Below are 72,089 nucleotides of genomic sequence, written 5' to 3' on the forward strand. Positions count from 1 at the left end.
TGCAAGTGATGAGCCATTGGGGTATGAGGAGTTCTTCAAGAACGAGTCAGAAGTGGTCCCCGTGTTACACCGCACCTACATGCAAACTCGGCCAAAGATCTTTCGCAATGTGAGCATGGAAGACGTACTGAGCGTTGTGGAGCAAGCTCTTCCTATGGACGCCTGGTCCAAGAGTCTTCGCTCACACCTGAACGCCTCGGTAGACGAAACACGCGTGTTAGCACTGGAGAATGTCGACTTGTTCAATGCGTTTTTCGGTCTCGTTGAGAGAAAGGGCGAGGCTTTGATGGCGTACTACTACGGGTGGGTGCTTACCCAAAGCTTAACAATGCTCGGAAGGGATGACATAGCGTGGTACTTCAATACCGGCGACGACGAGAAGCGAGGCCGCGCGCGCTATTGCGTCTTGCTGGCGGATGCGTACATGGGCGTGGCTTTGTACGCTGCGTACGCGGCAAATGAATATCAGTGGAGCAGGACCACAGAACTTTCTTCCCTAGTGACGAACGTCCGAGTCGCCTTCTGGAGCAAGATCGCCGAGTCACCCTGGCGTGCTGCCGCCGACGCCGTGCGCGGCTTCACGAGCACGACAAATGGGCTGGACGATTCTCTCCACCTCATCGGCGAAATGAACCCCGAGTTTGTGGATGCCATGTACAAGCAGTTTCCCGACATGACGGACGATATATTCACGAACATCGAACTGGCTGTCAGAGCGCGCCGCCTCACTGAGGCCAACTCAAGGATGCCGCGCTACATGTTCGAACGTCAAGGCGACTTTCTCAGCGTCAACCACGATTGGCGCCTGGAAATTCTGAATGTGATGCTCGAAATGCCTTTCTTCCCACCAAGTGAATTTTTTAAAGGCATCAAGTATGGAGCTGTGGGAAGCCAAGTCGCGGAGGCGCTGTCTTCCATGGTTTTTCACCGAATCGCGGAGCTCGACGCCGACCTATCGGTGACGGCGCTTAGTGTTCCATGCACGCTGGACAACAAGGGTCCGCTTGACCCCAAGAGGCCAATACAGGCCGAGGACCTCGATTTTATGCGGAGAGTGTCCGCCATCCTCATGCTGCACAAGGCGTTCGCATTTGATAGGCCAAGTGAAGAACCTCTAGGCCTTCCCAAGCACGAGAAACTGACGGAGGGACACCTTTTTTTCTACTTTATGTGCCTCCATCATTGTGGTACGGACGATTCGCGCTCAGCCTGCAACCAACCTACCATCGAAAGTTTTCGCCCGGTTCGCTGACACATTCCAGTGCCAGAAAGCAGCGCACCTGTCCTCTGGACACCAGTGCTCGCTGTTTGATGCCATAGCACATCCTGCTTTGAAACGCCAAGCCGAAGGAGCCGGTTGGAGTGTCACAGTGTGAGGGCAAACATGGTGCGGGCAATGCAGTTTGTGTTTGCTATGGACTATTTTACATATTTACATTTTTTATCCCTCCGTAATACAGGGGTGTTGGCTATCTCCGAGAATCCACCGTAACGTTTCATTTGTGGTACGTATGTGCTATGCATGTGCCTGTGGCGATTAGGACTTCATTATATATTAACGGCCTGGAAAGGCTTCAAGGACGGATATATTCACCACGTACGTTTAGTTCGCCCGAATTTTGTGTAGTTGGTTATCCTGTTTTTAGATATATCAGTTTCACTTTTTTTTTCTTTATAAAATTTTGTTGCTTTGAAAACATGGCGTGGCCACTAAAATTTTGAAGGCTGGCTAAGCTCTGCATATTTCAGACAGCTTTCCGTAACGGAGGTAAATATCCATTTTGCCCCTAAAATATGTAAACCTCAGGATTAAACACCAATACTGGTTGCAGGCTTGTCAATTCGTGGTCAGTTTTTTTTCTGTAAGCCACCTTAATTTTGCCTTACTTCACGGAGAAAGTTACAGGAGTGAATACATTCATACGAATCAGTGTCTCCGGATAGAGACAGACATTCATGCTCAATAAACATCGGAGTTAGCTTTGTCTTACATGCGTCCATTATAGTGTATTTCTGTTAAAATTGTTTTGGGACGTCAAAAGGGCAATACCTGGCAATTGTATCACAACAACTAAAGCGATATTGTTTTGTACCGAATAAACATAACTGGTTTTTCTGTGTGTGCGTCATCGTTAACACCAACAGTGATGCGTTAATATATGTTTAAATATTATGTAATATATCTAAAACTGCCTCATAAACATAACCTTAGGTTTAAGCATAATAGTTTGGCCAGTTGTTGTGCGCTGAACACCGATGTGGTTACTCATGTAAAAACAAGGGACAAAAAAAAGCTGACATATCGAATGCTAGGCTTCAAATACTTTTTCACTGGAGAGATTATACCCACGGTAAAGCATTCACATGCCAAAAAAAAAAAATTAACGCGTTCACGGAACATGAAAGCTGTCGGAATTCCGGACCACAGGCAGACAGACAGACAGACAGACAGAGAACTGTATTGAGGTCCAGAAAATCCCTGGCAGTCTTAATTTGATGGTTGCTGTTTCAGATACTCTAAGACCCCTTATTTAAAATTAAAATACAAGGTCGGTTCTTTTCCAAGCAAGAATATGCCCGTGCAACTGTAGGCGGCCATTCAACCTCTGCGTCGTCAACGTAAGGTCCCGAAGCCAAAGATTACGCAGTTGGCTTGCAGAAAAACAAGTTTATTGCACCGAACTTGCACTCCCGTAACTACTCGAAATATACACAGTCGGCGAAGCAGCAGTTGACGAAGTGATGTGCTCAAGCGAGTGTAGGCTAATAGAATGCCGTCTGCTCTGCGGGAATTTTTCTATCGGTGCGGTTATTCCTCGATCCGTCGAATTACATCGAGAACGCTGTAGATAAGACTATTCTAGGCTAGTGGCGTTATGGCGAAATATCTTCCCTATCAACTGAGATAATCCGTGCGGCGTAAGAAAGAACTAATTGAACATGCTCTTCACTCGGGTCACAGATAACTCAACCGGCGCCGCCTGGCGGTTTAAGCAAAAATGTAAATAAAAAAATCCAATGCATGGTGCGCGGCAATAATCCCTATAGTGGGTAAGCATACGTACTTGCACGATTCTAACCAGCCCCAGATTGTAACGCGCAGAGAAGTTTACTTACGAAAATGTAAAAAAAAAAGAATTTGAAACTGGTTTTACCACGCAGATGTTAAAAGACATGACACCACGTACCTGACAAAAGGAATTTCATTTGACGCACGCAACTGTGGCAGCAGAAACCCCTTGTGCTTCATAAACTTTCGTATTTAGCTCCTGCTGGGTCCCATTGCAGTGCTAAACTCCGGAACCCCTTTTAGGTGCGGAGTGCCTTAGTACCGCACAATTTCCGTTAGCGTCTGTGCGCGTAGCATTGACAATCGCAAAAAATCACACACGGCACTGGCAGCGGCAGGATTCGAGCCTGTGTCTGGTAGACCAGAGTTAGTCTAAGTCGTCTTGCCCATTGGGCTACGACCGTGAGTCAGTACCCAAGAGTCAAACGGCTTACTTTCTCGCCTGTAACGGCGCGGAGTACTTTAGGACCTCCAAATGTCCGTCCGCGTCCACTCGTGCGCACACCACCATCAAGCAAAAATCAAGCGAAATTTGATTTGATCCGTGAGTTGCAGTTTAATTTAGGGAATAATCAAGGTGCAACTCACGGCTCAAATCTAATGACGGTCGGGGCGCAAATCGGATGTCACTCGGGGAGCAACTTGGATGTCATTTCGAGTTCCGGTACCCCGCACCCTTGTTATCACCCACAGAGTGGAGATGCTGCCATTTTTTGCTTATTTGAGACGCCCTCGCAGTGATATCGACTGATCCTCACACGCCGATCTTGCACACGGGCCCTACGTTGCTGTTAATAGAACTTATGTAGCCGGATCGCCTTTATTTAACCTAATAAAAGCTACAGTACATGCCTATCTCGGCAACACAAGCCACGGTAGTTGGGTCGGGACCGTGTTGCGTTTGCTGCGCGAGGTATCCGAAAAGCACGGACTTCACTTCTTTCTACACCATTTTCCTCAATCGATCTCAGATGTACAATCCGTTTTTTTTTTAGCTCGAGTGGGCGCTGGAAAAGCGCCCGTCTATCAAACCCTTCGAAAATGGCTGCCTGCAGCGGCCAGTGCACGCCATACGACACGGAGGGGAAATCGGAAGACCTGATTGGTTCGTTCGGTTTGCCGCTCGCCGCAGCTTCGCCGCCGACGAACTCTTCGGACCCTGCTATCATTGGAGGCCGACTACGTTTGTTCCGCCGCCGAGCGTCGGGCGCGCGCCCCCGGGCGTGCTCGTCGTCTTTTCGTCGCATATACGCTCCATGTATTCTGGCCTTTACGCGCCACACATTACGACCAGCTACCACAGCTCCGCTGTTGAAGCGAAACTAAAATTACTCTGGGGTAATCAACTACTTCCACGTTACTTTTCATACAACTGTTTTTATTACGGTACCACATATATTGAGATATAGCGTGACATAAATAGTGACCCCGCGTTAAATCGAGTCAGAAAAATCGGTACCTGCACGTACGCACCTTACAGTTTCGTCAAGGGGTATTTTATTGGCACATTAACCGGGAAGGTTTCATGCTTGATAGCACCGACCGTTTTTTCGCCGTGCTAAGAGACTCCAGCCTAGCCAACACCTCTCGCAACAAAAAAGGGAGCGAGAAATATAGTAATTCGTAATTTTGTAATGGCTTAGACGAAGAACATAATTTTTTATTTTATTTATTTACAAGATACTGCAGGCATGAAGCCCCAGCAGGAGTGGTGCAGGCAATAAACAGGAAAAAAAGAATATGAAAAGGCATCAAGGCTAACATCACATATATACGACAACCAATTAAGCGGGATTACATGACTTACATTTTGCAAAAAAAGGGGAGGGGGGAAGAGAAACATGGCACTGAAGTAAAGCAATGCAACAACACAATGAAACAGTGGATAAGACGACAGGAAATCATTTTCACGTCACCAGGAAGACATGCGCGTCAATAGAATCAGAATCTGTCGAAAGAAGGGCGGCAAGCGGTAGCTTGTTCCACTCACTGATCGTGCGTGGAAAAAACGAAAATTTGAAAAGATTAGTTTTGGCGAAATATGGAGTTAAGGTTGTTTTAATTGAATTAAAACAACCGTTACTCCTTAATGTAAGTAACTTAGGCGTTCCAAGATTCGATTACTCTGTTATAAGGTTGAACGCTCCGACGCTACACTGGCGATGAGGAGCGCCGTAGTGAAGGGCTCCGGATTGATTTTGACCATATGGGTATCTTTAACGTGCGCCGAAATCTCGAACGCATGGGCCTTTTTCCCCTTTCGCTTCCATCAGAAAAGCGGCCGCTGGGCCTGGAAATCGAACCCGCGTCCTTCGGCTAAGCAGCACAGCATGGTGTCTCTGTTTTCTTTCCTTGTCCTCGCCCGCATGCGCTATGAATTTTTTCTGCAGCACAACGCCACAGCCACTGAGCCATAGCGGCTGGCAAGATTCGATTACAAGCAACCCATTAACGCGTTACGTACAAGCCTGACCTTTTCCATCGCATCTTCATTAATAGTACTATACATTTGGCTCGTCTTTCATGTTGACTCTACTGGGCTTAATCTCTTGGAGTTACAAGTTAGTTCTGTTGTACCTCCTCAAATTCATCCAGGGAATTGTGTTGTGCTGAGGTGCTGCTACGGTCTCCACTCTACGCGCGGTAAAAGTCGGCGAGAAAATAGAATGCTCTTTCTATAATCCGAAAAGTCTGCGTGGCTTGTCCCCAATGTTCATATATACAATGTGCGTACACTGAGTACCCATGTATATTTATTAGCCCCTAACTCTGTTTCGGAAACATGCCGGTGAGCTTGTCCTGTCGTAACTGATGTTTTTTTATCTTTGTATATCTCATTTATAGGTCACTTTCAGGTGGCGTCAGCATAAAAAATGGATAAAACTATCTCATTTTCATTGTTATAGCAAAGGCTCTATTATTTCCCGCACAAACACAGAAAGCTGCCCGTTCCTGGATTTCAAGTCGGCGGCTCGTACGGTTGCGCAGTGAACGCGTCTAATCGCTCACTCATTCTTAGCGGACGGGGTGCAGAGAGGGGTACAGGGGGAGTAAGGGATCGTACCATCAGAAAAAAAAAATGGCCGTGTATCTGCTCCTTCGTTGCAAATGCCGAAAAAAAGAGGATAGTCTTCGTGAATGCCTTCTTTTGCTTTCCCACTTACCTGTCATGCTGTTCTTCTTCCATTGCGCTTTTCCTATAAGGTAAAAACACTAAAGGTTCGCTCAACTCAATTTAAACTTACCGCGTTCCACTGCTACAGGCCGGGTTCCTCGATGCCAGCGCTGCAGTACGGCGGAGATATGCGGACACGCGCGTGAATCGAGGCGCCCTGCTGTAACGTTTATAGAACCACATTTCCTAACTCCACGTGCGCTCCAAGCAGAACGTAGAACTTATCTAGTCGAAGCTTTTGTTTCTGTTGCCGTGTGATTTTTCAAATGCCGCCAGGAGTGCGGGCAACAGCAGGCGATGGTTTTCTGCAATAGATGTAGTATATCATTTGCTATCGCAAAAACCAAGCATCCATGACTTTTTTTCAGTAAAGAAACACTGCAAATATCACTTATGTATTCATTTTCTGCCTTATGTTTGTGTCATGTCTTGTTCTTGTAAAACAATGTGGCAAGTATGAACATCGACCCCGAAGTTTACTTTGGCTGTGAGTATATAGCACTACTGCGCAGATTTTTTTTCACTTTTGCCGGTTGGCTGAATGGAGTCCCAGACAGACAGACAGACAGACAGACAGACAGACAGACAGACAGACAGACAGACGCGTGCTTAGGTGTGCGCCTCCGTTGCGCAGTAGCTAAGTCTGACGCTGCGCCGGAGCCGCGTGATAGCCATTTCGCGTGGTTCCAGGACAGCCGTGCTGCATGGCATGCGCGAGGAGCAGTGACTGGACTGGATTGGACTGGAATGGACTGGAATTAGCTGGACTGGACTTTGAATTGGATTGAAAATCGTTTTAGCAGCAGTAATCATAACCAGCTAATCCTAGACAACCAGGAAACCTAAAAATAACCAGCTGAACCTTAGCTCACGCTAACGCTACGTATACCCTGGCATAGCCGAGCTAAGCCACTGCTAATTTTTTAGTACGCTGCGACGTTCACAACCCACCTACACAGCCTCCGGAACACAGCTAAGGACAATGACAGCAGCCATCAGAAGTTCGCGGCCGGTTCACACGTTTTTGTAGCGTAAGCTAGACTGGCCGAGGTTGAGCAGTTTCGCGTGGGCCGTGAAGGGCCGTTCTGCGCAAGCGCGAGGAGCATTGGATTGGTTTGCATCGGATCGAATTGGCTTGGATTGGATCGGCTGGGATTAGATTAAATTGGATTGTGTTAGATCGAAATCCAATACAATTGGAGCCTGGGTGTGTAGAGAATTGAGTCTGCACATTTGCCGGATCACAATTCCCACGCACCCCGCGGATCACACGTACGGGTGTCCGTCTGGATTCCCAATTTCCCTCGAGGCACACAGGTGTTTTTTTTTTGTATTTATTTACTATTTACTGTGCTTTCTCTTTGGAATGTCTATTCACATGTGAAGGAAAACTATGATGAGCACTATAATTGATACTCTGTTTCGGTGCCTATTTATCGGCAGCTTTGCTTAGGCCACCAGAAAAGCAATGTTTTAAAACGTGCAATGAGTATGTGTGTTCCGCCAAATGCAAAAACATTTTTCTTCAAGCTTCACTCTTCCACACTCCCAGTTAAGACATGGCTGCGCGAAAAGGGAATGTCTATTTTTTGTTCGGTCAATTGTCGCTTATTCAATCAACTATAATTGATCATAATTTGATCATGGTTTTGGGTTGTGCTTGTGCCGTGACGCTGTGTTTTTCTGGGACGTTTTGCAGCGGACTCTCAAGAAGGGCATTGAAATTACGCCTTACACCATTCGGTTCCTGCCTTTTGATAATGTTAATCGGGTAACTTATGACGTATTTGTAGTGCTGGGCGTGTATAGCTTGTGGCAGTGCCGCATCACTGACCGGCATGCGGATCCACCTAGGCCAACTACCTAAGTCCATTTTTCGGAAGGTCGCTCCGTTGCTGAGGAGTGTTTATGCGACGCAGAATGATCCTCCGGTCTGGTTGAATCTTTTGGGGGCGTTTATCTGCTTGCCCGACTTTTGAAGGACGCAAAACGCAGTTGGATTTTGTGCTTCTCCACTGATGCCTCCTAGCTTTTGTATTGTGTTTTAATCGTTGTGTGTGTTCGTGAGTGTGCCTAAATTTTTCGTGCACTAAAGAAAAAAAAATGCAGGTGCAAAAAACATTTCTCTAGAAAAACCGAAGTTTCGGCATGCAATTTTTTTTCTCTACTTCTGACAAGCTTCTAGAGTTTTTTGCCACACCTGTTGTTTTTGCCCTTCAACGCGTGGGCGATCGGGAAAGGCTTTCCGTCTCACGGCGCCACTTGCCAGCAATTTAGACGGGTGACGACAGTTCAGTAAGAAAACTAAAGTCACCTCCAAACGCCCGCTGCGCCCGAAAATGTCACAAATTGTCCTGAGCCTATCCCTTATTTCCCTGCCTCTTGGGGGTGGGAGCTTCATCTAACATTTGGGAGATCACGTTGCTTGTCCTGTGTAAATTTTGCAATGATTGATTGCTTTTGCCGAAAATAATGCTGCTGCACGTTTTTGTTTTTTTTTGTAACGGGCGCATAATATTAGGTCAATGCGAAAGATGTACTTCCCCTATACATGGAGACGCGAAGGTTCTTAAATTACAAAAATAAGATTTGTTACAAGCGTTCTGTAATACTTCGTTCTGGCCGAAAAAACGCTTCGGCATGCTGTTTCGCAGCGCATGTCTGACATTAACGCAAAACTTTTCCTTAACATTTCAGAGCTGGATCTCCAAAGAGGGCTTCATTTTTTCCGTAAAAACTAGGAGTAAAAACTCCAAATAACCGTGCGTTGTAAATTGCATTCGTGCCTGAAATATACATGTCGTTTTACATTTCTAAATGCACACATGATGTTGTCCGCGCGAGAAGGGGGGGAATGAAGGGGGGGAATGATTTTTTCTTTCTTTTTTTCCTAACATTTCTGGTTCCTACTTCCGTAGCAAGAAAAAGACATACGACTCCCCTGTGCCTCTTTGACCGTATTGATTGCTGGCTTTCGGGAAATTCAGCCTAGAAAAACGGCTATAGGAGAGGGTGAAATGAATCCAGTCACATTTATTTGTCACACAACTGGAGTCACCCTGAAACGCTCATCCGCCATTTCAAAAGAAGCAATTATGAATTGTGGCAAATTACGGGGGCAGTAGTTGCGCAATTAGGTCTGAAAATGAATACAACCACGTTTGTACATGTAGTAACCATTTATTGCGCAGTAACAAAAAAATGCCATCATCGTTTGTCGCTGTCAAGCTCACGACGACTTCTGAGAGGGTTTCCGCTTGATGTCGATGGCGTTGTCTATGTCTGACCCGGGAACTATTATTGGATGCGGCTCTGTCGGGCCGAGCGTTGGCTGAACTGGACGTCTGCGACGGTTAAATAGCGTCAGGCCCCGGTTCCCGAAGAGGTTGAGGAGCAGTCCAGCTCCGGGGGGTCGCCGCCTGCGATGAGCTGCGTCAAGCTGGAAGTTGAGCAGGGCTGGCACGTTCAGGCCCAGCCCGGTGCCTGCGGGCCCAGTCAGGAGACGCATGTTGAAGAAGTACGGGATGCTGATGCCGAGGTTGAACGGGTGAAGAGGGTGGCCTAGGGTCTTGGACTTCTTTGCGGACTCGACAGGCGTCCCTTCCCCCGCAGCTTCCTCCGCGGGGGACGCTGGAGCTTCTGTTGGCTTTTCACTGCCGGGAGCCCGTTCAGTGACACCACTGGCTTGGACTCCATGGTTTACGTCCTAGAGGAGAGATGAGTCTATGGTCAGGAACGAATCCAGTACGATAGTATAAGCGCACAACAACCTGACTTGAGCGGGCTAACAAGGTAGTAGCAAGGTAACACGGCCAACGTTTTTGATTTGGTGGCGTGATTAATGTTCTTATCCAGGGAGGCAACATCTATACCTTAACGCAATCGAGAAATGATGTTTTCTTCGTCTGCACCGATTCCCGCAATCAATAAACGTTGTACAAAAGGTATAAACACAGTGAAAGCGAGTGACGAGTAGAAAAAGACCTGCGTGCTATGGAATAAACTGTGAACTATGCATGCCGAATATCAATCCACAGCGGCTTATTGCGATGCTAATACCTATACTAGTAGTTTGAACTCAGCGCATTTGTCAACTACGCCTTATCGCTATTGTGATGCGTTCAGGTCAGAAACCTTACTGTAATCCCAATACGAGTGCTCCAAACTAAGCGACTCTAGTAATTAAGCCTCACATCCGGTTTGAGAAGCGGTTAAACCGTTGTTAAAATGACACGTTCAGGTCAAAAATAATACGGTGGGGAATTTTTTATGCCGACATTTACGACAACCCATCGCATAGTTGCATTTATACCGATGTCAGCCATCGCCTATCACTATTGTTAAAGACCTCGGGTGCTTTCCGTTATCTTCAGCCAACCCGCGGCCCAAGCCCTCATTAAAGCAGAGTGAAGATACTTGTGCGCTTCAAATAAAATTGTGCCAGGTAAACGCTTCTAGAGTAATGTTTATGCATACATCTTCGCGCTTTATAATGCCGGCTGCACTCACCGAGTGGCGCTTGGAAAGCAAATGAGAGCAATATGAACTGGCCGTCCCCTCCCCTACACTCCCCTTCACTCCGAATTAATTAATGCAGCGTTTACCGCGAACTTTCATCCCGAAAGCATACCACCAGCTTATTTCACTTCCTTAATTGTTACTAGCTTTTGTAATAGTAGGTTTCCCAACTGCGAAACCATTAACACTAGAATAGCCACAGACAGCTGTTGTATAGCTTGGCCTTCGGTTCCCCTTGAGTGACTAGAATACATGCACAGCCAAGAATCACATTAGGTGGCTGACTATGCCCTGCATTATTTTTGGTCGCCCCGCAGGGCTTCGTTAGAGCGCTGCGCATAGCTTTTGTTTTCTTCCCATTTTAAACTCAATCTCCCCGCACCGATGGTAAGCGATTTCATAGAACGGCCATCCGAAGAGAGATAATGTGTGTTTCTCCTATAGAAGGCCATATGTACGCGTCGTTTGTCGTGAACTTTGTCTTTCTTTAACTACAATCCCCAGATTACCAACGTAAACGAAGATCAGTTTTGTCGACTGCGTTCAGCGCCTAGAGCCCCCCAGTTACTGCAGTCAAGGCGCGCGTGTACCCTTCGTCGGTCGAGTCAACCCCGCGGACACGGGAAAGCATGTACCCATAGACCCCCTTCATGATTGCTCGACCATGCAGCCAAGGATGGCTTGCACTGTAACCGCCGACGTAAACAACAAAAACTTACGCTAAATCAGTCCAAAAAAACAGGTCGGTTGAGCTCATTACGTAAACAAAAATATAAAAATTCTGCAGAAATTCAGAGATTTATCTACTAATGCGCAGCATTCTTACGCCGCTTGTCTTGAGTACGAGCTTTTATTCCAGCAAATCTTTTATTGTTTTCTAAATCCTGGCCGACCAATTTACGCTATTATAAGTATTAAGAGTGGAACTTTCGCATAATCTGCATTACTGTGGAAATGCAGGGCGTTATACGGTTCGCCATTTTTCGTAATTTTTTATATTTCTTCTATTTTTTTAGTGTTTCAAAATCTCTTTCTACCAATTATCTCCGTTACGCTAATATAACGATTACAGGGGGAACATCCGCAAAATTTGTATTGTGGGAATGCAGGTCGTCATATGAAATACTATCTTTTTATAGATTTTTTTTATTTTTGTTGTTTAGTATTTTTTCAAAATTTTGTTCGACCAATTATCGACGTTTACGCTATCATAACGACTGCAGGTGTAACTTTACCGAAATCGGCATTATTGTGGAAATGCAGGGAGTTACACGGTTCGGCTTTTTCCGTAATTAGTTGTATATTTTTCTTAGTTTTTAATAATTTTGTTCGACCAATTACAGTTAAATCTGGACGTAACGAAGTTGACAAAAATTCGCATTTTTTCGTTAAATCCTGGTTTTCGTTGCATGCAGGTTTCGAATTAAAGTTCGTGGAAGTGAAGCAGAAACGAAACCAATATTCTGGGCACCAGTGATGCTGAACTCCCCTTTGTTCAAGAATACATTTCACACTGCAAAACTGCGTGATTTGCCCTTTATGCGACTGCACGACCTCCGAAATCACAAACGTAACTAAGTATAACTTTTGCATTTTGATAGTTTTCGGCGCCTTAGCGCGTTTTAAAAACCAAACTCATGCTAAAAGGGCGCCTTTCCGCGAACTTCGTGCTCTTTTCTACAAGTCAAAATTGTTGAAGGGATGCCAGCTAGTACACTGTACCGGGCGGTGGCGTTCTTCTTTCTCGCCGACGGAGACGGCATTTAAAATTGTTGCGAGCTTTGCTTGGAAAGACAAATCTTTTCGTATTCAGGCAGTAGAAATCATGCACGAACCCATACCACAGATATCAGTGGAGACAACACGCCGACAGGCAGGCCAAGCACCTAATAGACACCACACTCACACGTGGAAGCAGACCGTACGTTGCGGTGTCGGAGAAATTTGCTAAATTAGTGCATTTCGCCAGCCGATTTTTTTAGAGAAAGGGCAAAATACGTTGACTTATCAGGGTAGCGAATTCGTTATGTCCAGGTTAACCTTCGCAACTCCTTTACATAGAGGTCATAAACAAGTGGGCTTCGATGAAGGTGGAAACGGGGAAATTAAAAACTTCTTTAAATCCATGAATTCGTTACATAGAGGTCCATTACATCCAGGTTTAACTGTAACTCTCTTTGCGCTATTATAACGATTACAGGTAAAGTTTCGCAAAATCAGCATTATTCTGGAAATGCCATGCGTAGTGTGTTTTGCCATTTTCCTATATTTTTTTGTTTCTTATTTATTAGTTTCTTTTTAATTTCGCCCGACCAATTACCTCCATTTACGTAATCACAGCGATTACTTTTGAAACTTTCCCGATATCCGAATCATTGTAGAAACGCAGGGCGTTACACAGTTTACTGGTTTCCGTAGTTATTTTATATTTTTCTTATTCTTCTAGTTTTTTTCAAAATTTCCTCCGTTATTCTTATCTCCAAAACTATCTCTATTTACGTTATTATAGTGATCAAAGGTGCACCTTTCGCAAAATCTACATTATTGTGAAAATACAGGGCGTTACACGTTTCGGCTTTTTCAGTAATTTTTTTTTATTTTTCCTGTTTTTTAGTTTTTCGAAATTTCGTGCGATCAGTTACGTCCATTTACGTCATTATAGCGATTACAGGTGGAACTTCCACAATATCTGCATTGTTGTGCAATTTCAGGGCGTTAGAGTGTCCTGGCTGTGGGGGTACTCGGCAAAAAATGCTACGCATTAAAAACATACGGGCATTTGACTGCCCCTAAGTATCTACGACAAGCAATATTGCTTAAACAACGGGAATAGAGTGACCTTGACCAGTTTTCCCAGCCGTTTAGTTTGTTGCTCTACCTACTTTAATGCAATGCAATCGGCTTACCACGAAATCAAGAAGTAATACTGTGCACTTTTTTTAGATGGATCTAGCTTCTTCGTCGGCAGCAAGCTCTTTGAGGCTGGTTTGGCGCAAGCGCATTCCATTCCGTTATAACCACGCAAGAGAAAGGACCACACCTTTGGACATATGCTATAGAAGACAGGATTGACTATCATTGAGTTGTCTTCGACGTTGCTTTATAGCTGCCCTGACAGATAAGAAAAAAATTCCGTCCTCCTTTCTGAACATCACAAGCATATGACATCTGCTTCGTATCGGAAGATTGCCGATACGTTTCTGCGCAGAAAGCAGAGTTATTTAATTAAACCAATCACACGGCACCATTGTCGATCGCTTTCGCATCACGTACAGCGCACCCGGTTAAGGGAAACGCTTACCTGTAGAAGGAGAATGGCGGCCGCAGAAGCGATGAGAAACCGTGAAACCGAGCGCGCGAGCATCTCGAGAGAGCCTCTCCGCAGCGAGGAATGCAAAACAAGTCGCCTGCGAGAAGACGCAAAGCAGTGTCGCTCTGGGCGTGGCGACCGAGGACCCACGCGGAGTCGTTCCGAAAAGCCTCAAACCGGCTCTCCTCTCCCGCCTACCCTCCCCTTAAATACAGGAAGGTTGTTGTTGTCGACCCCCCGACCGAACACACTCACAGAACATCAGGCCTGCCTGGCCCTTTCCGGCAGCCGACCCGTCGACGTCAGCTGATCCTTCACCCCGCGACCGTAGAGACCGGTGTGGCTGGCCGGACAGCGCGGCCCCGGTCGACCGCGCAAAGTAGAGGAGGGTTGAGGTCAGGGCGCCGTGGCGGCGGCGACGACCCGTCGTAGATCACAATCGCTCGGAACTCCACAAAAATACCCACCAAAGTGTGGGCTTGAAGGGAAAAAAAAAAAAAACTGCTCAGAACGGAGGCTGTATCTTGTTGTTGTTGTTACTAACTTCCCCCCAAGGGCTTTCACCTTGAGAGAACGCTTGTACACAACGCAGACCGCTTTCGCGTTCGGAAAGGGACGTGAAGCGGAGAGTGTTACCCTACCACTGGGTGCCACAAATTTATGTACCGCTCCGTGGTGACGACGTTGCTGTAAACGACCAAGCCAACACACGAGACTAGAGTGGTTTTACATCACCGTAACTTGCGGCACTAAGAAGCTGCTATTCTGAGCCCGTATTCTAGAACCTACGTGAGCCGAGAGGTCGCCGGTTTTCGTTCCTGCTGACACCGGTCCGACTGCATTGATGGTAGCCTCAGAAAAAAAATTTCGTGTCCTTGGAGCCGTGCGCGGGAATGATTTCGGGCTTTCATGGGCGTTCATAGCGGGAACCTTTATTTATTTATTTATTTATTTATTTATTTATTTATTTATTTATTTATTTATTTATTGTTTACAAGTACCTACATCGCCCATTGGGCACTGTGTAGGGGGTTACAGTTGAAAATAGAATACGAACATGAAATTACAACCAAACTAAAATCACACATAACATTATACAAGACATTTACAGCATAAACATTTACATAAACATTTACAGCACATCGTTGCAACAAAACTTCAAAACAGAGGAGTACAACGAAAGCAGTAATTATACATATCCAAAATAAACAACCTAAAGAAGTAGAAAGCAAACGTTCGTTAAATGGGTTATTTCATCAACTCGAAATGCGTTTCAATGGCTGTTGGGAAATTATAATCGGAGAATATCGGTATTTTTAGCGCGTTCCAGTCGCTCATAGAGTTTGGAAAGAAAGGGTATTTAACGACATTCAATCTACAGGTATATTCTCTAATTTTATATGCGTGATCTTTCCGTTCGGACATATAACTAGGTGTCTTTAAATACCGTTCTTAATTTATTCCAGTCTTACCATGGTGTATATTAAAAAAAAATTATGTCCTTGAAGTTTTTGTCGTCCACAAAAGCGTTTCCATCCCAAGGCCTGAAGAATTTTTGCAACTATAGTTGCAGGGCTCAATATTGGCTAGGACGATCTGCAGTTTTGAACTTAAGTCCTGTACGCTGGATTCTCTTTTTTTTTTTTCTGTTAGCGAATTTCAGGTGGCGCTGGCTATATTTAACTAAGGTTAGTCTCACGTATCTAGAGGTTTGTGTAAAAACATTTTACTTCCCCGCCTACAGTGCGAAAGTCGCCACTGTACCGGGTGGGCTGACGATTGGTTTACACCGGAGTAGCTGTTATCTTCAAAACACGTGTTTACATTTTTTCCTGTCTTTTTATTTCACGCGTTTGCTTCCTCTTGAAAGACAGGGCCCTTGACGTGATCCCAAACGACTTGCGCCCCACTTGGAAACAGAAAAATTGGCCGCGTATCTGCTACTTTCGTTGCAAATATCGAGAAAAGACGATGTAGTCTATCGACTTTTGCCAAGTAAATGCCTCCCTTCCCTTTCCCGCTCACCTCTCATGTTGTTCCTCTTGCGTGGCGCTCCTTCCAAGGTAAAGACGCCAAAGGTTTGCTTAAATCATTTTAAATTTACCGCGTACCATGCTCCAGGCCGGGTGTATCGATGCCAACGCTGCCGTGCGGCGGAGACGCGCGTGAATCAAGGCGCCCTACTTCAACGTTGATATAACCACGTTGCCCTGCTCCACGTGCGTTCCAAGCAGAACGTGTAACCTATCTAGTGGAACCTTTCGCAACTGTTGGCGGTTGATTTCTTAGAATGGCGCTAGAAGCTATAGTGGAGCGGGCGACAGCAGACGACGGCGGAGTGAATTTTTTTTCAGCAGTTCATGAAGTATTTTTTTCGCAGAAATCAAGCATGTATGATTTTTTATAAAGGAACACTACAAATATCCCTTCTGTATTAATTTTCTGTCTTATATTTGCGTAATGTTTTGTTCTTCTTCAACAATGTTGACAAGTATGAACATTACACCGGACTTAGACGGGTAGATTTAGCTGTGACTATATAAGACTATTGCGCAGGCATTGTTATACTTTGGATGGGGGGCTGAATCGAGTCACAGACAGAAACACAGACAAACAGACATACAGACAGACCAAAATTTCTGTGTTTCAATAGCCCAAGAAAGACTATCGTCTTTAAAAATGTAGCCCCCCACTCTGTAATAACACAAGAGTACAGGCGGAACAGAGGCAGCTTCCCGGAACGTGCTCACCCCGCGTCGTTGCAGCTTTCGAATGCGTATTTCAAAAACCTTCCCAACTTCTTCGTCCTGCGAGCTGCCCTTTCGTTGGGCTTTGCTAATGGCTATTTAATTGGCCCGGGGGACGAATTGCAAAGCATGATTTCTGCACTGGGCAAGCCGAGTAGAATCGTGGGACTGAAAATTCATATGCAGAAAACTAAAGTAATGCTAATTAACCTGGGGAGAACACAGCGGTTTGAGATATGTGGCGATGCAGTGGAAGTGGCAAGCGAATATATATCTACTTAGGCCAAGTAGTGACCCTGGATCCCATCCATGAGAGGAGATAATTACAAGTATAAGAATGTGGTTCGGTGCATTCGGCAAGCATTCTCAAATAATGAATGGCAGCCTATTTTTATCCCTGAAGAAGGAAGTGTATGACAGCTGCATCTTACCGGTACTCAACTACGGGGCACAAACTTGTAGGACGACTCAGCGTGCAATGGAACGTAAGATGATAGGTGTAACATTAAGCAACAAGAATATAGCGGAGTGAGTCAGAGAACAAGCGCGGGTAAATGGCATATTAGTAGAAATTAAGAAGAAATGGGTGTGGGCAGGCCATGTAATGCGAATTCAAGATCACCGTCGGCAATTAAGGGTAACAGAGTGGATCCCTAGAGAAGGCAAGCGGTGCAGGGGGCGGCAGAAAGTTAGACGGGCAGATGAGATCAGGAAGTTTGCGGGGATAAATTGGACGCAGTTAGCACGGGACTAGGATAAATGGAGATCCATGGGAGAGGCCTTTGCCCTGCAATGGGCGTACAAAGGGTGATGATGGTGATGATGATGATTTCATTGGCGCAGTTGGGGGGACTACCTAACATCGCACGTCTAGAACAGTCCAGGACATGCCAATGTTATACAGTAAAAGCTCGTTAATTCGAACTCGAAGGGGAGCACAAAATTGTTCCATTAGCGGGCGGGCGCTAGAATGAATAGACATCGCGCCACACTGCGCGGGCAGAACACGAAGACGCCACCTCTGAACTCGTTATCGCGAATTGGGCGCTACTACACATCTGTGGGGCCCAGACCAGCGTCCGCGGCACAAATAGAACCTGAAACAGCATGCGGCGGAGCACTGGGACGGCGGCGGGGCGCCCGGTGCGGAAGCGAAATAAGCTGTCGCAGCAGGGTAGCGCACGCGCTATGCTGTTGTTGTTTTTCCGTTGTTTTGCATCTTCAGTGAATGTGGTTTGATTTGGATTTGCAACGCATTGTAATCACTGTGGGCCGGTTTTTTTTGCGAGGAGGGATGGAAACCTGGGGATCCCAGTTCGAATTAACCGTTGCGGATACCCACGCGTTCGAATTATCGGGAGTATTCCCGTTTTGAAATATACAAAGCTGTGCCGGGCGCAGGGCGTCAGTTCGAATTACCCGTGAGTTCGAATCAACCGAGCGCTAATTAACGAGATTTCACTGTATAAGCTTCAGTAATTAAAAGGTCTATATCTGTTAAAAGGTCTAGAAGGTGGACAAAAACTGCGGCACTAGGTAACCCGAGCTTTCAGTGTGACGCCAGAAAGGATGAGTGCTTCCGCCGCGGTGGCCCAGAGCCTAGGGCGTTCTGCCGGCTGAGCCCAAGGAAGCGGGTTATATTCCCAGCCGAGGCAGCCGCTTTTAGGATGGAGGCGAAAAGCGAAAATGTTAGTGTGTTCGAGATTTCCGCGCACGTTCAGGATCCCAAGGTGGTCAAAATTAATTCCGGAGTCCTCCACTCAGGCGAGCCTCATCGCCCACATGTAGCTTCGGCGCGTTAAACCTCATAATCAATGAAGGACGAGTGCTTCCCAGCTAAAAAAAAAAAAAAAAAAAAACAATGGCGCGTTCTAGAGCCGCGTTAGATAGGATATGGTTTCATGAGGTTCCTGGAATACGAGGCGTCTCCCCACGTGTGATTTATGTCGGGACGGATACATCTCCAAAACAGCGCGCACTAACTTTTAGGCTAGAACGATCCTTTGCTATGCTAGGCACTACTGCCTTACAGAAATTAGTCACTGATTGTGTCAAAAAATGCAAATTTGTCATTTATTCCAGCGGGTGCCGGCGGCATTTACAGCGGTTTTTTAAAAAAAAAAACGTCTTTCCTGTTCCGCGTTTTCCTCCTTTCTTGCAACCAACGGAATTCTCATGGGGCCGCCAAAATCACCGTCTTTAAGTTCACAAACAGATGAAACGGAGCCTGCAGGGTGGTCGGGTTAGATATTTTTGACCAGGTGCCACGAGCTGCCACGGGCTGCCGGCCGATGCTCGCATTTAAACATCCTTTGCGCGTCGGGCGGAAGGATTCTAGATGGCAGTACATTGAAATAGTCACAGCGCGAAAAGGAAGAAAGACAAAGACGACGGGACGGGGGCAGACACCAGGTAGACTATTGCCGGTGCACAGGTTCCTAAGGTTTCGAAAGGATGTCCTTCACAGCTTTCCGCCGCACATAAAACAGGAAATTTATGAAGCCTTCTGCATAGCTCCCGGGCGTCGCGAGTAGCTCTGAGGTACTCGCGACGATTTATGTTTAAATGAAAAAAAAAAGCGCTTCAAGACGACAGGACGATGCCGGCGCTATGTGCGGCAGAGGTGGGCCGTCATGGCCAGCAAACATCCGCTAAAAGCGTCGCCGCTCTGGCGGGATCTCCGCGACACCGTGGGATGCGTAGCTGCCATTCATGACGCCGGTTGCGGACAAATGATTGTGTAGGACGCGCAAGCCCTGCAGTTGAACGGATGAAATGTATTTGGGGAAGTATCTACGTGTATGCGACTGCGGTGTCACCAATATTCCTCGTGTTTTGGGGCGAGCACTCCGCGAAGTCGCAAGTTTAGCGTTGTGGTGATAAAACATCGTGTTTGAGTTTTCTTAACGTGATAGCGTTATTAGGCTCATTTTTCCATTCCGCCTTGGCTCCTAGCCGTCCGCTATCAGCCGTATTCATCAAGCGTCCACGAAAATACGTCACCGCTTCCACCCGGAAGCTACGACAGAGGCAGCAAGATTCGAGGCACCCGCTGAATCGTAATGTGGCCCAACAGCAACTGAAATTTTCGAAAAAACTCAATGATACAACGGCTGATACGAAAGAAAGGACACGCGTTTTCAGCAGGTGCCGCGCCTCTGCTGTGAGGTTTGTTTAATGTCCAGTCGGTGTAATCATGCTCGGCAGGCACGGCGGCTACCCGTACCGGACACTTACGCCGTCACACCAAAGCGTGTTTCCAACAGCAAATAAAAATACAATTTCCTTTATTTCATGCACGAAGGTACATGTAGGGTACGAGTCCCCGGGATGATTATACTACCTCAGCATCTTCATCGTACACCGGAATCTCGAAGCAATGCCGTTTTCGTTTTCTCCTTCCATCAGGAAATGGCCCGGCCGCCGCGGCCGGATACCGAACTCGCGTCCGGAAATCCAAGCAGCGCGACACCTTACCCCCTGAGCACCGTGCCCCTGAGCCACTGCGGCGGCCTTTCCACCGGAACATGCCGGCACCAATATCGGGTGACCCTAACAAAACAGGGAGAAAAGGAAATAGGCCAGTAACTCAGAAATCAAGGAAGGCATAGATTACAAGCAGAAAATAAAAAAATTAAGCCCACTATAAGGTTTCAAAATTGTTCTCAATATTCCCACGGTTTCGTCTTCACTGCAAGCTCGGTTTGGCGAACGACAGATGGCGTCACGCGGCCAAGTTAAAAATCACCCTAAAGTAGGTACGGATGTCTTCCAAGAGAACAGTCACATACTAATGCTCAGCGTGGCTTCAGAGCCAAACAGTTGTACCAAACTCACAATCGCCAAAAAATTCTGGCCCACAAATAAAACGCCCAACCAAAAAAGAAAAAAGAAACAATAACATTGGTGCTACCACTGATCATGACCCGAATATTGCAGTGCCTACCGTAGCACAAATTTACCCGCGTCTAAGAAGGTGAAAAAAGGACCATCATCAGGACAGCATATAAGAGAGTCCTCAACCTCGTAGTTTTCACCGTGAGACGAACTAGTGCCGAGTGGATCACCAGGGTAACAGAATGGAGATGCATAGACCGGTCTAGAAGAAGGAAAAGGAAAATTACTCATCGGAGGTATAACATAATATTCGGAGCAAAGAATGGACTCGGGCATCACAGGACAGGAGCGGGTCAAGGTCAGTAGGAGAGCCCTCCGTCCTGCAATCGTCCTAAATTGGATGTTGGCGATAATGACGCTGAATACGTCCTCAACTTGTGTCGTCCTAGCGCATTTCAAGAAATCTGAGAAAGCACTCTCCTAGCAGTAAGAGAGCGGATGGAAAAACAAAATCGGGGTGGGGGGGATTGTAAAGAAAACAAAACAGGCACCCCTCCCCCCCTTTTAAACTACTGCACGCAATGATAGACATGATACCGATGCAGCGACTCCGCATAATAACTCTCCTCTACCAAAATTATGAATCCAATCCTATACACGAGAAGAGGCGAAATGGCAGAATGAAGTTAATTCGTGGAAAGTTCCAAGGATATACGAAAGCGCGAGGCTCCAATTGTCGTAGTTTTCCTCCAACATACCGGAACAAAGAACTGGGAGATATGTGCATGGTAACCTGAAAAGCTCAACTATCAAAAAGAAGTGTAACAACATTATGGAATCTCTAAGGACATTAGACCGTTTTCGGCAGGTGAGTGCCTAAGCGCTTCGGTAACATATTCCCATTCACAATGCCAAAGGTCTGGAAGAGAATCGTCTGGAAGAGAACAACGCCCCCACCTAGAGGTTAACAAACATGCATTCCGTGCTCCTCGTGACCACGACTACCACACCGCCTTCCTCAAAATACGTTAAAAACGAACCGTCATCCTATGTCTAGGAACAAGATTCGTTCCCCTTACTGCAACGAGGACTCAATGCTGAACAATCACAAATTTTACGGTCGAAAAACCGGCACAATTATTTGCAAATCTATGTGCGTTAAGGTGACCAGCAGAAACACCTTACATTAACCTAAAACTCTTGCTAAAATCAGAGAAACAGCCAACATCTTGCACGCAACCCAGCGATGTCCAACGGTAAGGTCAGTGAAGAATAACTCAGGTCAGTGACGAACAACTCAAACATAACATTATCCACTTCTTAGAGACATAGGAAGCAACCAGCTCGTCACATCAAGATAAGCGCAAAGCTGATTGAGAGGGAAAGGGAAAGAGCTGCTGCATCTGGTGGCCTAGACTTCAGGTTCCACCCTTCAGCTCCATGCCATCTGTTTACCCAATTTTACTAAACCACATCTTTCTTCATGAACCACATCTTTCTTCATGAACTTTCTTCTCTCTCTCTCTTTCTGTACGGAAAAAGCAAAATTGTTCAGCCAGGCTTAGACAGCAAAGAATAAACATTTTGAAACACTGAAACAGACGCATCCTCGCTCAAAGTGACCAACACCTCGCACCCGCAACCTTTCACGCTCACATTTTAATGCAATGCAATACAACGCGATGAGGTTTATTTTGCAGTGAGGTTTATTATAACCCACATAAGTGCAGAGAGCCCCTGTTTTTCGTGGGCCACGGCGATTAAATACCCTTGCCGCTAGTCTTTCTCACTTGAATTACTTTTAGCGCTCGTGAAGCACAGATCGTAAATGCAGCGACGGCGTACCAAAACTCTCAGTGGGAGTCGAATTACCGCTATCACGCCTAACATCTTAGGATCAAAACGTAGATGTCTCTGAAACTTTTTTTGCTTTTCATTTACTCTTCTTTGGGCGCGGATTACTTCAACACGCAGACTGACAGCGCCACACGCTGCAGCTTCCCCAGAATCATCAGAGTTCTTTGTGGTTGACATGCCCCGGTTCTACTCACGCGCTGCCACGTTCGCCTGTGACGCGACATGACGACATCGCCAGATGCACTACGCTAAATCTCGCTCCGCCCCTGGCAACGCGCTTAGGTATTCGGTGATAAGGCATTCGGATTCTGCTCCGGAGATCCTGCTTCCATTCACGTGCGAAATCTACTGTGCTAAGTTTTCTGTTCAAATTAAACGAATACTCACAGAAAATTTCGAAGCTGAGATGACTGGTTAAACTGCTTCCCTTGTATATGGAGATATCTTTCAGCAAGTATGAACGGTAACCGTTTAGTATAACATATGCTAAATCCATTTTGCTCTTTGCCCGCACGAGAAAGCCCAAAGAGGGTCATCATGACGTCATCCCCTCCTTCCCCAAACTGTCCACGTCGGGGCTCCCAGGACGTAGCCGACGCGCTGGCTGCGGTTGGCGCGCGCTGGTACACCCCGTGTAACACGTCATGGTTTTGGGACTGACGTCATGCTGCCCGGGCGCGTGGGGAGGGTGAAGAACTCGGCCGGTCTAAGCGCGCGTGCCCTCGCTTGCGCGCGCGTCCAGCTCGGCAGCAGTGCGACAAGAACGGTGACGTCTCGGGAGCCCTCCTGTCATGGCAGCCGCTCGGCGCTCGTTTGGCCGAAACTGAAACTGACACGAATAAGCATCGCCGTAAATGATTGTTTACGCTGCGATCGCCCGCATAATGTGTCATTCTATGATTAGTAGGCTAGTAGGCACCACTAGTAGCGGAAGCAACGTAACACGAAAACTGATGTGCTTTACCGAAACTGAGTAAATGAAATGAAATTCACGCACCACAGTTCGACACCAACTCTCACATCTATGTGTTGTTTACTTTTTTCAACGCAGGCCATTTTCAGTACCGTACAACTCCGCTTCATTGAACAACGGGGAACTTAAAACTTTCATATTGATAAGTGATATAGCAACCCCTCTCAAGTAACGAGTTGGAGTGTCTGGCGTGTCGTTGATAAGTGGTGTGTAGTAACCATACCTCGGCAAAGTTGGCGCGGCTCACTCAAACTCACTCACAATTTTTTTTTCGAACCACCACTCACTCAAACTCTGACTCAATGCTGAGCAGCACATCTGCGCTCACTCAAACTCAAACTCACATTTAGCGCAAAACTCAAAACTCACTCGGACTCAAAACTCAAAATGTACTCAAACTCAAAATGGACTCAAACTCAAACTGGACTCAAAACTCAAAATGTTCTCAAGACTCAAAATGTACTCTAACTCAAAATGGACTCAAAACTCAAAATGTACTCAAAACACAAAATGTCCACGAACTCAAAATGTACTCAAAACTTAAAGTGTACTTAAACTCAACATGTACTCAAACTCAAAATGGACTCAAAACTCAAAATGTATTCAAACTCAAAATTGACTCAAAACTTAAAATGTACTCAAAACTCAAAATGAACTCATAACTGAAAATGGACTCAAACTCAAACTGGACTCAAAACTCAGAATGTTCTCAAGACTCAAAATGTACTCAAACTCAAAATGGACTCAAAACTCAAAATGTACTCAAAACACAAAATGTCCACGAACTCAAAATGTACTCAAAACTTAAAATGTACTCAAACTCAAAATGTACTCAAACTCAAAATGGACTCAAAACTCAAAATTTATTCAAACTTAAAATTGACTCAAAACTTAAAATGTACTCAAAACTCAAAATGAACTCACAACTGAAAATGTAAAACTCAAAATGGACTGAAAACTCAAAATATGCTCAAAACTCTAAATGAACGCAGAACTCAAAATGGGATGGGAACTCAAAATGAATTCAGAACTCAAATTGCCTCACAACTCTCTCGTCCTGGGAATTTAATCGGGCTCAGATAAACTCTGATTTCATTAGCATTCAGTGTTTTCAAATTCACGCCTGGTAAAAATATTAGGAGTGTAAATTCGGGAGCTCGAACTCTTGTATTCGGCACGACATGACACCGTAGCTCCTTCGAGGTCGGAAACGATTTTCGTTGCAGATGTAATACAGCTATACCTGCTGCCCATGATGACTAGCGCTGGTTGCAAGAAATTGTACGTACATATTGGATACCAAACTCTTGATGTAGGCTCCGTGTTCGTGTTTTTGACAGAGCCGGTCCAGAAACGATGGTGTGCTGGGTCCCTGGGTCGAAACAAGCAAGATTGGGCGAGGGGACATGCGCTCACTGCGCCGTTAATTTACGTCGAAGCTGTTTAGGGTTACGGTTCCCTGCATTCTTGCTCTGCATCCTGAAAAAACTCCTTGTGTCAAAGCGAACTGTCCCCGCGAATCTCCGAAGCGCGAGGCATTCATGGATATGCCGTTGCTTTTTTAATGCGTAGCATTCTTTGCCGAGTACCCCCTCTTCCAACCACCGCCAGGATCGTGTAACGCCCTGCATTTACACAAAAATGCGGATATCACGGAAGTTGAACCTGTAATCATTATAAAAGCGTAAATGTAGACAAATGATCAAAATAAATGTTAAAAAACTAAAAAAGAAATAAGAAAAAATATCAAAATTGGTGAACTGTGCAACACGGGAGTCATGGATAGTCTCAGATTGGGTTAAAATTCAGAGAGATGTGGCGCTAAAGAATGTGGGGTATCAAACTGAGGGTCTCGAGCAGGGAAATCACGTGGGGCAAACAGAAAAGTGCCTCGTTGTTTGCTGAGGCACTTGTATTAGTTTTTATTAGCATTTGCTAGGTGGGATGAGCTTTCGTAGCTCGGAAAAGCACCATGCTATTGTTGTAAGCAATTACCGCCACCCTACCCAGCTGTTAACTTCCAGCATGCACGCGTGTGCGCGTGCGCGCGCGCGCGTGTGTGCGTGCGTGTGTGTGTGTGTGTGTGTGTGTGTGTGTGTGTGTGTGTGTGTGTGTGTGTGTGTGTGTGTGTGTGTGTGTGTGTGTGTGTGTGTGTGTGTGTGTGTGTGTGTGTGTGTGTGTGTGTGTGTGCGTCAGCCATCTGTTCTTTCATTGTGTTTGATATGTAGTCGTTGGAGAACTGCAGAGCCCGAGTTACTTCTTTTCTTTTACATTGTTATCATGTGCTAGTTTTGATATCTTGCGCTGATTTCTCATTGTAATAAAATCAGTTCGAGCGCACACACAAACTGCGCTTGCTTATTTTTCTCAAGTGTTTTCCTCCTGTCGCAATGTCTGTTTATGTCTTGGTGACTCTGTTGCCTCTCAATCTCCTACACTCTGGCAAGGAGTTAATGTCTCACATATAATTGGCCAATTCTGGATTCGAGTGCACGTTAATACACTGTGGGAAGGAAATCACGGACACGAAACGCGGCCGCAAGGCTTATTCATAAAAAAATGTGAAATTCGCCTTTCTGATAAGCTCTGATGCCCCTGTTACCTATGGTCGTCCACAATTTCCACGACACCATCTGTGTCGATGGATTTGATTTGCTTGTTTGTTGGTACACGGGGAAACGGAGGAAGTAACGTTTGAATGGCAGTTATTAGCAGAGAGTTTTTGAGTCCGGTGATTTAAGTTCGAGAGCTTCGCCTGGTTTTTTTTTACCCCATGCCATCCTGCCTCGATGATTCAGCAATTAGACGCCAATATTTTTATTACTATATACCGCATTGGTGGACATCTCTGGACAAGCCTTCGCAAGTATATAGCACAACTACCTTACGGGTTGTCACGGAATTTTCGTTAAACACGACCCAGCAATTAAAGAAAGATACCTTTTGTTATATCCTCATAACTATAACCAGAAAGCATGTTTATATTTGTCCCACGTGATCCCTCTCGACGAGACTTTTAATTTGATACCCTAGCAGGATCATATGAAATTCATACCAGTCAAACTAACCATGACTCTCATGACTGTCCCCAGGCCGCATTAGTTAAATGTCCCACATGATTCCCCCAACTGAAACCTTCAATTTTACACCCCACATGCTTTAGCGGCCTCACCTTGGATTTTAGCCCAATGTATGACTCATCATGACTATCTCATGATTAGAACCACGAAGCCTTTTTTTATTTGTACCACGTAATTCCCCCCGTAAAGACCGTAAATTTGATACCCTACACGCCTTAGAGGGGTCACATCGAATTTTAACTCAATATAAGACTCACCATGGCTATCTCATGGCTATAACCAGGAAGCATTTTTGTATTTATCCCACGTGATTCCGCTCATCAAGACCATTAATTGGATACCCATCACATCCTAGCGGAATCAATTTGAATGTTAAACCAATCAATGACTAACCATGACTATCTCATGGTATAGCCATACCGCATTTTTATCCCACGTGATTTCCCTCATCATAACCGTCAATTTGATGCCCCGCAGACCCAGTGGCGTCATTGCGAATTTTAACCTACTTTATGACCCACCTTGAGTATGTCATGATAATGATCAGGAAGCACGTGGTTACCCTTATCGAGACCTTTAATTTGATACGCCACACGCCCTAGCGTCATAAACTTGAATTTTAACCGAATCTATGACTAACCATGACTACGTCATGATATAACCATAACTCTTTTTCCCGAATGGTTCCCCATATCGAGACCTTGAATTTGACTCCCCACATGCCCTCCCAGCATCATTTTGAATTTTAGGTCAATCTATTTGAAATTTAGGTTTAGGTTCATTTTGAAATTTTGGTCACTCATAATGACTGCTTGATGACTACAATCAGGAATCATTTTTTTATTTACCCCGCGTGATTCCGTTAATCGGTACCTTTAATTTGATACCTTAGCGTCATCAGTTTGACTTTTCCCCAAATCTAATGCGGTCATTATTCTGTCCAAAGGGGCTTGCCCTGTAAATTCAGCTAATTCATTTGAAACAGCAGAAGGCACAGCCCCCGCCCCCTTTCCCCCCCGGCTCTCACCTCTTCCTTTGTGACGCCTAGTATATCAAGCCGTTAACAGTAGCAGGCGAACAACCAGGAAGCAAACGCCGAAGTGTGCTTTCCCACCATCCTTTCCCACCCTCTTAGTGGATCCATCAGGAGGAATAGTTAAGGCAATCCTTTTTTAAGTGCGAATGCACTTCTTAAGCGAGCCTGAAGCGTCCGCCGCCGTCCGCATAGCAACAGCTGCGGGTGCGCGCGCTCCTCGTCTTCCTTGGCAACGGGGGGAGAAGGGCGCGCGCTGCCTGGCCGCTGACATGGCACATACCCACGTGGGGGATTGGCCAGGAATCTCCTCGTCTTCCTAGGCAACGGGGGGAGATGGGCGCGCGCTGCCTGGCCGCTGACATGGCACATACCCACGTGGGGGATTGGCCAGGAATCGGGCGTGAGAAGGGCTAATGCACCCGCTTAAAGGAGTACTGACACGAAATTTCAAAGCTGAGATCCGCTCTATCAATCAAGTACAACGACAACACAAATAGGTGTCTGTGAATAAATGCATCTTTCTTTCTTTGTAGTTGTGTGTGTGTGTGTGATCTCTCTTTCGCGAACATTACAGTTCTGTGCGTGTGTGTAATCTCTCGACTACTCATTAAGATCACGATATCCAGCGTAATCGCGCAATCATCACTCTCCCCCTCGGGGAAGTGCGAGGGAATTTTTTTATGACCTCACCAGTCATAAACGCCTGTGTGCTTTCCCACCACCCTTTCCCACCCTCTTAGTGGATCCATCCGGTGGAATAGTTAAGAGAACGCTTTTTTATCACTCACGCGCCCACCCGCGAAAACATGGTATACAGCAAGTTCTTAGGGCCATAAAAATTCAACAAGAAACTAAAAACATCAGACACCCCTCCCTACAACCGGTCATGCGGATCGCGAATGGTGCCGTGCCTGCAGGTAACCTGAATTCCGAGCCCACAGCGACGCATCAAACTTAACAGCCAACTATAGCTGCCTGCTTGGCTACTCATATGTACTCAAACTCAAAATGGACTCAAAACTCATATGGAATCAGAACCCAAAATGTACTCAAAACTCAATATGTACTCAAACTCAATAGGTACTCAAACTCAAAATGTACTCACAACTCAAAATGGACTCAAACTCAAAATCTACTCAGAACTGAAAATGTACTCAGAACTCAAAAGGGACTCACTCAAAATGTACTCAGACTCAAATGGACTCAAACTCAAAATGTACTCAGAACTGACAATAGACTCAAACTCAAAATGTACTGAGAACTCAAAATGGACTCAAACTCAAATTGTACTCAGAACTGAAAATGAACTCAAACTCAAAATGGACTCAGAACTCAAAATGGACTCAAACTCAAAATGTACTCAGAACTCAAAAATGGACTCAAACTCAAAATGCACTCAGTACTCAAAATGGACTCAGAATTCACTAGGTCTCAGGCGTACTCAAACTCAATCGGACTCATACTCAGTCGGGCTCACTCGGCTCAAACTGACTCAAGCTCTAACTCACCATGCCAGACTAGCCTCGCTCTCACTCAAACTCAAACTCACGCGTGCGTTTGAGTCCAAATGAGTCTGAGTGAGTGGATTCATGAGTGAGTTCGCTGACCTCTGGTTGTAACAGGTTTATGCAGAGCACCTTATAGGGGCCCGGGATATCGTACGTTCGACGTCGTACCGACGTCGGACGACGATACCGACTTAGGTCGGTATCGTTTTAGTCGTGAAGCCTTATTAGGTAAGACAAAATAGTGGAGCGGAAGAAATGGTTTTGTAAGCAAGCTGAAAACAGGAAAAAAACCAGAACGAAGAGTGGGAAAACGAAATGAAAGTCAACCCGATCCGAATAGTCCGTCACCTCCCACCACCACACTGGTGCCTCTGCCGAGAGGAAGCTACAACTTGGCGGCGGCTCCAGACGAACACCTATCAACACCCCACCCGCCTCCACCACAACTTCCCCACCTAACACCCTTACCTCTGTGCCTACAGTCCCGAACCTGGAACCCTCTACCATATAATATGGGAGTGCCGACGTACTTCAGATTTGCCTTACTTCACATCCTCACCTTCGAGCAGTGGAGGGCTTCCGCGGCTAGCCGAGACCGGAATATCGAGCTCAAACTTGTGACCCGAGCAAGGACAGCCAGTTTAAGTCAAAGCATCCTGGACTAGAGATGCTTTTCAAGGGGGCGAGACCCATTCATCAGCCTCTGCTCAATAAAAAAAAACACTCTCTCGTTCTCTCTCTCTCTAGCCCGGCAGGTGAGCCGTCTCTGCAACCAATGAGTGGAAGGCGTTACAAGCATCCCTACGTTAGTGGCCCAGCTGCTTCATGCCCCCGATAGACAAAAGCACTGGAAGAGACAATGGCAGTCCTGGGCCTCGCAGACGAGACTCTGACGATTGTTGTTCCTTGGTTCGTGGTGCATACCGGTGCGCAGGAGTGGCCAGAAATCGGAGAATTTGAGGGGTTATTGCGCCCTGGCGCCCCAGCAAAACGAAAAAGGAAACCCAAGCATAAAAAAGGAAAGCAACACACACAAACAGAAAAACTAAATACAGAACAAGAAAGGAAAACCACATACAAACAAAAGTTTAAAACAAACAAGATAAACACAAATTACTCAGAACAATGACACACGGGAAACACTGGCGAATCACTGCTCCGCACTTCCCACAGCTTTCCTGTTCTGTGAACGTGTTCATGTTTTTTGGCATGTGGATGCTTTACCAGGGGTATAATCCCTCCAGTGAAAAAGTAGTTGAAGCCTAGCATTCGTTATGTCAGCTCTTTCTCGTCCCTTGTGTTTACATGAGTAAACACAGCGGTGTTCAGCGCAAACCAACCGGCCAAACTATTATGCTTAAACCTAAGGTTATGTTTAAGGAGCAGTTTTAGATATATTACATATTATTTAAATATACATTAACGCATCACTGTCGGTATTAACGATGCCGTACACACACAAAAACCAGTTATGTTATTCGGTACAAAATAACGCTTTTGTTGTTGTGATACAATTGCCAGGTATTGCCCTATTGGCGTCCCAAAACAATTTTAACAGAAATACACTATAAAAGACGCATGAAAGACAGAGCTAACTCTGATGTTTATTAAGCATGAATGTGTTTCTATTCGGGGACACTGATTCGTATGAATGCATTACCTCAAGAAACATTCTCCGTGAAGTAAGGTAAAATTAAGGTCGCTTACAGAAATTACTGACCACGAATTGACTAGCTTGCAACCAGCATTGGTGTTTAATCTTAAGGTGTACATATTTTAGGGGCAAAATGGATCTTTGTCTCCGTCAAGGAAAGCTGTCCGAAATTTTCCAAGGTAAGCCAGCCTTCCTAAATTTTAGTGGCTAGGCCATGTTTTCAAAGCAACAAAATTTTATAAAGAAAAAAATGCGAAACTGATATATCTGAAAACAGCATAACCAACTACACAAAATTCGGGCGAACTAAACGTACGCAGCGATTATATCCGTCCTTGAAGCCTTTCCAGGCCGTAATATATATAATTAAATCCTAGTTGCCACAGGCACATGCCTTACACATACGCATAAAAAATGAAACGTAACGATGGATTCTCGGAGACAGCCAACACCGGTACTCGGAGACAGCCACTCGGAGACAGCCAACAGCTAGTATTACGGAGGGATAAAAAATGTGGATATGTAAAATAGGTCATAGCAAACACAAACTGCATTGCCCGCTCCATGTTAGCCCTCACACTGTGGCACTCCAACCGTCTCCTTTGGCTTGGCGTTTCAGTGGAGGCTGTGCTATCGCATCAAACAGCGAGCACTGGTGTCCAGAGGACAGGTGCGCTGGTTTCCGGCACTGGAATGTGTCAGCGAACCGGCCGAAAACTTTCGACGGTAGGTTGCATGCTGAGCGCGCATCGTCCGTACCACAACGATGGAGGCACATAAAGTAGAAAAAAAGGTGTCCCTCCGTCAGTTTCTCGTGTTTGGGAAGGCCTAGAGGTTCTTCACTTGGCCTCGCAAGCGTGAACGCGTCGTACAGCATGAGGAGGGCGGACACTCTCCGCATAAAATCGAGGTCCTCGGCCTGTATCGGCCTCTTGGGGTCAAGCGGACTCTTGTCCAGCGTGCATGGAACACTAAGCGCCGTGACCGATAGGTAGGCGTCGAGCTCCGCGATTCGGTGCAAAACCAGAGAAGACAGCGCGTCCGCGACTTGGCTTCCCACAGCTCCATACTTGATGCCTTTAAAAAATTCACTTGGTGGGAAGAAAGGCATTTCGAGCATCACAGGCAGAATTTCCAGGCGCCAATCATGGTTGACACTGAGAAAGTCGCCTTGACGTTCGAACATGTAGCGCGGCATCCTTGTGTTGGCCTCAGTGAGGCGGCGCGCTCTGACAGCCTGTTTGATGTTCGTGAATATATCGTCCGTCATGTCGGGAAACTGCTTGTACATCGCATCCAGAAACGCGGGGTTCATTTCGCCGATGAGGTGGAGCGAATCGTCCAGCCCATTTGTCGTGCTCGTGAAGCCACGCACGGCGTCGGCGGCAGCACGCCAGGGTGACTGGGCGATCTTGCTCCAGAAGGCGACTCTAACGTTCGTCACTAGGGAAGAAAGTTCGGTGGTCCTGCTCCACTGATATTCATTTGCCGCGTAGGCAGCGTAGAAAGCCACGCCCATGTACGCATCCGCCAACAAGACGCAATACCGCGAGCGGTCTCGCTTCTCGTCGTCGCCGGTATTGAAGTACCACGCTATGGCATCCCTTCCGAGCATTGTTAAGCTTTGGGTAAGCACCCACCCGTAGTAGTACACCATCAAAGCCTCGCCCTTTCTCTCAACGAGACCGAAAAACGCCTTGAACAAGTCGACATTCTCCAATACTAACACGCGTGTTTCGTCCACCGAGGCGTTCAGATGTGAGCGAAGACTCTTGGACCAGGCGCCCATAGGATGGGCTTTCGCCACCACGCTCAGTACGTCTTCCATGCTCACATTGCGAAACATCTTTGGCCGCGTTTGCATGTAGGCACGGTGTAACACGGATACCACTTCTGACTCGTTTTTGAAGAACTCCTGATACCCCAGTGGCTCATCACTTGCACTCTTGAAGGTTTCGACCATATTGTTGAAATAACTGCGGTACATGTTAGAGCCGACCTGCAGCATAAACAATCTTCCTCGCAGGACCCCGTCAAACACAGGCGACGGTACGATGGAGAGCAAGCCGGGGCGATCCATCAAAAACTGGACCACAGCTCCCCAGTTGTATCGGGCCGTCATTGTGAAGACAATGTCCAGGAGCCGGCTGTCGTTTGCTAAGAGAGGCCAGCGGACGCCTACATTATACAGCAGCATTTTCAGTGTGCTGACGCTTTTCTCGTGTCCGATGAAGGCTGTTACGCAGGACTTGTAGAACTTGGCGGCCTTTTCAGCGGCATTCTGCCCCGTGGCAGGAATCGCCTTGCGTTCTCCCACAGAAGAGACGTCCAGGACGAACCTGCAACATAGCGAACCCGTTCCGTTATCCGTGGGCTATGAAGGCGCAGATTCAAGCATCACTGCTCATCAACAGAGCAAAACATAACAAATATCTCGTACCAAACACTACGTTACAAAGTTCATCAAACCCGAGCATTATCAAGAATAACAGTCTATTTAATGCGAAGCTTCGTATGACTTGGCGAAAAAGAATTGGGTAGGACCGTGTACGAAAATAAACACACCTGCCGCCAGTATAGAAAGTAAAATTCCGAGACATCTCCACTAACAGGAAACCTGGAGAGGGGCGAAGCATGCAGTGTATATGTGTATTCCTGGGCCCCTGGAGTTTTTGCCCACGGATATGAAACCATAACGTCAAATGTTGGGAGGAGCGAAGCATGCAGTGTATAAGTGTATTCTTGGCACCTCGGTGTTTTTTCCCACTTAGATGAAACTGTTGGGGTACCGGTATTCTACTGATCTGTAAGTCTCGTGTCTTTGAAGCGCGCAGCGTTCTAGCGCGAGGCATTGTAAAACGAGTGTCCCGGTGTTTTAGTACCATGAATACATGACCCTATGACGACATGAAACGACGACAGCCGGAGCTAAAGCAAGCGGACGCGTTCACATCAGCTCCATCATTTATGATTAATTTCGCAGTGCTATTTTTTCTAATCGAAGTTTTCTTTGTCTGATTATGTTCGAGAAGTCAATGGGCACCGACGGATACTAAAAGTGCCCAAAGGTACGCCTTCTTCGCCGAATTATCGGACATTTGCTATCACCGCCATTCGAGGGGCCGCTGAGCCTCGGGGTGTTCTACGAGCACTAGGCCTCGTCGCTGTCGCACCTGCCGCGGCTCGCCGCCTCGGCGGCCGCCGTTCAGCCCCGAGATGGTGGATACTTCCCCTCGGGCAACGATCTCCGACTCCCAAATGTGCGTGGAAGTTCAAGGGGAAGACATTCCACACTAAGAATTCCACAGCGGCGCCGGCTAGACGCTCGCGGAGGAACGCATGTCGAGACTCCGTCAACGAGTCCTTGTCGTGAAGCTCGCCGGCTCTAACAACGTCAACAAGAAAGCTAAAACAACAAGAACATTCGAGCCTCGGTCATCAAGGCAGCGAGAATGCCAGCAAGATCGTGATGAGATCACAAGAGGGACTTGACATCACCAAGATTGGCACCACGACCGTCGCCACGGCCATTCTTGCCGCGGCGAAGATTACGACTGAAGAGAGTGCATCGGATACCATCTGCCCGAACGCGCAACAAAACATAATGGTAGTCAGCACGCCCAAGGAGGAAAACGCCGTCCACTACGCAAGTCTGCAAACGATCAACATTCAAGACAAGACCTTTGAAGTCAGCGCTTACCGCAAGGCGCCGTACGACAGTGTGAAGGGCGTAATCCAAGGAATCCCTGTCGACGCGAGCGCCGAAGAACTGGACAGAAGCATCGTCAACCACAGAAACCCACTCGCCGTAGGCGCTAAACGAATCGGCAACACGACCACGATCATCATAGCCTTCAGAGGACCCAAGGTACCGAACTTTGTCCGATACGGCGTCACGCAGATACCGTGCCACCTGTACAGAAAGCAAATTGACGTCTGCCACCAGTGCGCCAGGGTCGGGCACAGCAAGGACGTGTGCCCGACGCCAACCACCAGCAGGATCTGCAGGGGCTGCGGCGAAGCAAATCCCAAAGAAGACCACAACTGCACCCCCAAATGCAAACTATGCGGTGGCACTCACTCGACCGCCGCAAGAGATTGTAAAGCCAAATTCAAGGTAGCGCTTACGTCGTCCGCAAGCGGCAGTGGGAGCGCCGAAATGTCAGCAGCCAGCTTCCGTCGGAGAGCGACTTCCCCGCACTAGACCAGCCAGCTGCGCGCAAGTCAAGGATGCCATCGAGAAACCGCGCACCCTCGAGAGATCGCAGTTTCAGGAGCCAGAGCAGCGACGCGCGAAAAATGGGAACCCAAAGATCACCGTCGCGCGAGAGAGTCAGTTGGGCCGTTACTTCGCGAGGTGTCAAGAAAACCAATCCGAGCGTCAACACCAAGAAAGATGAAAAAGCTTCAACCAAAGAACGAGAGATCAACGAGGCCCTAATACAGGAGAACGCGGCCCTGAGAGCGACCATCAACAACCTCACCAAGGAAATCGCGGTGATCCGCAACGCTCTCCGCAACGTCGAGCAGCAAAGATTGAGACCGAGCGACAACAACAAGGGCGAAGAAACTGGCTGCGGAAGACAAAGAACCGGCACCGAAGAAGAGGGCCGTTGAATTGCGCAAGACCAAAAGCAACGTGAGCGACTGCAGCCCCGACAGCAGCAACAACAACGTCGAGGCCAAACTCAACAGCCTGGAGGGTATGATCAAGTCAATGAAGGACACCATAGACGGCTTTCAAACGAAGAACGTCACCACACTCAACAATCTGGAAAGAAGCGTGCAACTAATACTAAGCCACCCAACGTTCGCGCCCCTACAGCACCCAGTCAACCAAGTGCCGCAACCCGGAGAATTCCGACTAGGACAATCATGGCCACCAACCCCACAGGCATAACAGTGTTGCAGTGGAACTGCCACGGCTTCGTCAAGAAGAGGGCAGTGGTCCAGCAACACATTGTGCCCGCCGCGCGCAAGCCCGATGTGCTTCTACTTCAAGAAACGCTAACGGGCAAGCCATCCCTTCCAGGCTACAGGGTGCACGCGAGCCCGCCCGACGGCAGAGGCCTGTGCACCTAGGTCAGGAAGGGACTCACCTTCATTGAACACCGGCTAAGCAACGCGAAGATCGAACACACGCTCACCGAACTCATACCGACCAAGCAAAGAAGAAACAGCATCTTCATTTTGAACATCTACAGTAATCCATCTTCAGAGACTGCAGAAGTTCAAATTCATTCTTCACAAGGCAAGCACGACGGCCAGCCAGAGCACTGATTGCGTGCGGTGACTTTAACGCAATGAATACGGCGTGGGGCTACGTCAAAAGCTATGAGAAAGGCAGAAACCTTTCCGAAGACGCGGCGGAACTCGGCTATGCCCTCATAACTGACCCGGCTCACCCAACTAGACTTGGTAACTCCGTTTCCCGAGATACCACCGCCGACCTAACGTTCGTCAAGAACATTGAACCGATCACGATCACGTGGAGGAACACAAGGGTGGACCTCGGCAGCGTCCACATGATCGCGGAAATCGTCGTACCGGATCAGAACAGTAATAACGTCACGAAAAATACGGGAATGATCGGACCGCTTTCAGAGACACCAGAAATTAGGAGGAGGAAGAAAGTACAGAAATCGACGACATCGAAATGTGGACCAACAAGGTACTACAAGACGTTCGCAACTCAAGCAAGAGCATAGAAACAGGCCTTGAAACGAACAGAATGGACAGCCGGCTGGCCCACCTCATCGAGGCCAAGCAGTCCATTCTCCACAGATGGAAAAAGCAACGCCTCAATCGTAGGCTACGGGAAAAAGTCGCAGAACTCAACAATGCAATCGAGGAACACTGTCGCACGCCATGCCTGCAGCAGTAGAACGAGATATGCAACGCCGCCGATGGCCAGATGCACAATGGGAAAACACAGAACTTGCTTAAGCATCTGTTCGACGACACTAAGACTAAGTCTCACCAGAGGGACCGACTGGCAAAACTCCTCCATCGGGAAGTCACGAAACACGGAGCCGACAAGGTGATGAACCGCATCAGCGACAGATACCTGCCGACTACGTCCACGGAGCACCACGGGCCGTACGGGGCGCTACCCGACGAGCGCCTCGACAGAGACATCGACGCAGAAGAGGTTCGCACAGCGCTGCAGGACCTCAACAGCAGGTCGGCGGCCGGACCGGATCGCATCACCAACAAGGAACTCAAGAACCTCGACGACAAGTCCGTCGAAAGCCTAACAGGCTACTACAACAAATGCTGGAAAACGGGGACGCTGCCGCAGCATTGGAAGGAGGCCAAGACCATCCTGATGGCCAAGCCGGGCAAGCCACCCGGCACGGACAACCTCCGGCCCATTTCGCTCACGTCTTGCGTGGGCAGGGTGCTGGAGCACGTTTTGATGAACCGGTGGCAAGGCTACCTGGAGAGGGAAGGACTGTACCCCACCACGATGATTGGCTTCAGACAGCGCCTGAGCACACAAGACGCGATGCTGCAGCTCAAGAACGAAATCGGGGACGACACCAGCATCTCGCGAGACAACAAGACCACCCTGGGGCTCGACCTGCAGAGCGCTTTTGATAAAGTGAAACACTCGGCGATTCTGTCCCAAGTCTCCAAGCTCAAAATGGGCGAAAGGAGTCACAGTTACATCAAGGACTTCCTGACGGACAGGACCGCCGAGCTGCGAGCTGGCGACATACAACTGCAAGACAAGAAGCTCGGGAGCACCGGCACACCGCAAGGGTACGTGACCGCGCCGCTACTGTTCAACTTGCTAATGATAGGAGTGGCCGACAGGCTCGCGAAAGTGGGGTCCGGCACACCATCTACGCCGACGACATAACAATCAACGCCATCGAAGACCATATCGACGGCTCCGGCCTCGTCTGCTCGCCAAGCAATTCGGAGCTCCTGATAATACCACCGCGAAGAGGCAAGCAAGGTCAAGATCGTAACGCGGTCCGGGCAGACGATCCCCGAGGTCAGCAAGATCAGAGTCCTGGCATCGAGAAGCACAGAAGAAACGGCGAGACCGTCGCCCGTCTCACCGCCAAGGCGGCCGACGCGATGCGTCTCGTCAGGAGAATCACGTCCCGCAAAGCTGGCATGAAGGAGGACAGCCTGATCAGGCTCGTCCAGTCCTTCGTGGTCAGCCACATTGCGTACGTAGCGGTCTACCACAACTGGCTGCAACACGAACGGAACAAGATCAACGCCATCATCCGAAAAACATACAAGTAGGCTCTCGGCTTGTTCGAGTCCACGAGCACGCCCCGATTCTTGAAGCTAGGAGTACACAATACGCTTTAAGAGATTTCGGAGGCGTAGCTAACGGCTCAGCTCGAGCGCCTGTCAACAACCAAGGCCGGGAGGAAGATACTCGAAGGCCTGGGTCTCGGACGTCAGAACGAGGAGAATGCCAAACTCTCCATCCCCGACGAGATCCGAAGCAAGATCAGGGTAGACCCCCTTACCGAGAAACATGAACCCGGAATACAACAAGGGAGGAAGGAATGCGAGCGCCCAGGCCCTCATCGACCTACACGCCAATGATGGACACGCGCGGTACGTGGACGCGGCCGAATATCAACGAGAGGCTTTCGCCGCGTCTGTCATCGAAGCGTCTACGGGTGCCGTGAAGACGGCGGCGAGCGTCAGATGCACCAAGGCGGAATGCTCGGAGGAGGTCGCCATCGCCCTGACCATCGCCGACACAGACTGCTGCATGGTGCTGAGCGATTCGAGAACGGCGGTGCGCAACTACGCCAAAAGACGCCTCTGTGAAGAGGCCGCGCGCGTGCTGCGCGGAGTCAAATTGCAAGAAAGAAGAGTGAGGATCAAGTGGTTCCCGACGCATGCGGGCGAGTGCGCGTCGACGAGAAACGCGAACCACAACGAGACGGCACACGTGGCGGCACGAGCTCTAACCAACCGCGCCCCCGCGACCGACCGTCCCGCGTGGTTCGGAGCCAAAGACCGCATGACGGACTACGGCGACATCACGAAGGCCTACCGCCTGGCTCGCAGAGCTCTCCCACCCGCGCACCCGGGGCTGAGCCGGGCGGAGGCCGTACTTCTAAGACAGCTACAGACCGGGTCGCTACCCACCCGGCCTTGATGCATCGAATGTACCCTGAAGTGTACCCGACCGACAGGTGCAAGGTGTGCCGTTGGGAGACGGCCGACCAGTACCATATCCTGTGGGACTTCTCAAAACAACCGGAGGAAGCGGCATCGATAACCATCCCGCCGCGTCTAGAAGAAGCCGCGAAGAGCTACGACCGCGAACATCAACTCTGGGCCGTCCAGCAGGTCCTGAGGGCGCTCGAAAGGCACTACACTCGCGAGCCGTCAACGGCGAGCGGAAGGGTCGGGCCGAGTAACGGCTAACCCCTAGGACGACGCCGGGCCCGCGTCACGGAGCACAAAAACGCCGATATGCAGGCACAAATAAAGTTTACTCCAATACAATCCAATCAACCGCAACCCTATGCGCCTCTGCGAAAAAAAAAAAAAAAAACAGGCGGGGCATGATTTATAAGAAAGGGGAGCAAGTTTGACTAGGTTTATTGCAGCCCAGCGCGCGCTCACCAAGGAGGGCCGGTAGCGAAAACGGCAACGGCGGGCAGGGGGCTGACGGTGCGGTCAGGGCAGTGGCAACGTGGCAATGGCGAACACCCGCCGCACTTTTACCTAGGGATTGACAGGCTTAGCGTGATGCGGAAAACACGAGCCTCAAGTTACACCTACGGTGGTGAACCATCTCCACAGAAAGAATGGGCGTCTGTCAGACTTCAGGGGCTGCGGCTTGCCGTCGTAGTTCGTTAGGGGTCCCGTAATCCCGTTATCTAGTCACCGTAGTCACGCAGGGTCCCACACCCACAGAGATGCCTCGAACAGGCACAAGTTACTCATTTCAAAGTGTTCGGGGTGACGTTTTCGCTGCGCCGTTGCCTCGGCAAGATGCCCTTGCTAAGCCGCGATTAAGTGCACATCAACATTGAACTACGAAGAAATTAAGAATAATGAATTAATTACCCACAAAAAAATGAAGGCTTCTAAAGAGTCGAGAACTGCGGCAGTTGGTAAAAAGCCAGTGCGCAAAAGAAGGCACAAGAAACGACGACAGCGCTCGTGTTGTTTTTTTCTCTTGTGCCCTGGATTTGTGCGGGGTTTAACCATAATGAATGCTTCATTCGATGTTTATTTAAATGCCTTGTCAGGGTTGGTGGCGCCCTCTCTTGACTACTTCCGGGGCCAACGCCATGCTGATATTGAAATTATACAAGAGGGGACGCCACACCCCCTTTCGGCGACTCATTACTCCGCACTCGGACTTTCGTGTTGAGTGAAATTTCTTTCTTTTTTTTTTTTGGCCGTTGCATTTCTCCTTATTCCATTCTGACAGCTGGCCAGAAGTAGACTCTGTAATGAAGTTGTCCGAACAAGTTCTGCACAGGCGCATGCGGTTTCCTTCACGGATGTCTTCCATCGAATGAAATTACGCCCACTGCGCAGCTTGCGCCCCCTCGCAAGAAAGGAAAATATCTCGTATCCACCTCCAGTAGACGTCCAGTTTCAGAGAGCTCAGGTTCTTGGCGTCTCTCCGCGAGCAGACGTGCGCGTGGAAGTCGTGACAGGGATCTGCCGATGCGTTCAGCGTCTCGTCCAGCAGCTTGCCGTAGAAAATGCAGTCGTTCGAGTCACACGTGGCCCCGGGATGCTTCGGGGACGAGCTGTTGTACCAGCCGATGAGGATGAGCAGCAGCACCACGACGACTCCGCCCAGCAGGGGGGCGAGGAGCTGTTTCACCCACCGCTGATTTCCCGGGCTTTCAGTGCTATCGCGGATGCAGGGAGAGGTGGCACGCGATGAAGGAATGCTGTTGAGGAGTTCTTGAAGATTCAGCTTGGCGATCGAGCGGCGAGACTTCTGCAAATGGAAGAAAGACATGCGGAGCCCGGTGTTTGTGGCCAAACCATTTGAAGGTTATTTTTCGTTGGGTTTGGTCTGTGTGTCTGTGTCATCCAAACCACTCAAAAAGGGAGCTGGTTAATCTGTCTACTAGCGGGTACTTAAATCCTTGACAACTGTTGGGCTATTGGTTAACCGCCAGTGAGGACCAAAGAGGGAACTGCCGGTGCCTCACGTGACCGGTGCGGGGAGGTAGGCGACCAGTAACCCGTGAACCACAATTTCTTTCTTTCTCGAAGAAGGGGAAGAAGCTGGGACGGGGCGGAGGTAAATGGAAGAAAAGATGACGAAAGAAGTAGGTCATTCTTTGATTCCGCTCCGACCTTGAACACAAAGGATAGTTACGCGTACCACGGTCTCCATTTCTCACCTAGTTGGTCCGGTGAGTCCTACCTGGCATAAGTTGAGACGAACTTCATTAGCATTTCTAAAGTTGCTATATCTTTTTTTCATCCAGCACGAGCTAATCTGTTTCTTCCCGAGTTGCCCACTAATTTATTAGTCCGTGGTTTACCTTTCTTTGTTCTTGCCGAGAGTCGTGAGTGTGCCAAGATTAAATGGCGCGGAGCCTTGGTATATGTTTAATAAAGTCCCAAGTTATTGTCAGATATTGGGTAATCCCATCCCCGAAACATTTTTTATACGGCTAAAGCCGCATTTGTTGCCCGAGCTCCAGAACTAAACCAAGCAAGCCAAACTGTATCTTCTTTTTGTGCTATTTTTGGATTTTTGTATATTGCTTGCGCGCAATAAAATTGGTTCAGTTGTTAGTCAGCGCCCGTGTTTGTCTCTTCCTAATCTTACGTTCAGTTTCTTTGCGCTGTTTTTTGCCAGCAGTATGAACCAACTAGCCAGTCTTCACAAACTTTCACTGATCTAGTAGCAGGTCTAAAAGAGTGACAAATGAAATTCACTGCGAGATGACAGTGGTGATATGCTGCTGCCGCCACCGAATCCCGTAAAAGCGGCCAAGGAGCGCGCAGAACCGTCTCCCCGGACAGGTCTTCCTGGCGTTCGAGCACGCTCACAAAACGCAGCTGCTTTTTGAAGGGCGAAAACGGGCTATTAGCTTACAGATGTTACCAGAACAAGTTGTTTAGGGCGCGGAAAGGCAAAAAGAAGCGAAAGAGAATAAAAACACTGCTTCAGCCCTTATCAGCCACGCAACGCTCATCCCGTGCTCGAGGCGTACAGGTTTCATGCCCTCACTGTTGACATGTCCGCTGTGCTGTCAGAAGGCTCACACGTGGAGGTCAAACAGCCGAATGGACCTGTCTGTTGTCTTCCCTGACCTAGTAGGTTGTGTTGTGTGTTGCACAGACAGTAAGATCCCTACGACCGGGGTGGGAAACAGACAGCTGCATGTTTGTCCGCTAGAATGAAGCTCGGCTCCTTCCATGTTTCATTTGGAAGTATTTGGAAGGCTTAGAAGTATTTGAAAGCATTTTATTTGGAAGGATAGGAAGTATGCGCAATCGAAAATTACAAACAAACGTGTTTTGTTTCATGTACTCCGTTGACTGCCGCCCAGCTCCGCAGTTCATCCTTGTTAGCAGAGCGGAAGGGCACTCACTGCCTAGTGGTGGTCCCTTTTGCGTTACTTCTCCCCATACAACCTTACAATAGTGCGAGATATCAGTTATTTTGTATTTCTTGCGTATCTTTTTGTTAACAAACGCCTGTGGTAGCTGGAATGTAGCTGAGTAAGCTAGCAAAGCGTAATTCTTTCAACCTCGAAGTAGTTTTATCTATGCTGCTGATCTCCCTTCGCAAGCCGGGGCAACTCGCTTCGGGCTGTATACGTGGCCCTCGGATGCAATTCGTGACCGTCTAGTACGGCTGGATATGTTATAGATTTCAAAACAGTTGCTAGAGTGGCAAAATTAATTTCACCGCAATTCTTGTTGTCTGTTGTAGAGTTGTCGTCGTCCATGACATTAGTACCGCGCTGTGCAGTCAGCCAGCCGTTCATTTAGGATTCATACATTCTCAAGCTTTGCGTGGACTGGAACGAATAAATAGTGCGCGTAAACTCTCCGTGAAAAAAAAAAATGTCTCAGGCTGAACGCTTCTAAACCTAGGTATCAGCACACAAAGGAAAACCTATGAAGCAATGTTTCGTTAAAGTTCGACTTTGCATGAGCAGCCTGCCGTCTAGCCATATTTACTGGATGATTGGATTCGTTTTTTCGCTTGCGCTAAAAACCATACACCGGTAACGCAGCCGCCGCACCACAGATGGCGAAACTAAGCGTCCGTGCGCCGACGAAGCAGCTGGGAAAGCAATGCTTTCTTACGCGTGCAACGTTTCTCTAGTCTTCGTTGATGTAAACGCAGTCAGCGCGGGTTTTTCCTATATCAATCGTTGAACCATGGCCTAGTCACGTGGAACACTGCGGCAGAGCTCCCAGCAATCCAAGAAATGAGAAAGGTGTAGTGTGCACGGCGACAGCTGAAGGTTAACGCGACGTGATGAATGACCTTGAAAGATGTAGTTTACTACAGCTTTCATTCTATTATCAGGAGGTACAGCGGCCGCAGAATCATATAAAAGCAAACAATGAAGCAGTCGGGATCGAACGGCTGCTATCCTTGTGGAACTCCTGCTTGGACTGAATTATGATGCCGATGTCTCTGGCTCTTCTAAGACGGCTCTGTTCAACTGGGACCCAGGTAAAGAGTGGAGCTAGGACTGCAAGCCACACCGTTGGTAAGACATTTACCACAAAGCGGAAACACATCATCGTTTACGCTTCAACCTTTAGCACGTACGTCGAAACCTTTGCTGCGTCCATAATGGGCATCAGTTCCTTCCGACGGAAATTGGATGTGAACGGTTTCTAAGCATGCCTGATGATCGCTGCAATATTAAAAGCCATTGTATTATCGAAATTTCGGGTGCATTCAAAATTTTGTTTGTATTTTTTGTGAGATTTTCGAGCATGAAGCCTTGAAGTTTCGGTCTTTTTTACTTTCCAGAAATATACTCCTTCTATATCGTGCGTTCATTGGGCGCTACATTTCCCCCCGCAGAATTCATCTGTACAGAAGTCAGTGGTGCTGTGCTGCTCACCACACGGTGATGGCATTTAGAAGGAATGTTTCGCTGTACTAATTCCAATGCACTCTGATGGCAGATGTACCTTGTAGACGTTGGGGATGGGTGGTACGGTGCGCAAAAATGACTAAAGCAATATAAGCTCGGGAAAGCTAAAAAATACAAATGTGTTGAAATCGTCTGTGTTTTTCCTATTATACCAGACCCTTGAATACGAAGGTACCACATTTGCACCCGCACCACTGACGAATGTCACAATTTCCTATTTTGCGGTGGATAACGACAAGGATTAAATTCAAACTTTCAGAAGTGCACAGTTATCGCATGCGTAGGAAGTCCGGGCGTGCGTTTGGTGCAATGGAAACTCGAAATACTCTAAGGGCAGAGCCTCGAAGTTCGGGGAGCGCAGGTGGGCTCCGTTAGCTTGCATCGTGGGAAGTACAGGCAGCCACTAACCGAAGCGGACCTGACAGGGTGCTTCAAGCCTCAATTGGGCGTCGCCAAATACTGCAGGCGCTAGAGAAGCATTTTTAGGCAGCTCAATAACGAGAATATTTGCTGCAATATGCAGCAGCCAGCAATTCGTTGACTGGTCTCTGACTTGGCTATACTAGCGGAAGTGTAATTACAGGCTGAAAAACGGCATAAAAATGGCATTATACTCGTGTTTGCCAAACACGAACGATGCATTTCTTCACTGAATGGGCATCGAATTTTTTTAAAAGTTTCATTTGCTTGTCATTTGGAATAACTGAACCTGTTTTTCAAGGAATGTTTACTACCAACTGCAACACTAATTCATACGATCTCGTCCAGTTCAGAACTTCGGCGTTAAAACCAACACAGCTTTCAAACGTGCGACAATGTTTGCGCGTGGGGAAGTGATTCCGGAGCTTGGCCAAAGTTATTCCTAGCGAGGATCGCTGCAAACATCGCCTTCTGGAATGGAATTTTCAGCTTAGCCGTTGATTTCCATTCTTTCCACAAAGACACTCAAAGCTTTGACTGGCAGAATATAGTTGAACCGGAAGCACGTGCATGCTCATGCCGGGTTTTCGCTTTGATATTTTCCCTACGTTTACGCTTTGCTTCTTGTGCCCTCTTACCCACTGTTCCTTCTTGAATGATTAAGTTTTTTTGTGTTTATTTGGGGACCTTTTTACTCGCCCAAAAATTGATACGACAACTTGAACAGTCATGACGGAAGCAAGAAATATATCGGTGGGTACAAGAGACGTGGCTATGAGCGCACTGCGTAGATAAACTTCATGAATATAACCAAAGAAGAGCAGACTGACTGCACTGATGCGTAGCATCAGTGGAGCAGACCGCTTCTCCGTTCCATGCTAGCTAAACGCCAATAACCGAGATGTTCCGGTACCAAACTCTGAAACGAACCTTCCGTAATTTTCAACTACAACCTGTAGACAGCCCACCGGTCAGCTTCTACTAGACCTCAAAAAACAGCTCAACGCGTTTCTGCTGGGAGTTCTAGAGGTCGTAGTCAATTGTGACAAATGTCACTTAAAACTGCGATCGAAAAAAAGTTTGCTGCAATCAATTAGTTCCCCCAATCCGTCTAGAGATACACGGTGTTTCAGGGAAGACTAAGTAATTTGATAAAATAGGCTTCCTGAGTTTACATTGGTTTTTGTGCGCGAAGAGACAAGAGGCAGTGGCGAACGCAATCAAACGAGCTCCAATTCCTAATTAGGCCAACAATTAGCTATTACTCGTTACTTAAATTTTTAATTGTGGCAAATAGGCGTGTGGTTGCCGTGCGGAAGTCGTAGGGGATCATTAGTCAATTCGATATCTGAGAAAATGTAATTGCCTGCAGACCTATGAGCACAGTACTTCAGTCCTCTGGACGCGCGCTTCTTGAGCACGGCGGCCGCAAAGCGCCACAAAACCATGGCCAAGTGGTTACGTCACTCAGATCGCGCCACCCTACTTTTTGTTCAAGGACAGATAAGGCCACAGCCGCGCTAGAGCGGAGGCGCTCACCCGCTCTGGTTCGGTCGTGACAAGCACGGCGTTCGTGTGCAGCTCTGAGTGATTTCGACATGTGGGCATGGCTTTGTGGCGCTTTGCAGCCGCCGCGCTTTAGATGCACCTGTCCGCGGGACTTAAGTACTCCGCCCATAGGTCTGCGGGCCCTTACACTTTCGCATATCTGACGCTGGATATCGTGTTGACTAATGATCCTCTACAATGTACGCCTTACAATCACATGACTAACTGCCTCTAATAACAAGTTAGTTAATGAGTAAAACCTAATGGTTCGCGTAAATAGCAGCAGGAATTCGTTTTATTGCGGCCACCACGGCCTTCGATCCCTTCGCGCAAGAAAAGCAATTTTACCTCAGGAAGCTTATTTTTCAAAATTACTTTTTTAAAGTAATTTCTTAAAGGCCCTGTATAGCGCCAACATAAGGGTGCTTGCTACGGATCGCGTTGCTCTAAGGAAGCGTTCATGTGGTGGTACTTACCTTATACTTCAGCGAGCGTGGCTGCGGACTTTTGCTCTCCACGGCCGTCACAGTCAGCTTCACGGGAGTAGAGACTGGGGCCACAAAGTCCCAGAAAAACTAAAACATGGCAATTTAGAAAATTATGGTATAATATCTGCCACGAAGAGAAGCCCGCGTCAAGATCTCAAATCAAGAACTTCCAAGAGCAGAGAAAAATTGTCATTCGTAATTCTTAGTGACTTGAAACTTGTGAGTTTCTATCAAGTAACGTAGGCAATCTACCGGGCACGTTGTCTTGTGCCAACTAAGCTTTTTATCTTGATCTCCGCAGGCGGTCCGTAAGCTTGGTTCCTCGCGCTATCAACGCAAGGAAAAACAAGGAATCAGGCGTGCTCGCATGTCTCATTCATTTTTTCTTAGGCCGGCCTAATAAGGCCACATGGGGTAATGCGAATGAAATCTCATCTACACTTGCGGCCGCAAAAAATTTAGTAATAAGTGGTATGCAAAGCTGTCATCTGGCAAAAAAACTGAAAAAGTGTGGCCCCTGTAATGTTACAACAAAATTCGTTTCATCTGCACTACCAACGTAGCGGGTAATTGGTGTGTTATGGATACCTTAACCAATTACTTGTTAATTAAGTTTTAAAAAGAATAGGTAAGAAGATTGATTAAGATGACAGAACAAGGATGTGTGAATCAAACTCGCATTTCAACAATAAATTACGACGACCATGATCTTTCGTTGTGACAAACGTTTGCAAGAACGTAAATTCTGACAATTGTCATCGCGGTGGTCAGCATTCTCGTGAAGCACTAAGTACGATGATGATAGTTCATGGTGTGTATACTATGACAGGGAACGTTTTCCTTAAAGTGAGGCATGTACCGTAGGCTGCATTAAAATATATTGCGAAGCTTTACACTTTACATCAACATTTTTGTCAATTAGGGATGATTGTATGCACACAGTCTCGGCAATACTCATAACCGGTCAATCACAAACAATATTATTCAAAAGAACGCAAACAACAGTCACCATTCAACAGTCACCAAACAATAACTTTGTTTCCATCCCTGTTCGAAATAGGTAATCTCGAACCAGGCATATGTCGTCTGCATAGATAAAGCCTGAGCATGTGGGCGATTCACGTGGGTCAATTATCCTTGCTTGAGTGGGACCATTACTATCCCCGGGGAACCATAAATTGACGCACCCATCACGAAACGTTAAGCTTTACAGCTGGCGGCTATCCTGCTGAAGGGACATCTTTATTCCACTGAGGTAAAACACGTCCCCTTCAAAAATAACCATAAATGCTTTTTAAAAATGCGGAAGCCATCAGCACGCGACACTTTCCTGATGCCCGAGATAACATTCCTATCGAATTAGACCAACTGGGAAGTTCACTATCCCTACTCGCATTAATCGGGCCTGAAGTAACCATTCATGCCCAGGAATGAGGCAGCTCGTCAAAGGGCGCCTCACACCTCTCAAAACTATCATGAGATGACCGACCCTTTCTCTGTACGAGCCGCTGTGAGCATCGCGGTTGAGCTGCGTAACTGAGAGAATTAAAGCCGTTACACTCAACGTGGAAGCTCACGGAAGCGCAGAGCAGTGACTAGCCATAATGGGCTGTAGGGTCGTTATACGCTCACTGCCCCCACCCCCCGAATGCAGTTCAATCTCCCGCTTTCTCAGTGGTCGCGCTCCCCCTGCCTGAAATAGCGCCAGCGGGAGTTCTGTTCTTTTTGTGCTTTCTTTTACCCCCGCACGTGCAGGCGTTGCGCTGCCACTTTTTTCGCTTAGTATCGTGAAAACCAACCCAACAAGCGTTCCGAAATGAATGAACGGGGGTGCTGCAGCTTAAATACATTTACGTTGCCTCAAACGAACCTGCAATTTTTTTTGCTCTAAATAACGGGGAGATGTATGACAAGTGCCTGCCGTTCACGAGTTTAGAACAGTTATGACTATTTTTGCCGCTTGGTTTTCAAAGCCTCTGCGGGAAGCCCTACGTCCGTACGCCGGGCTCTACCTTGGTCCGTTATCTCGCTGCGCCGCCTGATTCCGGCAGTCGCTTGAGATCAAGCGTTACAGAGAGCTACGACGACAAGGCGAGCCCCTAAAGTGCTCTGCACTTAAAATGCGGTGACACCTTCTCCACGAGCTGCCCCTCACGTAGAACCACCAGTGCTTGGGGACACCCCTGGTGCCGGTGTTCATTGGCAAAGGAACCCACCTGCATTGATCCTGACGTTGGTTAAGCCTACAAGCTTGCGCCTAAAGAGAGAAGGCACTAGAAGAGGTCTCAGCACGCCAGTTTATAGAAACCGACCATGCATACTACATGCTGTCGCTGTCCCAAGTTCTACGCTTCTTTGCAAGTAAGAGTCGTCATCAATATCAAAACGGCGAGGCAAGCTCTCACCGCACTGGCTCTTCTGCGTTTCCTGTTTGGCTTTATCTCGCCATCTTTCGCTGGTGCTGGCGTGGGGCCTTCGGTCGTTGAAGCTTTGGAGTCTTCATTCGCATGGCTCTCGACAAAGCGGACGGAGGAAGCCTCCTGCGTTCAGAAAACATCACGACATAACATGTTCATTTGGCCCCCACTGTAGCGTTGCTGCTGTTCCGGGGGTTTGCGCTAGGCTACAATTTTTCACCCTACACGGGAAGTTCACATACCCTGTAAATCTGACGCACCTTCCGGTAAAGAGTCGCTCCGCTTGAACTATGGCCCTCTTAGTAGTCCCGCAAGGAAAGATTTAAATTTCCCGCCGTATATTAGCGAAGGGCGGATGAAAAAGCCTGAGGCAATTGAAGAGCAGAGTAAGTTGGGCGAACTAGTGAAGCTACAGGACGGACAAGCGTTGGACGAAAGCATAAAGCGCGGAAAAGTGAGAGACATGTTTACTTCTGTTCGCGCCGACGCTTTTCGGGCGCTGGTTGTTGACGTTGCATCATAGGCGTTTGTAACCGCTTGACGTTCTCTTCGAACTAGTCATTGTTTGCGTTTTACTGGAGAGGACGCTTCATCAGCCCTTATTGCAAACAAACATCTCCAAGCCGTGACGCCGGAACTATATGTTCAGAAAAGGGGGGGGGGGGGGGGGGGGGGGGGGGCGGGAGAAGGGAGGGCTGAATGGGAGTTTCTTGTTTTATATTTTTATGTACTTCAAAATTGTTAAGCAATTAAAACTTAAGTTTCCGTCGAAAGAAAAAAATTACTTTTTTTCTATATCCGTGTGAAAAAAAAGCTTTTGTTACGCACCTCTTCTTCCTTCTAACTACTTTTTTCACAAGCTGCGCTAACGAACCCGGTACGTTCGTCGTTTGCAGTACGATTGTAGAGCGGCGAATTTTCTATTTCCAAAAGAGCAAGACTTAACAAGCTCATAGAACTAATTACTGTAATAATACTAGGACTAACTACTGTAATAGTACTGTAATAATACTGTAATAATAATGCAATAATAACAGCCATTTTATGTTGTCCTACCCCGTTCCTAGTCCACTTCGGAGAGCTCACACGTCTTGCGCAAACGTAAGGACTGTACAAATAGAACATACACAATCACATCTTGCGGGTTCGACAAAGACGTGCCAGAGAGGTAGAGATAGGGGAGTAGCTGTGGAAAGTGCTTTTACTCGGCGGCGGCGCGTCATTTGCTGTTCGCTACATTCACTAAAGTCAAGGCCCCCACCCACGCGTACCTTGCCGCCAAACCACACTTGCCGATGGGTGCGCTTAGCTAACGGTTTTTACAGTATTTCTGCTTTACGGTTTTCACTGTCGCGCACCACATTCTTTGTCATCTTCGAGAGCTAACGGGTCATCTATCGCGGAAGGGGTTTATCCAGAATTTCTATTTAGGAAGGGAGGAGGGAGGTCGAAATCCTCCTGGAGGCGGTGTTCTTTCTGTGGGCTGTTGGGTTAGGGGGGGTGTATAAATGCCCGCATCGGAGGCATTATCGTTCGTCTGCCGCCTGCGCTTCTGGGCGTATAACATTGCCCGTTCCGACGCCCATTTCGGCGCAAGCACACACACGAAATACTGGTCAGAATGTCAATGCTCGCTGTTCCTCTTTCAGCCTCTACGGTAGCAGTCTCCATCTTACTGACCACCTCCACTTACTGACGACAAGCGGTTGCTTCAACCGCCATAGCGTTACGGGTAAATATCCTTTGCGAGTTGGAGCCGCGCGCTTCATCTACCGCTTTGTCCTTCGGGATTGAGAATTTGAGACCTTACCCATAATAATATACCCGCTGCGAAGCCGAGTTGCTACAATACCTATAGTGGCCCCGTCGCAAGAGACTGCCCACAGAAATTGACAAACGGCACCCGCGCTCCCAAAGTCGCCGCCATGAAGACCAGCGTCAGCATGTCGGTTCGGCAATCCGTGGCTACCTTCGTGCCTTGAGAGTGTTATCAAAGTAAAAATGGCTATTATCACTCCGTGGAGCAACCAAATTTATGGGAACACGGAGATCGTAAGTTGCGCAAAAAAGGCCAATGGGGCATGCAGTAGGAAGGTGGCCGACCTTGCACGTAAAAAGTTTTGGGGCTGCTCTGCCCTCCTTCCTCCTCTTCCCCCCTTGCCCCGTTTTCGACGTCACTGGCTGCAAGTTTAAGCATGCCCAAATAAACGAATGCCTTTTGTCTTTCGATGAGCGGAAATTTATATTCCGTGAGTCGAACCTCCCTCTTTGGGTGATTTGCTTTATACTGTGCCTCCATTGGCCTCGGCTAGAAACGGCACGGGTACTTATGTGCGCCATCGAAGAGTCACCAAGCCAGCCGCTTTGCAAAAACATCAGAGCAGAAGTAAAAAAGCAGCAAGGAGGGTGATTGTCAAACATGTACCGGAAACTTGCTGTGGATGCAGGCGTATGGTCATTTTCCAACGGTATGGTCTAACTAACGTGTACCAATAAAACTGGGAGATGAATGCGGAAGAAGGACATCTCACAAAGTTATGCACGAGCATTGAAGAACGCCAAGAATGGACTCACCGGTAGTTTTTCCTCTGGGGGGGAATTTCCTAATTTTGGCTGAATAGTTGACTGCTTGCGGACACCGCTCTCTTCTCTCACGGACCCCTTGGGAGAAGGTTGGGTTGGGGAACACTGGAAAACAAGGAAGCACCAAAACAGCAGATAGCAGCAGACGCTCCGGCCACGGTCATGCGATGAAAGGTAGGTGGCCGTGCACCGGCATTTCTCTTCCCGAAAACACACGAAAATGGTAAAAAAGCATTAAAATTACGGGGGCTTCATTCCCTACCTGTTTCCTGATCTATTAAACCGCTGAACCTTTTAAAAGGAGCCTTGTTGACGAGCACAACCAATACGCGTTTCGGGGCAACTTGAGCGTAACTGAGGGTCTCCAACAAAGAGAACAGGCAGCATGGAGGGCCACGAAAAAAAAAAAATGAAAGCCGTTCTTGGAAGTGTTGGAATGGGCTGTAGCGCCGTTATCCGCGCACTGCCACAACCCAATCCAATTCAAATTTCCCGCCTTTGAAGTGCTCGCGAACCCCCTCCCTGAAACTGTGCCAGCAAGGGTTTAGTTGATTTTGTGCTTGCTTTTCCTCCCGCACTTGCCGGCGTTGCACTGCCACTATTTTTCCCTTACAGTCGTAAAACCAACCCAACCAGCGATCGTGATTAAATGCAGGCGGGCGCTGCCGGTTAATAACGTATATTTTGCCTCAAATGTACGTACAGTTTTCTTTGTGTTAAACGAAGGGGTGATGTATGACAGGCGCCAGCGGTGCACGAGTTTCGGACGCTTCTGACTATATAAACCACTTGTCTTTCGAAGCATCTGGGCTACACCACGACGACAGCCGCTACGGTGGAACGCCCTGTGGCTCTACTTGGGTCCAGCGAGTTTCCTACGACCACAAGGCGAGCCCCTAAAGTGCTCTGCACTTAAAAGGGCTCGAGCAGCGAGTTCCAGCCACGAGCGCGTCTATGCATGCATCATCGTATCCCTGTGCTCCCTTTGTCGGCCTCATCGTCTGGCCTGAAAGGCACAAAGATTTACAGTTATAATTCCGTGTTTGCCATCGGCGCAGCTCTATTTCCGTTGCCCTCACCGTCTCCCCTTTCCTTTGGCCCTATAGAGCCTGTGACGATATATATTCCCTTCACGGCCTTCTTTGTGCCCTGTGCACAGAACACTGCGCAAACAATATAGTCCCAATACCGGCTTTCTGCTGGGCACAGAACACGGCGCAAATTGATCACAGCCCTTTCACTGGTGCGATGTCAGCGCGGGGAGCTCGTACTCGAGTTGAAGAAACAAAACTTGCATAAATAATCGGCGTATTTTACAGGCATAGAGCATACCTCCCGGAAAGCGTCCTGATACGATTATACAAGTCTTTGTTCCTACCTTATTCCAAATATATGTGTGTTCGTCTGGGGTACCACCACGTCCGGGAATATACAAAAATTGTGTAGGTTACATAGAACAGCGGTTGGGATAATTACTCACTCTACATTTGATTTTCCGGCGCAAACTTTTTTCGGAAAACTTAAAATATTGAGCGCTGAATACTTGTATAATTACTACCTTTGTAAAGTATTAATTAGGAACTTAAAACAAATTAACGTTTTTAAGAAGCTTAGCCGACTGAACCAAAAGACACCTACGCAACATACACGCAATCCCGAACACTGGACCGTGCAAACAGATCGGACCAATTATGCCTTGCAAACCTTAAAGCCCCGAATTCCCACCATCTAAATATTATCTCCAAGAAAATATTAATATTGTCCAGCTTACTGGCAGACCGTTGAAAAGCAGATTTTTTACATCTGATTCCCTATGATATTCTTGTTGTTATCTTTCTCTTACAATCCTTCGTGTGTGTTATACGGCAATTGATGTTTATCCGACGAATAAGTTTGGATATATATATATATATATATATATATATATATATATATATATATATATATATATATAGGGAGTAGTAGAACTTTGAAGATGGTAGAGAACACAAGAGAAGAAAAACTTCGAACAAGGTCTTTGTTCGAACAACAAAGGTCTATTGGTTTCTAGGGCACGGATTGTGGCAGGCTTATATATATATATATATATATATATATATATATATATATATATATATATATATATATATATATATATATACAAAGTAAGAAACCTCGGTAACAGCAACAGCGGAGGGGGTTTATTTCGACGTTTCGACTTCGAGACAAGTCTTCTACAGGAATGATGGCTTCGGTCGTTTCGGAAGAGAGCATATATGTCGAAAGTGGAAAGCGTGTTTACGAATGGCCACACACAAACATACGTGAACAACACAAACATGAAGCGGGAATCTTCCTTATTGGAAGAATAAACAAAAAATGATCAACGAAGAGAGAGACGCCAAGATAGTTGGAGGGAAAAAAAAAAAAAAAAAAGGCAGAAAGGGAGATGAAAGAGCACTGAACAGGAATTCGGGTGGTGGCGGAAACGCGAAAAGCTCAACAGCGTCCTAAAGTGGGATTGTAGAACAAAGGAGAGAAGGCAATATATCTTCCGCCGCTAGCCGTCACCATGCTAACGCCCAGACGCTCCGAGGGTTCGCGTTTCCATTGATTGAAAGCGAGTGTCCCGCCATATGTTCGGAAAGTGCGAACAAGGCATTTTACAGCCCGTTTATGGGCCCGTTCCCGGAGCTGAGACAATTAAAGGACGTTTTGTGGTCGTGCAGAAGGAAACGGTCCGCCACCATTCCACCGTTCCCTCGCCGGACGGACGCCTTCCGAGAACGGGGCGCTAGGCCGAGTTTTCAGGTCTTTGTTAAGAGCTGCCACTTTGCAGTTCAGCGACAACCCGTGCGTCGTCGGTGTCTCCTCTCCGCTGAGTGGGGGATTGGGGGGAGGGGGGGGGGGGCGCGGGGAACGGAGAAAATAAACCCCGATGGTTCGGTAGCCGGGCCTAGAAGACGACTGTAGGTGCAAGGGAGGGAAAAATAGATTTGCAAGCAGTCAAAAATGTAACCAGCCCGCGGGGGCGAATAGTGATAAAAGCGGCAAAGATATGTGCGCTCGAGTAATAACGCAGACCCCAGAATGGTATTGCTTATCGTCCGGGTTATGCGCCATATCCAAACGTGTAAATCCCCCAACCAATTTTCGAACACGTGTTTTGGGGAGAAGGTAAACAGAAGTTATTGCTGAAACAGCACCGACACTAAGCAACATTACTTAATTGTAAGATTGTGACGGAGATTTAGAAAAGGTTTCCAAAGTTATAACACAATATTATAAAAGAGAGAATTAAGAAAAAAAAAAAGATAGGAGTGAACACGAAGAGCGGAAAAGGAGAGAAGGAATAAAAATGAAAACAAAAACGGAACGGAAAGACATCAGCAATGTGGGAAAAATCCACTGAACAAACGCTCACGTGCATGTGATTTCGAGAGTCCGGCTCCGGCTACACCCACAGCGCCACTGATACGGTTAGGTAGATGACAATGTTTTAATCGCAGCAAGTGTGCCTGGGTCCTCATTTATACCTTTTTTGATTGTATTGAATCGGTATATGAGGTAGGATTCACGTTGTTCTCGTTCGCGGTTTGACCTGAACCCCGTCTCCAAGAGCGTGACGCTTAGTTTATCGAAAGAATGATCTGGAAGGCTGAGGTGTCTGGAGAGGGGCAGGGTCGGGCGCGTTTTGGCGTGCGCTTTGTGATTATTGAACCGGAGCCTGAAAGAGGTCCCTGTCTGCCCTATATATTGCATTCGACACACATTGCATTCAATCAAATAAATCACATTGGAAGTGTCGCACGTCATGTTCCCGCGAATTTTTAAAGAGTACTCTGAGTTGGAGCTTTGAGCAGTGCTTGTCTGTTGCATTGCCTTGCAGACAAGGCACCGCGGTTTCAGGCATGGCCGGCATTCATTATGCGCGGACAATGAATTTGTCCTTGCGTTCACGAGTGTGTCTTTGAGGTTCCGGGATCGTCGGTAGACGACGCCTGGAACGGACGGAAACGCCCGTTTGAGGCGTTCACTTTGTTCGAGAATGTTGTAGTGCCGCTTCAAGATGTTTTTTACGTTAGGAAAGTTGGTGCTGTACGTTAAGCATAGGTCTGTTCGTTGTAAGTCGCGTTGTGGGGGACGGTTCGCAATTAGGTCCGCGCGGTTGAGTGCTTCGGCCTTTTTTATGGCGTCATCAGTTACACGCGCTGGGTACCCCTGCCCCTCCAGCATGGTTTTTAAATTTTTGGCGTTGGTAGTGAAATCTTCCGATTTTGAGCAGATTCGTTTGAAACGGTGGGCCTGGCTATAAGGAATGCTATTCTTACAGTGACGTGGGTAATCGCTTTGGTAATGTAGATATTGCTGGCGATCTGTTGGCTTCCGATACAGCTTTGTCGTGAGTTCACCGTCTTCAATTGTCACGGTCACATCCAGGAAGTTTATGCTCTCTTGAGAGTAGGTGTGAGTAAAATTGATGTTCGGGTGTGCAGAATTGTAACAGTCGATGAAGTGGAGGAGCTCATCCTCGTTGTGGGTCCAAATAAAAAAGATATCGTCAATGTACCTTTTGTACAGGAGGGGTTTTAAGTGGGATTCAGACAGGAATGTGGCCTCTAACTTCCCCATAAACAGATTGGCGTAGCTTGGTGCCATCTTGGTTCCCATGGCGGTTCCACTAACTTGCCGAAAGTACTCGTTGTTGAATTCAAATGAATTTAGTTCTAAGACGAGGGCCGCTAACCTCGCAACTACATGGCAGTCTGGGGTATCTGGCTGTTTATGGAGCGCATACATGCTGGTTAGTGCGGCTATCCCTTCGTCATGGGGGATGTTAGTGTAAAGGGAAGATACGTCAAGGGTTACTAGGTACGAGTCCTTTGGTACGCGAAGATCCGAAATAACTTTGAGGAAATCCGTGGTGTCTTTTATGTACGAGTCCAGGACGCTGGGAATGTGCCTTATTAGTTTGTCCACAAACCCCGATATGGGTTCGGTGATTGTGCCAATGCCGGATATGATTGGGCGCCCTGGGTTGCCAGTCTTATGGATCTTAGGAAGCATGTAAAATCGGCCCGGACGGGGTTGCACTGGTCGCATTAAACTGTGCTCACTGGAGGTTATTTTTCCCCCGTCCAAGAGATCTTTTAATGCCGAAGTTACGATTTTGGTGTGCTCAATCGTGGGGTCCTCCGCAAGGCGCTCATAAAAGTTTGAATCATCAAGTTGCCGGTGCCCTTCTCGAATGTAATCCACAGTATTCATGATTACAATCGCTCCTCCTTTATCGGCAGGCTTAATTGTTATGTCAGTTCTATTTTCCAAACCCTTCAAGCACGCTTTTTCAGACTTTGTTAAATTTTGACGTTTACCTTTGTGAATTTCATATTCCCGCATGACATCTTTTTGCACAGCGGCGATGTACAGATTCAGGCAATCGTCACGTTGAGTGCTTGGCGTCCAATCCCTGTTTGGGGGTGTCTGCGCATCTTGAACGTTAGGAGGCTTATCTAAAAAGTATTCTCTTAGTCTTAAATTTCTTGCAAAGTTATCTAGGTCTTGAAGTAACTGGAATTCATTAAAGCAGCCGGTTGTGGGGCAGAAGTTCAGCCCCTTCGAGAGTAGTTTTGTTTCATCAGGTGACAGGGCAGTACTAGATAAGTTTACGATAGCGGTGCCGCGTGGTTCTGTAGTAGGTTGGTTATTCACTATGCAAGAAAGTGGTTGAGAGTCGGGGCTATAGTTGAAAGGCGAAATTTCAGGCAAAGTAGGGTTGGGAACTCTATCTCGTCTTAGTTTGCGAATTTTTGTGTCTATGAGGTCACGGTGTTTAGCTTTTTCGAACTCCGCTAAGGAGTTTATTTCGTCTGGTGACAGGGGCCCGTTGGAGCGGATAAGAGCTATGGTTTGGGCAGTTAGCTGCTTCACCTGTTTTTCGCTATGATTGATGGCAATTTTGACAAGTTCGAGAGAAGCACTTGAGAGAACGTTCTGCCATGCTAGTCGGTCGTGATGATCAAGGTTCGTTATGGAAGGCGCGTGAGAGAGCGTGATACCTTTAGGGGTTACTCCAGCTTTTAGGTACACTTGAAGCGTTGATTTATGAAGATCATGTCTAATTCGTTTGTCAGAAAGTTTTCTTATTTTTAGGAATGTGGCGCTGTGGAATGTAGGCACAAAACCGGACTCACCATTTACATATCAGTCGGTCCTAATGCGGGGAGCAGGTGTGGGCGGCTGGCGTAGGTTATCGGTCGTCAATATGGAGCGGCGTTGTTGCACAGGTGTTCCGGGCGTCATGCTCTGGGCGATTGTCGGAAACTCCACGTCGATGTTTTCAGCCAGAACTCCGGGAAAGGGCACTTGAACCGTGTTCACAATGGGGGGGTGGCGGCGGTCTTCGGGGTTCTCCGCTGTGGCGGCCGGGCTTGCTGCATTGATGTTCTCCTGGTTGGCATGATGATCGGTGATGCGTGGCTCACTTGACGCGGCGTCGCGAACCGGAACTCTGTTGGTCTGGGTTGCCGGTTGGTAATGCGAGGGACTGCTGGCAGTGGCCGCTTTTGATGACCACCCGGGTGCCGTCGTTGTTGCATCCCGTATCAGAAGACCCCTCAAAGTTTGCGCCATCACAGCGACTCCTAGGAAGCTGGGGTGAAGCCCGTCAGCAGCCAGGAAACGACGGGGCGGGAGTGAGTCAAACTGATAGTCCACGTACGTCACTTTGGTTGGGCGACGACAGTAGCTCCGGATTGTTTCGTTGAATTTGCGGGCTTCCCAATTAAACCACTTCACGAAGTGGTCGTTTGGTCGGTCAAGCCGGCGGTTGGTGTGACGTGGCAACACACATGACACGACCAACTTCTGGAGCTCCGGTCTGGTTCGAAGGGTGTTGTTTACCAGTCGGCGAAGACGGCGAAGGGCCTCATCGCAGCCGTAATGCTCCAGCTCGCTTGTACCGACGTGGAACACCAGTGTTCTCACAGTTCTTGGAATACTTGGAAGCTCACTTTCTATCTCGAACGTGGTCGCTCCTCGGATGGTGATGAAGGCAGGGGCCGCTGTGTCATACGGATTGAAGTGCTGGTGAAGGTAACGAGTCTGTGAATTTCCGATCACTGCAGAGGTAGGCGGATGTTTGGGGAACCTCCGCGTGAGTTGCTGCTCCGAGGGTGCGCCGGGGGCCGGTCTTGAAACAACTGGCATGCTGGCGATGGGGCCGAAGGCGTGGTGAACACAAAGTAAGAAACCTCGGTAACAGCAACAGCGGAGGGTTTATTTCGACGTTTCGACTTCGAGACAAGTCTTCTACAGGAATGATGGCTTCGGTCGTTTCGGAAGAGAGCATATATGTCGAAAGTGGAAAGCGTGTTTACGAATGGCCACACACAAACATACGTGAACAAACATATATATATATATATAAGAGAAGAAAAACTTCGAACAAGGTAAAAGCACGATTGTTGCCAACGTTTCAGCAAAGAGACTTGCTTTCGTCAGGGCAATCTCTCGCCTGGCTGGCGCGCTTTATATAGGGGTAGGTACCAAGGTGAGAGGAGAGAAGGAAAGAAGGAAGTGAACTTGAGACAGCGGATTGGTTTGGGAGTATGTCGAGGGAGATATTGAGGGGGAAAGAAGGTTGTATAGTTTGAGCCGAGAAGTAGGTCAGAGGGAAGTCTGCCAGGGGTTGATATTCCGTGACTTTTCGGATAGAAAGGAGGAGAGGGTGTTTCTTGACCCGCCGCGGGGAATACCGAAAGGTTCTCAGAACCGCCGGAAGCAGACCAGGCGGAGAGAGTGGGGTCCTTATCAGAAACTATCTACAGCCTCAGGTCAAAAGAGAAGGTAGAGAGGGGGGGGGGGAGGAATAACTAGGTCCAGGAAAAATGAAAAAAAGGAAAAAAAAACCAGGAGGGAAACCACACAAACTCACAAACAAAAGAAAAAGCAATGACCCGGCAAGTAAAATGGCACGTGTCACCCACGGCAACATTCTTGGAACAGGCTTGTCCTGAAACTCAAAAACGAAAAGATAAAGTTAGTGTGACGTACGGGGCACAAGCCAAAGCCGAGTAAAAAAAGAGAAATAAAATAAATCAAATGGAATTCCAACAGCAAAGGTTGGAGGGATGCGGGCGAGTATTGAGCTGGAAGCTAAGGAATGAAAATATAAGAAATTAGGTGACCAGGTAAAGAACAGAGGGAAGGGTCATAGTCTTTGGAAAAGGTACATGCAAGACAGTGCCTAATTCTGTATTCCCGGTGAATATCGCAGGGATTCCAAGTTGCCCCTAGACGCATTATTCCAGTAGGTTCCCTGAAGTTGAATTTGTGAATTAAATAGGATTCTCGGTATTTCCTGTCCCTCGGAGACTTAAAGTTTGACTGAAGTATATACAACTTAAGGTCATCAAAATTGTGGCCCTGGTTGGTTGACATGCTGCGCTACAGCTATGAAGGATTTGCTACGAGTATCTGCCCGGTGACCGTTAAGACGAAGGCTCATAGGTTGACTCGTTTCGCCTATATGCTGTTTGTGGCACATTGAGCATTCCAACATATACACAATGTCGGATGAAGTGCACGTGAAACTTGAATTAATCTTGTGGACATAATTACTAGCTGTGCTTTTTACAATGCAGTCTGTCTGCAGGTGCCTGCAAGTCTTGCATCTGGGGCGGGAGCAGCTGGCTATGACTGGTTGCTCTGAAGGCCCTATTTTAGCATGCACTAAAATATCTTTTAGATTCCTGTTTCTCCGGTAGGTAACTTTTGGTACTTCCGGGAAAGTCTTTTTAAGTTGGTAAAGTCCGGGAAAGGCTTTTTAAGACCTTCTTCGCGGCTCAAACTATACAACCTTCTTTCCCCCTCAATATCTCCCTCGACGTACTCCCAAACCAATCAGCTGTCTCAATTTCACTTCCTTCTTTCCTTCTCTCCTCTCACCTTGGTACCTACCCCTATATAAAGCGCGCCAGCCAGGCGAGAGATTGCCCTGACGAAAGCACGTCTCTTTGCTGAAACGTTGGCAGCAATCTTGCTTTTACCTTGTTCGAAGTTTTTCTTCTCTTGTGTTCTCTACCATCTTCAAAGTTCTACTGCTCCCTATTTATATATCTATATATATATATATATATATATATATATATATATATATATATATATATATATATATATACAGGGTGATCAAAGTTAAGCAGACAGATTTTTTTAAAAAGGGGCGCTTAGATTTACGCAAAGACCACCTCTACAGTAAGGTTATGCGCCCAGGGGACACATAATTAGGAGGTAATAATGATGTAGGTGGCTTAATTAACTAAAACTGATTAATTACCTTTTTAGTGGCCGCAGTAAGCAGGCAAGTTTGTATTGGAAAGTTAGACGTAATCGTGTTTCTACGCAGAATTCTTCTAGCGCATCCGTAGTCCGAGCTATCAAACGGCGAAGTTTAATTGTCGTTCGCATGATTACGCATGCTAGAAGGGAAGACCAGCGCATAGCTCCTCCCTTTTGTTCTGTGTTTCGATAGCGGTTCCGAGCACTGCAGATTGCGATAACGACAGCCTAGAATGAATAGGTGCCAGTTTTCACTTTTTCCTGGGCCTCCACCCCTGTGTAGAACTAAACACCGTACACAGCAGGCACGGCACAGAAGGGAGGAGCTTTGCGCCGGTGCAGACTGTCTTGCATGCGTAATCATGGGAACATCAATTAAACTTCGTCGTTTGATATCTCGGACTGCGGATGCGCTAGAAGAATTCTGCCATTTGTAACTGCGTCGAAAGATGATTGCATCTAACTTTCCATTAAAAACATGCCTGGTTACTGTGAACAATAAAGAGTTAATTAATTTCAGTTAATTAAGCCTCCGAATTCAATACGTACCTCTATTTATGTGTCCCCCCGGATACATAACCCCACTGTATAGGTCGTCCTCGCGTAAATCAAAGCCCCTATTAAAAAAAAACCTGCCGACTTAACTTTGATCACCCTGTATATGTGTGTGTGTGTGTATATGTGTGTATATGCGTATACATATATTGTATTCATTTGTTAGTACGTAGCCCATGTACCTACCACAAGAGTCCTTCAATGCCTTACTGGTCATGAAACTTCGCCGTCACGCTATGGGAGAGCTGCGTACGCTGCCCAGGGAGGCCGCGCCGCGGCGCTGGTGTTAATCGGAGGGCAGCCGGGGGCGTGGTCAGAGCGCCTTTGGCAAGGAACGGACCACGGAGTAAGATAAAACACACGCTCACCGCCTTATCAGCAGAGCACTTTCGCTTTTTACTTGTCTCAAATGGGCTTATCATTTTGTGAGTGGCAAAAAAATTTGGTGCGAACGGGCATGCTGCTACTGCTTTCTGCCTGCTGGTCTGGCTACAGAGCAGCGGCGGCCGCCAGATGCCCTCCGATCTGCGGTGGCGCCCCTCGCGGTAGCCTTTGTCACCGTACGAAACTTGGCCGGGAGTTTCATGGCCAGAGAAGCATTGAAGGACTCTGCTACCACTGAACAATTTGTATCAAACTAAAATGGCAATGTCTGCTATGCGTACACCTTCCGTTTCTTACGGCTCCGTAAGCCCACGATTTTCTCTATGTATGTATGACTATATGTGTTATACTATTATTCGCTATAATTTCTCTTTGTATACTTTGTATACCGCATATTCAAAATGGTCTTTATTACATTTTTTGTTGCTATTGCAAGTGCTATGCCAATCGCTGTAGCCAGGAGGGGGGAGGGGACTTGTCAAGCTGTTCGCATACGTTATTGTGGTCGGGGAATGCGGCATTATCTAGTTTAGCGGGAGAAAAAGTGCAGACGACAACGTATTCGTTGCAGCGCTAGGACCATGCAAATATTATAACGGATAGCGGAATAGTGTGCCTCTATGAATCAAGAGGGTGGTTCTTCTGCACGAGATAGGTAACCAGGCTGCTGCTATTCCTCCACTCTGGAGAACTGTTTGCATAATTTTACGGTTCCAAACACGTATGATAACGTAATCTTTATGTTGCTTTGCCGGTAAATCGAAAGTGCCACCAAGACGTAGTTTATAAATTGAGGCATTACAAGACTAAAATTGAAATGCCTGGCTATTACAGGAGATAGAATGGGCAAAGTTTTGAAATTCCTGGAATTGAACTGAAGGCAGCTGCGGCATGTGCTAATGCAATCGAATGAACGGGAAATGCAACGGGGCTTCGCATTGCTTAACACTGGTAGGAAGTACATATTTTCGAATTCGTTCATTTTTCTTTATCAATATTATTTTTTCGTGTCTGTAATTCCCTTCAACAAATTAGCTTCATTAAGTCTACCGTGATGTTTAGATAGCCTTGATTCGCTTTCGCCAGTTGTGCATTTTAGCGCGAATGCAGGCGGTCTTCACGGCGCCATCACCTCTAAACTGGGATACTCCTCCCTCCCCATTCTTTCACTACCCCCGTTTGGCCGCGTCGGCTTCCCTCCATTAATAAAAGACTACAACAACAACAATATTCGTGTTTCCTTCGTTTTTTTTAATTCTCCTAGACAAAGTATCCCCATTCCCACTTTTAAAACGATTAGATGGCTTAACTTTGCCAATTAAGCATTTTCGTGGAAATGCAGGGCCTCGCTTTCTCTACAGCACATTTCTAGTCCATGAAAATCCTACTTCATTGCGATTTTATGGCAGACACCATGACAAAGTGGTTCCCATTAAACAGGATCACGGAGGCGCTTCTCTTTGTTAGCGTTTGTAGGGCGGTGCCTTGTCGTATGGGACTAATGATGATCACATGTTCATCCCCGTTTAGTCCCGGCCGCTAAAGATATACGGATTGACAACGATTTCATTTTCAAGCGGTACATGCTGATTGATTGATTGATTGATTGATTGATTGATTGATTGATTGATTGATTGATTGATTGATTGATTGATTGATTGATTGATTGATTGATTGATTGATTGATTGATTGTAGGGTTTAAGGCGCCGACGCAACGCAGGAGATGCCTTGCGCTGTAGTGTAGGTCTCCGCGTTAATTTATCTTTAACGTGCACCGAAGCCTCATACACATGGGCGTTTTTGCTTTTTGTCTCCATCAGAATAGCGGCCGCCCAGGCCGGGAATCGAACCTGCGACCTCGTGCTCAGAGGCGGTACATGCGCTGCGCAGATTATTTGATGGCGATTATATTTGCTATGAGTCGCGGATCTTTGCCTGTTATGGGCCGTTTGTTTTATAAACTCGTTTAGTTGCCAACCTTTTATGATCGCAAGAACATTGTTAATGTATCCAAGAGTAAAAAAAAATACTATCTGCCGGTATTTATAGCGGTGAATGCATTTCATCCCTGTTTTCCTCACGAGAAAGACTGATTTCCGCTTACACTATATAAAATCCGATATTTTTCCTATACCAATGCTGCACTCTCTACAAAAAACCGGAATCGGAAATCACGAACAGAAATAACTCCTGAAATAAAAATCTCTTTATACGGGTGATCGAAATCATCGTGTACAGGATCGTACAAACATATTATTTGTGCAGTCTTTTACGGGAAAGGCTACTGGAGCGATCTACATTTTCTGCAGTATCTCCAAACTATGTATATGGAAATAGGACCTACTTGGCTTTGTTCGTCCCCTTCTTTCACGTCCTCGTCGCTGCTTCGTTTGGTAAAAGCACCAATGATTCGCGGAGGGCGCGGTCTGTCCTGGTCAGCTTTTTTCTAGAAGAAATAAAGTGAGAATGGTCAAAAGATTTCCCACAATCAAACTGCTTGCGCATGCTCTTGAGTATGCGAGCTATGAACGCAAACGGGCTACAAGCACGGAAACGTCAACATGTGAAAATAGAAGAGCCTTCTTTCGGGAATCCTATTCTTCAGCCTACAACCAGATTGAAGGACTCTGCTACAACTAACGCTGACCAGGTTCGAATTACTACTGCACCGCGCAGCCTGTACGCTCACTGAGAACTGCTAAAACACCCAGGTTTTCTGCAGCGCTCATTGTATTGGCTTTCCGCATCTGCATGAATACTTAAAAATATTCAGGTTAGAACATTCCCTGGAAATTCAAACGTCCCCTCGCTCCGCGACACCCTCCTCCCCTTCGCCTAAATCGTTTCCCATACCATTGTACCTCTTCCTCTAGCACTGACACCAGTATCTTAGGACCGTTTCTTGTCGTGTAGTTCATGCGCTGCCGTTTTTAGGTCACCGATCGCGCCAATCTACAAATTTTCTTAGGAGAAGAGCCTTATTCTGCAAATAACGGGGCAGCTGTAACCATCTGTAAAGACGGAAAGGGGGAACATGGGTTCCGTAATTCAGTCTAATTATCGAAATCAATAAAATAACGTGAGTGTGCGGGACAAAGGTGACGTAGAGGAGGCCGCGGCCTTTGTAAGAGATACAAGGTTTTTTAAAGCGAAAGTAGTGGTACCGATGTCGTCCTCTGAAAAAACTGATGCATTTTCCCGTGGACCGATTGGTCGAACGAAAAGCTCTAATAAAATCTTTATATACTGGGCACATGCGTGAAACCGGACTTTCGTTGTGTCAAAACGCTTATACTTGAGAATCGCGATAAAAGAATGGTTTTATAAAGAAGGAGTAGAATAGTATACATTTATGTCACAAACCACGTATCGGTATACGTTTAGATCGTTCGCAGATACATTTACTTATCGCGCAAAAAATCATCGCGTGGGTGCGTTCTCCGTTTCTGATTTGGTTCTTTGTAGGTTTGGTGATCGATTGGACGCACTTTCAGCGAAGGTTTCGAAGCACTTTTGGCGCAGCTTCGATGTCAGAAAGCTTTTGCTCTTCTCTCAACTCTGGAAAGGGATGGTTAACTTTCTTACCAGGCCGGTATCCAGACGGCGTTAAATGCGGTCATACCCTCCACCGTAGCTACTCGCTCGAACCGAGTGGAAAACGTCGTTTTAGCAAGGTGGGTGGTGCCTGGTATATTGCCTTCTCGTAAGATGCACATTACTTTATCGAAATTTATTAAACTGACCGTAAAGCTTAAACTAAGATAAAATATTTACGGTTTCTTTAGTGTAACAACTACTTTGTAGCAAAACGGTGCACAAGTTCAAGTAATCGTCTAGTATTGCGTAAGCATTCTTACACCGCTTCTCTTCCTTGTGAGTTTTTATAGCCAGGTTGGGCTATGGGCTGCCAAATACGTAGGGCAGTTTTATTGTTTTATAGTTTTTCTTTGTTTCCTTTCGCCAAGCATTCACATTTACGTTACTGTCCCGCAATAGAATCTGCGCTGGGACAACAACGCAAGGCGAGCTTGCGCGCTTTCGTTCTAGCGCGGATTCTATTTTCCACTATATTTGCATGTTTGCTGTCGTCACTCGCCAGATTCTCACATTTCGTCACGCTGATTTGTCGCTCTAGATCTTTGTCGTGAATCCCACCTGTGGGAATTCCGAAGAGTGTATTTTAAGGCCCGAAGGCGTTCCCGTAGTAGCGAGCGTCGAAATGTGACGAACCGCAATTCTATATCTCAGAAATTACACTGCAAAAGCAGGTGGAACGAATTCTTCGTGTTCACTGGTGGTGGTACCAAAACCTAGGTCATGCAGTTTTTAGCCAACGGGTACTTGAGATTTTGAGTACACTTGTTTCACCTCATCGGAGTTGTCTTTTGAGGCGGGAGGAGTCACGATCCGCGGGGGGCGGTCTTTGGCTCGGTCTGTTTTCTCCTGGAAGATTGAAAATGGAAACGGTTAACATTTCCGTAAGAGACCCTTAATGTTGTTATGTACGTATTGTACATGATATACGGGAGCGCGACGAATATCAAGAGCCACGTATAGAACCATTAGGACTAATTCATAAATGCCTCCCCATCTGTTAAAGAACCGATGCGAGGACCGCGGGACGTGAGTTATTCTTTTTAATGGCGGATGGAACTGTACGATGATGGTGATACTAGACAGCAGCTGCCAGAGGCCACATCTTCTTCCTTTCAAATATTTGCAACATCCTCCCGGCCACGCGATTTCCACAGGAAGATCTTGAACGTGTCGGGGTGAACGTGTTTAGCGGTTATCTTGCATAGCTCTCTTCGGTGCACCCATCAGTCCAAGTTCAAAATCATTACAGAGTCCGCAGCACAAATTGATGTCACGTCCGGGGTTGCCGCACCGTGTTAGTCCATAGTTTTCGTTTCCATCGATGCTTCGTGCGTCTGTGAAACCTGCGCATTACGGAATCTGAACAGGTTAATCGACTAGTTTCGACTGTCTTCCGTCCTGGATGACGACCTTGCAGACTTCGCACAAACTTCATGCGGCATGGGCGTCGGGTTGACTGTCGGGTCCTACGGAAATTCAAGTACCAGATGCGTCTCTTCAGGAGTATACAGGTCTTTCGACGTGGGGCTTTCTCTTGATTACTTGTTTTTAGGCTCCCTCTGTACTTGATCACGCGTTTCGGTTGAGCCTTATTTGCGCTACTTGTACATGCTTGTCGTAGGGCTGTCCGGCTTCGCCATTTTCGCCGTTGTTGTTTTGGCTTCGGAGTTATCAAATCTTCACGTTTTGCCGTAGTCAATAAAATACATTCCGAAGTCGTGTTTCCGTAATGACTACCTATACTTGAACGATCGATGGGTGCGCCTGTAACTGGGTCAATGTGTCGATGCTTCTGAAGTACTCTTTGGTTCACTTTCGGGGTTCCATGAAGTCGTTCGTTGTCCGCTGAACACTTTTTAATCTCTTCGAAATCTCCCGCAGAAGAATTCTTTTTTGGTACCTCCAATGTATTGTCGTCGCTTCTATCCATCGTTATATTCGGTGGAGGTAATGACACCGGTTGATGGTTTGCAGCGTCAACTGTGGAAAAAGCTCTTGTCGGTTCGTCGGAGCGAGCCTTCGGAGCGGCTGCTTGCACTTTGTCAATTGAGGCATTATGTTGTTCTTTGAATGTACCAGCTCGTTCGGCGAGATGGGGCTCCTGACGATCGTGCTTCGGAGGTGCCACCAAATCGCTGTTTTTGTTAGGATGGCCACTGTTCTTTAGTGCTGACTCTTTGTTCTTTATGGTGCTGTTGTCTTGTTCGGAGGCTATTGCTACAGTGTCATTGCTAGGATATTTTTGTAACTCCGGAAACAATCGCTCCATTCTAAATTTTGTCAGCAGGATTGAATCTTCGAATTCTAATGATGCTTCGCATTCTTTCTCTAAATCGTCCAGTTCGACAAGCTCTTCAATTTCACCGTCCAGTTTCTTTAGGATATTATATTTTTCTAATAAACTTTTTTTCAAGAAAATTAGCTCACCGATTGATGATGTCTCGTCAGTCATGCGGGATTTAATGTCGTCGATCAGTATAGTCGCGTCGTTTCGGACTAGGCTTCTTCGTTTGCAAAGGGCCTCCATGTCGATGCTTGGCGTCGGTAATATCTATAGGTCGCCGAGTAGAGTCATGGTAGGCGAGAAACCTAAGCCGTTTTTTCCGTTGGTCCCGGCAGGCGTTCGTTAAGAGTCGGTAGCGTTGTTGAGGCAGTCTGATCGTTGGTCGCCTGGCGAGGCCTCAATTGTTCGTTCGGTAGTACCGTCCGCCTGCGGTCCGTGGTCAGTGATCACAGTGTAGTTCCATCGTTTTGGTCACTCACGTCATCGTTGCAGGGCGGTTCGCACACTCCGTTCTTCAACTGTGTAGATCTTTTCATCCTGGTCACGGCACCATTTTGTTAAAGAACCGATGCGAGGACCGCGGGACGTGAGTTATTCTTTTTAATGGCGGATGGAACTGTACGATGATGGTGATACTAGACAGCAGCTGCCAGAGGCCACCTCTTCTTCCTTTCAAATATTTGCACCACCATCACTTTACCCCAGCCTTTACCAGGAGCCCACCCCCTCGCCCTCTATTTTACCCAAGTACAGTCAAACCTCGATATAACAAAACACGATCTTACAAATTTTAAGATCTAACAAACAAATTCCGATCCCCCCGCAGGTGCCTATACGGCTCAATGCTTTTAGGAACTCGATTTAACGAAATAGATACAGCGCCATTCCCAATGTAACGAACTATTTAGAGCACTTAAAGAAAATAGGAATTTCGAATGCGTTTCTTCAGAACGTCACGAACCTTATTGCACCTCATCCTCGTGAACTGCTTCTTGCACGCTGGCTTAGTCGCGTGCCCTGCTGACTGTGTCGAGTTGCCGCCAAAATCCCGCCAAAATCCTGGAATAGCTTGGTAGGCTACACGAGGTGCCAGCAGATCTGTGCTTGTACGACTGCGCGCCGACAGGACAAAAAGTGTTCAGCGATGAAGAAACCATAGAGTTAGTTTCGGGCCTACAAAAGGTGTCCGAGGTGGCAAGCGACCCAGATACTGCCGAGGCTCCTGTGCCCACTCCAGGCCAAGTGAATAACACTGCTGACTTGCTCCGGCGCTTTGCTGGTACTCACGAAGGCACCGAGGACGCTTTGAACGCGCTTGCGTGCTAAGAAATGTCTCTGCACTCAACGGCAACAAAGCACACGCAGGCGAAAATAGCCCTTTTACCAGGATATAAATTCGTTTCCTCGAGAACCATTGGAGGTTTGTTTATATTATTTTCTGCGTGTATTTCTAGCGCTTTGCACAATTATCAGCAAGTGAGCCCTCCAAGGAATTACGATGTCATGGTAGATGCCGGAATGGGCCTCCCTTTAGATATCAAATTTATGGAGTCAGCTTCGTGTAACATGACACTCGCGATTTTAGGAAGTTGTCCATTTAGCGAAGTGATTCGCTATTTCCGACGGCTTCGTTAGATTGTGTTTTAAAAGTACCTGGACGTGGAGTTCGGGCTTTGAATCATGAGGAGGTGGAACTCCAAAACTGCAGGAACCTCCGTCAGAAATGTTTCCCTATCAAGAATTGCTAGTTACCAAGCACCATCATTTGGTCGGTGTCATAGTAATTTTAGTTCTCCTCTAGCGATGCTATTTTTGCGGACTTCGGGAAGACCAGGACGGAGAATTTAAATGGTTCGTTGCAACATCCTGAGAATATAATGACGACGGAAGCCGTCGCGTTGCTCGTGGAAGCTCTTAAAGACCATGGGAGGCGGTGTAGCTAGTGCACTCCATTGGTTTCCAGATGGCCCGCTGAAATCCCTGCTTTCCGGCTCTCCCGGAAGCATCCGTAAACAAGCTAGTTTGTTCTCGTGCAAACCTACATTAGGTGAAATATTAAACGTTAACAGGTGTGCCTGTGGATTAACTGATTGGTGTTTTTCTTATCCTTCTTATCGAGGGAAGGCATTCGCTATATTACCGTAGCTTGTAGTCAGCTACCTTACACAACCCTTCGAATTTTATCCTTGTAAAGAGTAGCGGGCTCAAAGGAATTAAATGTTGCTGTCGCATGTTTACCACAATGACGTGGTAACTGCTCTATGTATTATTCTCCATGCTGCTTTTACTTCACAACCAGATCTGGGGTACTTTGGTGACCTCCACGGCCTTGTAATTTACTTGCGGTGCGTTATCTATAAGCCTTATGGCTCCCGGACTCAACATATACTATCACACCCTTCCAAAATGCGCCGAACCTTGTGTTTCTTTTCTACAGACCACACATACATTCACAATTTTGGTTACACTTCCATACAAAGCTTATTGTCTTCCCACAAACCGCACTGGCTTTAAAAGGCGAAACACCTAAGATTGGAGTAATGGTGAAAGTTTTGCTTTCTGAGGTCATTCCTGTTCTCTATTCATTTCTGTCTGTTTCGCCTATTCTTAGTCAGTTTGTGTGCTTTCGGCCTTGCATCTTTGCACATTTTGCAGTCAACCTTCTAGTTATTTTTTTTGTAGCTAAGCAGCACCTTGGCTATCAGCCAAGCCGTAGTGAGACTGCAATGTGATTTGGACCATCTGTGATTTCCAACGTGCGCTCAAGTACATATAAGGGCATGCACTGTTTTCGTATTTTGCGCTGAGCCCAAGGACGTGAGTGTGAACCCGGCCGCAGTGACTGCTTTTCTTATGTAGGCGAAAAGTTAAAATGAGTGTGTGTCGAGATTTCGGCGCACGTTGATTATCCCCAGGTGGTCAAAATTAATCCGGAGCCCTCCACCACGGCGCCCCTAGAGCCCAGGTTTCGCTTCGGTGCGTTAAACCCCATAATAAACAAATCAATCTGTTTTCATGTTTGGCCTTCACCAGTTACTCATTTTTCACTGCCAGGAATGCAATTCGCAGAATCCGGTGCACTCATGCGCTTACATAGCCCAAAGTCAAAAAGGTAAAAGGGAGAAGATGAAATTAAACAAAAAATTAAGACAGCTTGGTCGCGCTAGCCTCGGAGGATCCTGCTAAAGCAGCATACACTTCTGCTTATAATGCGCCGAGCAGCGCTAGCTACACACTCGCCAAAATAAAACGCGTGAAGCTCATGCCAACCTTACGTTCAGGTGAGTGCAACACATCGAAATCGCAACCTTCACCCTTTCTGGGCCCATAATCCACTCAACTGTGTCATATCGTGCAGCTTGTACCATAACCCAAGGACTTGCATTAATAGGTTTCAGTTTGGCCGACTTTACATGAACGAAGTAGCCTGAAGCAAATAAAGCTGCGTATTTATTATTCGTCGACTTTTTCTGTTATTGGTTGTCCCTAGTACTTTCCGCAAAGATAGCAGCGACTGTGGCGAGCGTGTCCCCAATGAGAAAACTAGGAAGACCAAACTTATTACGACAGCTGGCTTGCATGAACCGCCATATATCTCCAAAATGTGTGTGCAGTCATCAAACTAGTATACGATAAGTAATTAATAATTTATTTTTTCATAACGCTGAGCAAAGCTGACATGGCAGCTACAACTTCGAGCTTCAAACGACGCAGGACACGATCGAAAACTGTCTCAAGATTCGGGAAATTTCAAAGTTGAACATCAGAGTACCCTCTGCAAATTATAATGATCGCCGAGCCACCCTGTGGCACTTCTTGACACCAGTGGACGGCCAGGCGCCACAGAAGCATGCGCCATGGAGCACACTTTTTTTTCCCCTTTGCGCGCGCTGTTCATTATGGAATGGTTTAGCCACTAATCTTTCGCTGCAGCAACAAAAAAGCGAATACGAGAACAAGAATAATAATTGCCGCCATCATGCCCTTCGAAAGCGGATGTCCGGCGAAGCCGTTGTAAAATACTAAAACGCTGATGAAGGAGGGTATGAAATGTTTCTCGTCGTCTTGGGGGGCTTGTCGCTTGCGCTAGGCTTCTCTGGTGGCCAATGCTGGGTCCTGCCTGTGTGACGCATGCGCTCCGTGTCTTGGGCAAGAGGAGGAGGAGGATAAACTTTATTGGGAGCATCGTAATGTGGTGTGGGGCCCTCATTCTAGGACTCCATTTAAGACCCCTGCCGCTACGGCCCTTTCCACCAGCCTAAGCTGGGAATCGAGACCGGAGCTGGACAGCTCCTTCTCCCACTGCTCATGGGAAGGGTGCGCGATTCTTGTACCATGGTATGGGAGTGTTCGGCAAACCCCAAAATTCTTGGGCAAGAACTGTTTTATTTAGTGGCATTAGTCCCGGCTAGCCTACTAACATAACCTGAAGACAATCTTTCTAAGGAAGACATTGGGGGGTTGGGGCCCCGTTGCTCACAGACGCCTTATCTATAATGCGGCGTCAATGCTTGTTTGTGGTTTCCTTAAACGAATTCGGAGCTCTATGCTGTATGCCTGATTAGCCTGACGCATGCGGTAATTGTTTTAGGCGACAACTGCTGTGTTCTGCCTGGGTTTTTGTTT

The 72,089-nt window shown here is 47.2% G+C and overlaps 1 protein-coding gene and 1 pseudogene across 2 annotated transcripts; one reads left to right on the forward strand and one right to left on the reverse strand.

Annotated features, from left to right (window-relative positions):
- Positions 1–9,405: 9,405 nt before the first annotated feature.
- LOC144180480 (uncharacterized) lies at positions 9,406–14,523 on the reverse strand. Of its 2 annotated transcripts, XM_077708820.1 has the most exons (3): positions 14,329–14,523; positions 14,065–14,170; positions 9,406–9,951 (listed from the first exon to the last, which is right to left on the reverse strand). In XM_077708820.1, the coding sequence occupies exons 2-3, from the start codon at positions 14,125–14,127 to the stop codon at positions 9,475–9,477; spliced, it is 540 nt and encodes a 179-aa protein (XP_077564946.1). In that variant the 5' UTR covers positions 14,128–14,170; positions 14,329–14,523; the 3' UTR covers positions 9,406–9,474. The 2 variants fall into 2 exon arrangements, with proteins under 2 accessions (XP_077564946.1, XP_077564945.1); XM_077708819.1 differs by lacking the exon at positions 14,329–14,523 and having other exon boundaries at positions 14,065–14,302.
- A 19,458-nt stretch (positions 14,524–33,981) lies between these two features.
- On the forward strand, positions 33,982–35,665 carry LOC144180481 (uncharacterized; annotated as a pseudogene).
- The last annotated feature ends 36,424 nt before the right edge of the window (positions 35,666–72,089 follow it).

Source organism: Haemaphysalis longicornis, unplaced genomic scaffold, assembly GCF_048455015.1.
Source record: "Haemaphysalis longicornis isolate Haplotype H1 unplaced genomic scaffold, Haemaphysalis longicornis Haplotype H1 scaffold_4, whole genome shotgun sequence".
In the NCBI taxonomy this organism is placed as follows: Eukaryota; Metazoa; Arthropoda; class Arachnida; order Ixodida; family Ixodidae; genus Haemaphysalis; species Haemaphysalis longicornis.

Bases quoted from the DNA above. Each gene is read 5' to 3' on its own strand.
- LOC144180480 (XM_077708820.1), bottom strand. From the start codon at position 14,127: ATGCTCGCGCGCTCGGTTTCACGGTTTCTCATCGCTTCTGCGGCCGCC. The intron at 9,952-14,064 runs GTAAGCGTTTCC...TCTCTCCTCTAG, and splicing joins CCGCCATTCTCCTTCTACAG to GACGTAAACCATGGAGTCCA.